This window comes from Ambystoma mexicanum, chromosome 2q, assembly GCF_040938575.1.
Source record: "Ambystoma mexicanum isolate Mex_15411 chromosome 2q, UKY_AmexF1_1, whole genome shotgun sequence".
NCBI lineage: Eukaryota > Metazoa > Chordata > Amphibia > Caudata > Ambystomatidae > Ambystoma > Ambystoma mexicanum.
In genome coordinates, this window is record NC_090924.1 from 528,788,033 (window position 1) to 528,860,121 (window position 72,089).

Below are 72,089 nucleotides of genomic sequence, written 5' to 3' on the forward strand. Positions count from 1 at the left end.
GCTTGTCTATCCTGCTGCAGGACAATATAAGGTGGTCATTGAAGAAATGAAGAGGATTAACTTTTCTGATATGACAGAAAAAGCTTGGATGCCTGGATGCTGGGAACGTTCACAGTTGCCAGTTTATGGAGGTGTGAGCACAAGTAAAGGATGGGAAGATGGAATGATGTCCTGTGAAGCCCGTCTGCTAAGGAAGGAAGCAATACAGGCAGCACAAAAAGTGAATGATGAGTGCCTGAAGTCTCGGGCCAAGTACTCCAAACTACTGACATCAGTGGAAGACGAATCAGGCCCAGTGCCGTAGTCCCATCAGTATATGTGACAATGTGTTTCTGGAGTCATCACATTGGACATAATAAAGGGTGCAAAACCATAATTGACGTCACAGGAATGAGAAAAGGGATCAATATTGGGCCTGTGGATCTAGAGCATATATGAAATTGTCCAGGAATTGGGGTGGAGTGTGTTCCTTGGTGTTCTCCCATGGTCTAGCATTGGTGATTTCTCAGTATGATTTAAACATTGATGAATTCCCAAAGGTGGATGACCATTTCAGCAAAAGAAGATCACTTGAACTCCAGCGGATGGAAAGAGATATGTATTTCTCATCAAAATCAATAAAGGCTTATGAAGCCATTCCTGATTAACACAAGTTGTTCAGCAAGACTTCTATTATAATGGCATCTGTATTTATGCCTGGACTTCAAATAGCAGTGAATGCCAAATGGCTGCAGATCACCAGGTGAGAGCTTCTGCAGACAAGCAATGCTTCTAAAAATGGATTCAACACCATAAAGGATGAGCTGAGGGGCATACGACTGATGTCCCTCCAGAATAGGTATACCCTCGACATGATCACAGCAATGAAAAGAGTTTTGCTCCAAAATTGGGCCATCATGTTGCACATTCATATCTCCTCACGACAGTGAGAATGGGACCTTTACGGAGGCCATATCAATGTTGACAGACCTGCATACTAAGATGGAGGAAGAGACAGATGGTATTGAAGATGACAGTTGGTTTGCATGCTTGTTTTCATGGATTCCTCATTAGATGGTGAATTGATTCAAGTTTTTTGGAGCAACATTGGTCCTGATCATGTATAATCAGGATCATAATTGCACAATGTAAGAAAATGGCAAGGAAAGCAGTAGGAATGAAGATCATGATTGATGCCAAGGATGAGCCAGACGCCAAAGAGTTAACCGTTGATACCGTCAGAGATTACATAAAGGAAAGCATTGTGGCACCTGAAGGAACAAAGTTCTGGTAGCCAAAGGATCATAAAAGGTATGTGGGATGTTAGGTCTACTGTACCCCAAATGGACAATGTAGTTACATGACTTGGAGTGTGGATGAACACATTATGACAGCAGGCACCATAAGGCGGGTGATAAAGAAATGGACACCCAAGATAAACTTCTTTAGGAGAAGATTCAAGGATGCAGAGAAACTTAAGGAGGTGGTCGAGGACTCGACCAGAGGGGGGAATGTGGAGGAGCAGCTGTATACATCTGCACCAATGACGAAGTAAGGATTGAGTGAACTCTCAAGTGTAAAAGAAGATTACACATGCACAAAGTGCTGCATAAAACAAATGTTCAATAAATGTACAGACGCTGAAATGCAAGGTAGATTAAGTCATCATAGAAGTTAGCTATGAGTAGTGAATAGATTCCGGTGAAGCCACCATTGTACAGAAACTGGACATTGGTATCATGAATTACGTACGCCAGAAACCATGAAGCGGGAATGGAAAAGTTGTGTCGTCATAGGATAGCAGGCTCACGGAGCGGCGAAGATGCCTGGCCTAAGGCCAAAAATCTAGAAATTGAGATCAGCTATCTCCTCACGCTAAGGTGCAAGAAGGAACACAAAGGATGCCAAGCTTTAATTCATTTCGAGCATTTGAAAGCTGCAAAATGGACCAGATTGTGGTCTCCTGTCACATGAGCCAAAGATGGAAATAGAGTTTGAACTTGAAGTTCCAGACACAATAGCAAGTGCCCTCACTCCAATGCATTCTGAAAGACAAGGATATTCTGCAAGGCCAAGTACAAATATAATGTCATGGCAGATGGCATGGGTGATGAGAGATGCTGGGCTAATTGGGTGGTGAGGTAGCTTTATGTCCTATCTCCCTTGTCCTGGGTCTGGGCTTACGTGCTGCTAAATTAACCAAGTGTTCCAGACATGGCACAAGTGTGCCAACCAATTGTATTAGTCCATATAATGAAGGTCCTTATAGTTTGAAGTCCAATGAGAACCTGTGCGTCTAATATTTCTGAAATGACATGCTTTTAGAGGTAGGCATAAGTTGTCCACCTGATAACGGCCAGCCAATAACAATCCTAGCTCCTATAGAAATGTATACTTAGATGTTTCCCTTAACCAATCCTGACCCTTGGTAGGTTTTTCACTGTTGCCACGTAGTATGATGCGACTCTGATGCATTATTTAGTATAAGGAACATATTTTGTGTGGAGATCATTGAGAGACTGAGCATATGTCAGTTGAGGTTTGTTGTAACCTCCCTGTTTTAGATACTTGCTAATAAAACAGAACTTGCCATATTCTTAAGTTTGTCCAGTTATTTTGGACTCAAAATTATTCTGGTGTATTCCCATCCATTACCATATGCACGTTCCAAAGGGCCATAAGCTCATATGCTTCCAAAAGTGAATTTAATGTAGGAGGACTGCATTGCTGACCGTGTCTTTGGCGTGCCATAGAATCATGAACAAACTACATAAAAGCACCAGAATCGATAAAGATGAACACACTCAGCCACTCTGTAACCCAAGGTGCGGTACACACACAATGAACGATCTCTATATATCTCTTAAAATGCAGCGCTGAAGGGAACACGAGAAGTGGCATGCCACTCTGGATGCTTCCATACTTCTTTATGTATTTTTAATAGTCCCTATTCTGTTTATAAAAAACCATCAGGGCTATAAATTACAAAATCTAAAGTTAAACATTTACACAAATATTATTAAAATTAAATAAAAAAATATAGTGAAACAAGCTTTCCGCTACTAGAGGCAAAATTGGATATTTCCTGTTCTCTACAATTCCAATAGGTTTTGCCTTTGAGCAATTTACCCAAACACAACATTTAAAAGCTTTTTAAAAATGCTAGTTCTATTAATATCCAGGTTCTCTTCAATAATTTCTCACTGTCTAACAATATTCAATACTAGGACAGATGAGCATGCTTGCATTACTATTATCAGGGCTTCATCAATGCAGACAATATCATATTTCTTCAACTGAACCATTATTTAAAAAAACAGTTTATTGATTTCTTACATTGCAGCATTAAGGGTCTCATCCTAGAAATGGGTGGCATTGGAGCTCCCGGCAACAGAGCTGCCACAGCTTGGTGGTCCTCTATGAGTCGGTACAAAAGCCATGGTGGCATTGGGCAAAGGTTCTTGCCAGCAATAAGAAAAAAACACAAGCGGTAACCTCCACGCGAAACTGCCTGCAGGAGCTGTGTGGGCTCCATGGCCTAGTTTGTTATTTTGGAATAGGCAGCAAGGAGAGCAAATGTGTCCAATTATATATATGGAGAGTTGAGACCAGGACCAAATTGGACTTATTGATCTCACTGAGCCCATTAGTGTGGGGGGCTCATGGGACCCACTGCCCCCCTCCCCCCTGGGAAAAGAGCCACAACGGATGGTTCTCAGATAGGGGGATCCACGGTACAACATCCTTTCATCAACAGTCTTTTTTTCGATGAGTTTTATTACAAAAAATGCTCAACTAAAAAACTCATCGAAAAATATAGGGTGGGTGGGAAAGTGCATATAAAGGGTGGTAGGGTTGGGAATAGAGAAAAAACAATAGGGGATTGGGAGGTTGTGGCAGTAACCCCCCCCCAAAACAATTCGATGAGTTTTTTCATTGAACAACTTTCCATAAAAAATATTTGCTCAAAAAAGACTGTAGATGAAATGCCATAACTGACATAGAACCAGATCCACAAGGCTCGCCAGGTGAAAAAGGCCAGGCAATTGGTAAAAGAAGCCACTCTGCCCTTTTTCCCATACTCTTGGGCAGAGTGGCACTACTTTACATAATTCAACTTCTCTCAAGCTTTACCACCCAGCAGAAAAAATAACTGTCTGTATTAGTGCTGTAACTGTTTTAATGTACGAGTTTTCACAGCGCATTTTATTTTGTATTTTATTGGTTATTTGTAAGGTGCCTATACAACAAATGGTGTTTCAAAGTGCCACTAAACAAAAAAGGGAGGGGAAGAGCGGAGAAATATCAATAACGGTCCGACAAGGGCATGTGACATTCAGAATGTGCAGGTGCAGAACAAGATGTCCTCAGGAAAAGGGGGCGGGGGGGCGGTTGAAGTGCCAGTTTGCAAAGAAGTGCTGAGGTGGGAGGGAAAGGGGTGATGAAGGGGGAGTGCAACATGGAGGCCATAGGGCAAGTGCCAGGGAGTACAGATAAGTGCAGCCACTGGAAGTTGGTCTTGGAGCCCTGTAGTACCCAGAGGGAACCAGGCAGCTAATCGCAGAGGCAGAATGAGGGTATTAGCAGGTGAGGGGGAGAGTAAAGGAGGAGGAGAAAGGGAAGGTCTTGAGGAGCTTCTGGAACTTAAGGTGATCTGGCTCAAGCCTGAGAGTGGCAAAGAGACTATCCCAGAGGGAGGCTCCTGCAGAGGAGAGAGATCTACCACCCACTCCTTGCTTAGAGAAGCATCTGGATTGCAGAGCGTTGGAGGTAGCAGAGAGAAGGGCTCTAGAAGGGAGATATTTAGGGAGAGTTGGATGTAGCGAGGTCCCAGGCCCCATGAAGCCTTATGGATGATGCTGGGGATCTTGAATTTTATCCTAGCAGCTACCAGGAGCCAGTGAAGAGAACTTAGGGCTGGAGAGATGCGGTCCCTGGGCTTGATGCCAAGGATGAGTCTTGCAGTCCTATTATGTATTAGTTAAAGAGGGTGAAGCGAAGATGCAGGAAGAGCTAGGAAGAGGCTGTTGCAGTAGTCAATTCTAAAGAGAACCTGAGCTCTATGGACATTGGGCCTCATTACGAGTTTGGAGGTAGCCATGCCGTCATTACCGTCATTACCGCCTCCAAACTCGTGTCCGGGTCCTGAAAAAAGAGAATTACTGGGCTATTCTGACTTTTGCGGGCCCGGTAATCCCCATTTTCGGGACCCTGACCCGGTACTTCCCCATTCCCATTTGAGCCCCAATAGGACTCAATGGGACTGGGGAGGATGCTAACAACGGACCCGTTAATGACAGGTCCGTTGTTGGCATCCTGGACTGCTCGCGGGTGCCGGTCTACACGTTTGGCCAGACCATACGTGCATACCGCCACTCGCAAGCAAGCTCGTAATGTGGCGGCTCGGTATGAACTGTACCGGTACGTTACTGGCGCCGTACATACCCAGCCGCCAGGGTCGTAATGAGGCCCATTGAGTTTCTGGGGGAAATATACGGTTTTTCTATCTATCTGGTCCTTTGCCAGTCTGCATATCATCCTTCATATCAATTGAATAATTAAATCAAAAGAAAAGAAAAGACCCATGAACTTCATTGTCTATTATGTTTGGACCCCGTTTCCTATTTACAGTTAGGTCCTGGAAGTGAGATGGCACAAGTTACCTTTTCCATCCCCTTCCAAGACCCGCTTCATTAAGTATTTCTTGAAGCAGGGCATTGCCAGCATGTCGGAGCAGCATGTCAATTAGTGATCGTAGCCTTATATACAAGAGAAGCTATTGTACGAAATCACCTAACCCAAAATTACCGACCTCACCAAAAGATCTAAAACACACCACGAAAAGTTCTAACTACCAAAATTTTGAACTTTTTGTGGTATGTGTTTAGGTCTTTTGGTGAGGTCGGTCGGAAAAAGAAAGTATAGTGTGCATCAGTTGCGGGGGACAACCCTGCAGCTGCCTGACAAAAAAAAAGTTTTTTAAAAAAATAAACAAAAAAGAAAAAAAGTAAACAAAAAAAAAAGCTGGAGACCCTCCCCCGCTCACTACACCATAAAGACACCCTCGAAGTTGACCGACAAAAAAAAGAAAAGAAAAGGACCCTGCAGAACCGGTTCCCGATCACGAAAGTGAAAGGGAACCGCCGCCGCAGGGACACAGAGCGTCGGAACGAAAGGTAAGTAGGGTGGTGGGGAAATGTTAGGGGTGTGGGTGGCGGGGTGGGTGTGAGTGGGGGGGTATTGTGGGTGCATGTTTGTATGGTTTTGTAATGGATGTTCGCATGGGAAATGTACGAACATTTTGATTTGCATACATTTCCCATGCAAAGGTTTCCGTCACGGGTAATTTACCCGCGGACAAATCACACAGATCCTAAGAGAATACCACTCAAAATCCAGACTTGGGTGGATAAATAGAAGCTCCTTCAAAACTTGCTCAAAAGTCATTTGATTGGATGCGTCCTGTTTCCAACAAAAGTTGAAATAGAAGTGTGGTGACCCTTGTATTATTTCAAGTTCTACTCTACCTGCCTTTCTCAGGTACCTTTCCTCAAAGGCAGTGTTTCTAGGGTTTACCATCTTTTGATGCCTAGTCCATCAGTAGCAGAGGCAGCTTTTAGTGCGGTGGTGCAGATAATAGGGCACCAGCATGAGGCTGGGGGGTGCACTGGGCACCAGGGGGGTCCAGGAGGGGCAGCCACCCCCTTGCCCACCAGGCTCTGCTACTGTAGTCCATCCTTCCAGTAGGAAACCAAAATTCTGTAACATTTTAAAGGGGGGCTTTTTACTTTTTGTACTGAGGGGGGCTGTGTCCTTTTGCAGCAACCTGCAAAGGTACCCCTTCTGTGCAATTGTTGTCATTTCCAAAACAGAATGGAAATACGAGGAGTAAGATAGCCCTTACGCTTCACTATTCTGAATGTTCTGGAAGAATGTAAATGCGGGCTGCAAATAACCCTTTGGATACAGAATTTACAATGGATTCTTATGGAATCTGCCTTTTAGCAAGTGGAGGAAGCCGGGTGGATTCCATAGGGATCCTTAGGCTTTCTGCCAGCATGAAAATACAGACTGGAGGAAAGCCAGAGAGCAAATTGAAGGCTGAGTGAGGGAACAGCATGGCAGCAAATATACCGTTGCATTGCCCCACTCCACTTCAAAATGCTTGAAAATTCCCCAGATCATTAAAACATGAAGAGTAAAGCACCTCCACATTGTTTTAATGTTTCATTTGAATGATACTGGGATTTAGAAAATGACTGCTTTGGAGTTCACCATATCCTGCAGTAATTCCAAATAGGGCAGAGGTCAGCTTAGATCCTCTGATTTTATTTTCCTTCAACAGTTTCAAAGTGGAAAATGTCTTCGGTTGACAGTATAACCAAAAATACATATATTACTTTGCAACATTTAAAGCTTTAGAGTTGAGCCCCCAAAGATATGTGCGCTGATTATGACAATACACAATCTTGGTATTTCTGTAATTTATATTCAAATCGATTGTAATACAGTTTTCTGTAGAGCATCCAAGGAACATTGTAAACCTATTGGTATATGAACTTGTCATCAAAGCCCACCACTTCCCGAATGCAGCTAGCAGGCCTGGCACGTTAAGATTAAAGGACAGAAGTACCAAAATGCACCCATGTTTCAATTCAGAATTTGCACTCTTTGGGCTTTTTTATAAGTTGGGTGGTGCAGATAAAATGTGGTGGTAATACCGTCTACTGCCGCATTACTGCACCACCCAACTATGGGCTTCATCACGAGTTTGGCGGTAACCCTTAAATCCGGCGGTAGCGCTGTTACCGCCGGATTTAAGGGTCCGCCAAATCAGGGCTCCGGCGGATTTCTCCCCAGCTCTGAGCTGGGGGGAAATCCGCCGAAAATTCGCTCTCATACCACCGGCAGGAAATCCATCGGCGGTATGAGCGCGAAATTTCCCCATTGAGCCCAATGGGGAATGGGGCATTCCCGAATGGGCTCCATGGGGAATGGGGATTTCCAAATCCGCCAAACCCGTGATCCGGCGCTAATAGCGCCAGTGGGTTTGGCGGAGGGGCAGATAGCGCCAGTGTTACCGCCCAACTCGTGATGAGGCCCTATGAGTTTGGCGGTTAGTTGGAGGATTCACCTCCAGCTATGAGCTCAAAGATAATTTGCCACCTTTCCGCCAAATTTTAGTGTAATTACAGCTGCAGTAATTCTGCTGATATCACTCATGGAGTCCTATTGACTCCAAAAAAATGGGGACTAACACCGCCACTTATAATCTGGTGGTAATACCGTTGGACCAAGTGACAGTAACGGTATTACAGTGCAGTGGCTTGTCGGCGGATTTAACACAAACCCTAGCTCAAGTATAAAATAGTGTATCATATATAGATTAAACCCTGGGTTTGACCTGCAAATCAGTTTACACCAGAGTTTAGATCTAGTGACAGGGTTGAAGACTCTGGCGAAGTCAACCAATAGCAGATAAGGGTCATCATTAACAGCCCGATTCATGGAATTAATGTGTGCTGAAAATTCCTGTGCAAGCGTGCGAAATCGTGCGAATCGCAGTGCAAGTGCGAAAATCGCAGTGCAAGTGCGAAAATCGCAGCAAAACCCGCGCACATCGATTCATGGAAGTCCGTGCGCGAGTAAAATCTGGGATGTGCGCTGAAAATCTGCGTGGCGCACGCCAGCGCACAGGTCATCTAACGGCGTGCGCTACGGCCACAGCGAAAGCGCACATAGCGCGGCGCACATAACAAAAGTAGGCGTAACACAGGGCGTGACACGCGGAATGGAGAACAACGCGTGAAAATGTGGGCGTCACGGGGGAAGTACAGGAGGCAAGTGCGCGGAACGCCCACACACTCGCCTACAACACGTATTCATGGAATCAAATAGGGCAAACCAGCGCACGGGCGAAGACGCGCACAGGCCTAAACACATCCGCCACACGAAGGCAGGCGGTAGCGTCCCTGCGCATGAAAAAAATGTGCGCCAAAATGTGCGCTAACAAAAAGCACGTATATACAGCTCTGATGATTGTCCCATACTGTGGCCCTCTAGGACAAATGACGTGCAAAGGGGTACGCGACAAACACGGACACCCGCTGTGTCAAAAATAGCGCGTACGTGTATTTCGGGGGTGCACGGGAAGTTTCACACGTGATTGGCCTTGGGTGAGCGGGGTGCGTGTAAATCTGGGGTTCGCGGGAAGTTTCACACGCGATAGGCCCTGTGTGAGTGGGGTGCGTGTATTCCTGGGGTTCGCGTGAAGTTGCACACGCGATTGGCCTGGGTACGTGTAAATCTGGGGTTCGCGGGAAGTCTCACACGCGATAGGCCCTGTGCGAGTGGGGTGCATGTATTCCTGGGGTTCGCGTGAAGTTTCACACGCGATTGGCCTGGGTATGTGTAAATCTGGGGTTTGCGGGAAGTTTCACACGTGATTAGCATTGGGCGAGCGGGGTACGTGTATTTCTGGGGTGCGCGGGAAGTTTCACACGCAATTTCAGCAGGGTACGTGTATTTCTGGGGTTCGCTGGAAGTTTCACACACAATTCCAGCAGGGTACGTGTATTTCTGGGGTTCGCGGGAAGTTTCACACGCGATAGGCCCTGTGCGAGTGGGGTACATGTATTTCGGGGGTGCGTGGGAAGTTTCACACGCGACAGGCCCTGTGCGAGTGGGGTACGTGTATATCTGGGGTGCAGGGGAGTCCTACACGTGAATTGGCAGTGTGGGTCCTCCCAGGTGTTCCCTCTACACCCTCCACGGCCCCTGCAGGCAGCCCACACCACAGGGGACTACCCTGCACCCCTGGTCATGTCCGCAGGCAGCCCATCCACCATGGGCATGCCCCCCAGGCAAGCCACATGTCAGCTTGCACTACCGATCACCAACGCATGACCCCCTCCACGCCCACCCCCCAGCACTGAGGGGCACCTGCCAGCAGGCCCCTACTCATGTCCCCTTGCACCCACACCCCCCAGCAGTGCAAGGCACCTGCCAGCAGGCCCCCACTCATATCCCACTCATGTCCCCTTGCACCCCCACCCCCCAACAGTACATGGCACCTGCCAGCAGGCCCCCACTCATGTCCCCTTGCACCCCCACCCCCCAGCACTGAGGGGCACCTGCCAGCAGGCCCCCACTCATGTCCTCTTGCACCCCCACCCCCCAGCACTGAGGGGCACCTGCCAGCAGGCCCCCACTCATGTCCCACTCATGTCCCCTTGCACCCCCACCCCCAGCAGTGCAGGGCACCTGCCAGCAGGCCCCCACTCATGTCCCACTCTTGCACCCCCACCCCCCAGCAGTGTGGGGCACCTGCCAGCAGGCCCCCACTCATGTCCCACACATGTCCCCCAGCACCCCAACCCCCAGCAGTGCAGGGCACCTGCCAGCAGGCCCCCACTCATGTCCCACTCATGTCCCCTTGCACCCCCACCTCCCAGCAGTGCGGGGCACCTGCCAGCAGGCCCCCACACATGTCCCCCAGCACTCCCACCCCCCCCAGCAGTCAGGGGCACCTGCCAGCAGGCCCCCACTCATGTCCCCTTGCACCCCCACCTCCCAGCAGTCAGGGGAAACTGCCAGCAGGCCCCTCACTCATGTCCCCCTGCCCCCAGGTCATGACGATCCTCAATCATGGCCCTTATGGCCAGCCTCCCCAGCCCAAAGACCCAACCAAGTATTGCATCCACCCACATAGAAAAGGCAATTACATGATACAACCCCAATGTCAAGTATGTAAATGAACACATGTCTGTCACACACACACAATGGTTGCAAGTGAATTTGAAAACCCATATCATGACATGCATGAAACCAATGAGATAATACCACACATCAAAGTATGAAGAAAAAAATGTATTAAACGCAACATGAATGGAATTAAAATCAAACAAAGAACAATGGGAATAAAAAAAGAAAAGCTGCATGTCCGTAAAATAATGAAAAACAAGAAATCATAATCCAAAGGAAAGGTGTCCAAAGTCACAGTCCAACAAAGCAAATCCAAGGGAAAAACATCGCTTCATGGGGAAATCCAAAAAAAAGAGATGAACAATCCAGGGTCTGCACGTGTAATTGGAGGAAAGGGTGCGTACACGCGTAAGTGACGTCTACGTGTGGGCCGGTTTAAAAGGTACGTATAGGACGCCATTTCCTTGTTCGTGCTTTTTGTGGAGAGCGAGTGGGTGGATTCTGTACTTCTTGTCGGTTCACACGCGATTACTTCACAGCGTTTCAAGTTCGTACTCCCTGTTACCTCTGACAGCTTTCATTTTTCTACTTTTTTTGGGCCTGTTTCCTCAAACAGTGTTCACTTCTCCTTTTGTCCTGTCTCCTCAGACAGCGTACAATTCTTCTTTTGGCGGGGGTGTTGCCAATGCGCACATGCGCGTATTTTTCACCTTCTTTTTCCAGGCAGACGGTGAGTTCCGCACGTACTTAGCAAGTGTGCTTGCCCCGTGTGTCGCGTACCCCTTCAGAGGTCATTGTAGGCTGCGTTTATCATGCGTACGGTTATTTTTGTGTTTCTGGGTGCCACAGCGTAGTGCGGGTTCATTTTTCCACGCACGTGGTCTACAAGGGGTAGCGTGCACGTTTATTTTTGTTTTTGGGCTGCCTGTGCATTGCTGACCCGTCATCTTCCCCCAGGGGTCACAGACAGCCTTGTTAGAGCACTAGGGTACGAATTCCATCTAGTACCCTACCCCTTTGACCCCCAATTGCCCAGGACAATAGTTTACTGCTCCTCCCATACGGACAACAACATCAGTGCCATGGTCAGAAGGCAATCAAGCGGTAAGGGAGGCAAAGGTGGCCGACCTTCAAAAGGTGGACGTGGTGGGCGCGGTAGGGGACGTGGCTGGGATTTTCAGGGTGCCCCTATACCCCATGTGTGGAGGACCAATCAGGGACACACATGATTTCCCCCCAAACCCCATGGTTGAGGGAAACGTGGATGAGACCATCCCAGCTCAGCCCTTGTTGGACCAGCCCATTGTGGCACCTGACCTGGCACAGGATGTCTCCCTGGCTGACTTCCAGGTCAGCAAGTCTAAGCCACGTGTGGCGGTGCAAGTTGTCACCAAGCCACGTGGATCTGGGGCAGCTATGTTATCTGCTACCCCAAGTATGCAGGGTGGTGAGGCTGCAGGGGCAGCTGCAGCTCCATCCGCCCCAGCTCTGACTCTCCCAGCCAGGACAGTGTCGGTCCTGGTCCATCACACTGATGTTCCCCCTGCCAACATCACACTTCAGACAATGCCTGAAGTCCTATGGTCAATGTGCATTCGCACACTCCAACAACCCAGTCCACCTGTGATTCTGCCCCTACTGACCAGAGTGGCGTTCCACCTTCCACCTTCTAAAAAGAGGAAGAAGGGTGCTCTGGCACGACAGGCTGAGACCCTAGGCACGGCTACACACTCCGGTACCTCAAGGAAGCCTTGCTTCAATGATTCGGAACTTGATGCACTTGAGCTATGTGTTGGCACATAGCCACGAAATGGTGGTGACTGCAGGGTCCAAGACCACACCTGGTCAACGTAAGGGGCACTGGCAGACCATCGCCAACCACATAAGTGCCCTTGGATTTGTGAGGCGCTCAGCTGATGATTGCTACAAGCGGTGGAACGACCTGAAACACAGAGAAAAGAACAAGCTGGCCTCAAGTCATGCCGCTACTCTGGTGACTGGCGGTGGGTCTCCACAAGAGGACAACGAACTCACTGAACATGAGTCTGTTGCTGGGACCTTCGTCACAGAGGAACAGATCCGAGGTGTGCGAGAACTACCCGATTATGACACATTGTCCGGTGTGTGCCCATTCGTGTGTGTGTAATGCATGTGTATGTTGTTTGGGTGATGGGTTCTGATTGAGTGGCAGGTGAGGGTGTGTGTGACTGAGCAGTATGTGTCACCCATGTGCTTCATCCAAAACATTCTGCGGCCTTGAATTTGGGTGTGACACTATCCCTTCTGCCCACAGTAGTAATTTAGCGCAACATTACGGCAGTTGCCCTTGAGGTGGCATCATGCAACAACATTGTTTGCATTTTTCAGTGTTCTTTCAGGCTGATTGTTTCAATTCTCCCACTTTTGCAACACATTCCTCAGCCCTATTGTGACATATGTGACATGCTTCTGTCATTGAAGAACCCCACATTGGCCCACATGTGTCACCTTGGTAGTTGAATGATTTAACCATTCAGGCTGAATGAGTATTGTCCTGATCACATGATGTTTTTGGGCCTGTTTGAATGTGGAACATGCTAGTTGTTTCCTGTCATGTTGAAGTGCACAACCATTGATGTGTACATGGCCCTGCAATCACTGTATTTTTGTACACTGGATGTGTTGCAGTGTGTGGCACATGGCGTATCCTTTCACATGGATGGGTGACAGTACTCATTCACTGACATATGGATGTACTTGTGGAATGTACCATGGCTATGGTACATGCCATCTGTGTGATGGCATGTGTCATTTATGTGTATAGGACATGCCACTCACAGGCCAATGTGTGATGGCAGTGCTACCCAGCATGCAGCAAATGTGTTGCTCTTCCATCTTGGTGTCATCAGTGTCTGACTTTTGCCTCCCCTTCCAACTCTGTGACAGTGCATGCATGGGAGGGTTATAGTCATGTGGGACATGTGTAAATCATGTATTGGTTCTGTAGTTTGTCAGGCCTATTTGTGTGCTATGGTGCTAATGCCTGTTTCCATTTTTTGTCTTTCATGTTTTTGCAGGGGATGATGCACTTGATGCTGTTGAGGTTGAGGAGATGGTGCAGACCCAGGAGGAACCTGAGGCACAACCGGCCACCAGTGGGGGACGTGGTGTGGTGGTGGGTGAGAACCCACTCTTGCTGCAGACGATTCTGTCAAGGGGTGTCTCTGGGTGCACCTCCCCAGACCTCTATTCAGGTGTTGATTCGGATGATGAGACCTATGTGGCGTCGCAGGTAAGTGTTTCTGGAAGGGGTTCTGTTCTGTCCAACCCACTGCACCAGGGGTAGAACCCTCTATGGGGATGTCAGTGTTGGTTAGTCAGCCTTTGGCGGTTACGGGTGCAGGGTCACACTCCACAACATCAGATCCTGTTCCTGGGCCAGCAGATCAGAGGGGGAATGCAGTTCTGCAGCCTCAGGAAGTGCCGGCACAGCAAGGCGCAGATCGCCTTGCCCCAAACCGGTGTGGTGCCCGCCGATGTGGTGGCCGTACGCCACCAGGCAATACCGCATGGGAACAATCCATGTACGGTATGGCAACCCAACAGGCAGCATGAATTGAGATGATGGCTCAAGCAATGGAGAGGGTCGCCACTTCCATTGTCCCCCCTGAAAGGCAGATGGAGCAACTACAGCAGGCAACAGACTCCATTTGCCAATCACACAGGGAGGACATGTTGGTGTCCAACAGGGAGAGACGGGCGGCACTGGAGACTCTACGCCAATCGATATCAATAGAGTCCCAGGGCCACAGGGAAGCCCTGAGGGTAGAACTCCATCACCTCAGGGAGACTCTTGTTGACCTTGAGACTTCCACTAACTTGAGGACAGAACAGCAGCTGGAGCGGCTCACACATTCGCTCTCAGCGGAGATGCAGGCAACTTTTTTTTATTTGATTATTTTTTGACAGTGTGTTGCCTTGTGTGGCTCCCGTGGGCATCCACTGTATTCCGACTGGGCACATGCAGCTTGTCCTGAGTTTGAGTTCGATGCTTGGGTTCGTGAGACACACACCCCTCCTGCTTCCCGTTTCCATGGGCTTGCAAAGGGTGTGACTAAGTGACAGTGATGTACACAGTGATGTTGGGCTCCCATGAGCTGTGTGGGCAGTCTGTAGTCAATACTGTGCAGACATTCCTTGTGTATATTGTTGTTGTATTGTACACTGCATGTTGTAATTATGTATGCTTCTGCTTCCATGTCTCCCTCTAAATCTGCAGGTTCATTTCTCATGTCTTCACAAGGCCGTCTACTTTGGAGATGGAGTTCATGTTGTATGCAGTACACAGACAGGTTTTGAAGCCTGCAAGACTACAGTTGGAAGGGGGCGATGTGGTGGCATATTCAGGTTGTAAGACTACGACTACTTTAACTTAGTACTGTCATGTTTTAGTTATGTTTGAGCTTGTGTAGCTGCATTGTATTGTTGGTAAGTATTTGGTCATGTGTGTTTTTAGTTCAACATTACTGGGAGCATATTGTGTGTGGCCAGTTTCCATTAGGGACACTGTACTTTGTGACACTTGTGTCAGGTTTTGGGGATTGCTTTGTTTGCTCTCACATAGCATGACATGCCATGGTGTGTTGGGTGGCGGTGCTGGGGATGGGTTGGGTGACATGGCACTGTTCTCATGTTGTATTTTGCAAGGGGGTAATGCATTTAGCTGCAGATGTGTCTTTTGATGACATAGCATTGGTGGTCTTTCTGTAGGTAGGGATGCACACTTTGTGACACTTCCAGGTGACCAATCTCAGGCTGGCATGGTTGTGACAGTTGACTGTCCCTTATGTCATCATCGATTGTCAGCTGGTATGTGGCAGGGCTGTGTGCACTCCACAGGGGTGTGATTCAAAGTGAAGTAATTAGCCACCAGCTGCGTTCGGGCTGCTTCACCCCGTGCCCTTTCCCCTCCCATGCGCAGCGGGCGTGCATGTGGTAGGGGATGTGGGGCACCACCATGTCCACCGGCAGGCCCCGGCGTGTTGCAACGTTGTGCAGGACACATGCTGCCACTATGATCCTGCACACTACTGGGGGAGCGTATAACAGCTGCCCGCCAGAACGGTCAAGGGAGCGAAAGCGTGACTTGAGCACTCCGAATGTGTGCTCCACTATGCCCCATGTTGCAATATGGGCTGTGTTGTATCTTACCTCGGGTGGCGTGGTGGGGTTCCGAATTGGCGTCATCATGTGGGTGCTCAGAGGGTAGGCACTGTCCCCTGGGGAGGTGGGGATGGGTATCATTAGTAGGGTTGTGACATTACATGCCGCCTAGCTTCTAGGTCCCGGTTTAGGGTTGACATTCTGTAAATGAAACTGTCATGGGTGGACCCTGGATAGTTGGCATATACTGAGGTGATGATTCCCTTGGCATCACATACTACCTGCACGTTGATGGAATGCCAGTGCTTGCGGTTTCTATAGATGTGCTCTGATGCCCTGGGGGGACGTAGAGCCACATGGGAGCAATCAATGGCACCTAGGACTTTGGGGAATTGTGCCACCCCATAGAAATCCTGGACGTCAGCCTGCCTTTCTGCAGGTGTTCTGGGCAGGTGTATGTGCCTGCGGACTGATGGGCGTGCAGTCTTGATGGCCAAGACCTGGTGTAGGCAGCGTGACTGCGTGGCCTGTGACAACCCCCCCACTATGGCACTTGTCCGCTGAAATGATCCAGTGGCCAAAAAGTGCAGTACATTGAGGACCTTCTCCAGGGGGCTGAGTGTTTGGGAGCAGAGGGTGGGTGATGTGAGGTCATCCTCCCACTCACTGACCAGGTCGAGTATTATGTGAGGTGGAAACCTGTACCTCCCATTCACCTGGTCATCAGGCATCCTAAAAAGGCTGGTTCTGGGTGTGAAAATTCTGGGCCTGACTATCCTCCTCCTCCTCCTGCGGTATCCCACGACCACTGCTGCTAGGAACGCTATGTTCATCCTGGCGTCTGAGCTTGTTTGTTGTTTGCGCGCACTTTTATGCTGCGCTGGTCCACGTACGCCTGCTTCCTGCTGGCGTACGTGTTTCTGGATTAGCGCGTCTTTTTTTGGCGCATGCGTGTGGCAGGACATGAGTGGGACATGAGTGGGGGCCTGCTGGCAGGTGCCCCTGACTGCTGGGGGTGGGGGTGCAGGCGGACATGTGTGGGACATGAGTGGGGGCCTGCTGGCAGGTGCCCCTCAGTTCTGGGGGGTGGGGGTGCAAGTGTGGGTGTTCCGTGCATTTGCCTCCTGTACTTCCCCGCTATTTTTGACACAGCGGGTGTCCGTATTTGTTGCGTACCCCTTTGCACGTCATTTGTCCTAGAGGGCCACAGTATGGGACATTCATCAGAGCTGTATATACTTAGTTTTTGTTAGCGCACATTTTATTAATGCGCAGGGACGCTACCGCCTGCCTTCGTGTGGCGGACATGTGTTGATGTACATAGTTGACTTTTGGTTTGTGTCATGAGATCGCCATTTCACTGCTGGGGGGTGGGGGAGCAAGGGGACATGAGTGGGACATGAGTGGGGGCCTGCTGGCAGGTGCCCCTGACTGCTGGGGGGTGGGGGTGCTGGGGGACATGAGTGGGGGCCTGCTGGCAGGTGCCCTGCACTGCTGGGGGGTGGGGGTGCTGGGGACATGTGTGGGACATGAGTGGGGGCCTGCTGGCAGGTGCCCCTGACTGCTGGGGGGTGGGGGTGCTGGGGGACATGTGTGAGCCATGAGTGGGGGCCTACTGACAGGTGCCCCTGACTGCTGGGGGGGTGGGGGTGCTGGGGGACATGAGTGGGGGCCTGCTGGCAGGTGCCCCACACTGCTGGGGGGTGGGGGTGCAAGGGGACATGAGTGGGACATGAGTGGGGGCCTGCTGGCAGGTGCCCCTGACTGCTGGCATGTGGGAGTGCTGGGGGACATGTGTGGGACATGAGTGGGGGCCTGCTGGCAGGTGACCCACACTGCTGGGGGGTGGGGGTGTAAGGGGACATGAGTGGGGGCCTGCTGGCAGGTGCCCCTGACTTCTGGGGGATGGGGGTGCTGGGGGACATGTGTGGGCACTTGCTGGCCGGTGCCCCGCACTGCTGGGGGGTGGGTGTGCAAGGGGACATGAGTGGGGGCCTGCTGGCCGGTGCCCCTGACTGCTGGGGGGTGGGGGTGCAAGGGGACATGAGTGGGGGCCTGCTGGCAGGTGCCCCTGACTTCTGGGGGATGGGGGTGCTGGGGGACATGTGTGGGCACTTGCTGGCAGGTGCCCCGCACTGCTGGGGGGTGGGTGTGCAAGGGGACATGAGTGGGGGCCTGCTGGCCAGTGCCCCTGACTGCTGGGGGGTGGGGGTGCTGGAGGTCATGTGTGGGACATGAGTGGGGGCCTGCTGGCAGGTGCCCCACACTGCTGGGGGTGGGGGTGCAAGGGGACATGAGTGGGACATGAGTGGGGGCCTGCTGGCAGGTGCCCCTGACTGCTGGGGGTGGGGGTGCAAGGGGACATGTGTGGGACATGAGTGGGGGCCTGCTGGCAGGTGCCCCTCAGTTCTGGAGGGTGGGGGTGCAAGGGGACATGAGTGGGGGCCTGCTGGCAGGTGCCCCTGACTGCTGGGGGGTGGGGGTGCTGGGGGACATGTGTGGGGGCCTGCTAGCAGGTGCCCCTGACTGCTGGGGGGTGGGGGTGCTGGGGGACATGTGTGGGGGCCTGCTGGCAGATGCCCCTGACTGCTGGGGGGTGGAGGTGCAGTGGGACATGAGTGGGGGCCTGCTGGCAGGTGCCCTGCACTGCTGGGCGTGGGGGTGCTGGGAGACATGAGTTTGTGATCATATTGCAACGTGACATGTGGCTTGGCTGGGGGGCATGCCCATGGTGGATGGGCTGCCTGCGTGACATGACCAGGGTTGCAGGGTAGTCCCCTGTGGTGTGGACTGCTTGCAGGGGCCGTGGAGGGGGTAGAGGGGACACCTGGGAGGACCCACACTGCCATTTCACATGTAGGACTCCCCGCGCACCCCTGAAATACACATACCCAGGCCAATCACGTGTGAAACTTCCCGCGCACCCCTGAAATACACGTACCCAGGCCAATCGCGTGTGAAACATCCCGTGCACCCCTGAAATACACGTAACCAGGCCAGTCGCGTGTGAAACTTCCCGCGCACCCCTGAAATACACGTACCCAGGCCAATCGCGTGTGAAACTTCCCGCGCACCCCTGAAATACACGTAACCAGCCCAATCGCGTGTGAAACTTCCCGCGTACCCCTGAAATACACGTACCCAGGCCAATCACGTGTGAAACTTCCCGCATACCCCTGAAATACACATACCCAGGCCAATCGCGTGTGAAACTTCCCGCGCACCCCTGAAATACACGTAACCAGCCCAATCGCGTGTGAAACTTCCTGCGCACCCCTGAAATACACATACCCAGGCCAATCGCGTGTGAAACTTCCCGCGCACCCCTGAAATACACGTACCCAGGCCAATCGCGTGTGAAACTTCCCGCGCACCCCTGAAATACAGGTATCCAAGCCAATCGCGTGTGAAACTTCCCGCGCACCCCTGAAATTCACGTACCCAGGCCAATCGCATGTGAAACTTACTGCGTACCCCCGTAATACATGTACCCCACTCGCACAGGCCCTTTCGCGTGTGAAACTTTCCGCGAACCCCGTAATACACGTACCCTGCTGAAATCGCATGTGAAACTTCCCGCGAACCTCAGTAATACACATACCACACTCGCACAGGCCCTTTTGCGTGTGCAACTTCACGCGCACCCCAGTAATACACGTTCCCCGCTTGGCGTTTGCTGTTTGGCAGCCCTGTAAACTGGTCCAGGTTTAGCGCAGCCCTTTGCACTGAATTGGGAATTTTTATGGCTTTTCCTTGCGCGAGGGCGTTCTTGGGTGCGTAACTGGCGCTGCTGCAGGGTCGCTGCGCCACTCTGCGCCACGGCTGGTTTTGGAGGCTAAAATCCATGAATACGCTGTGTGCGGAAATCGATTTTAGTGCACGCGGCTGGCGCAGACATTCGCACGCGCACACTGTGCGCCAGCCGCATGCGCCACTTTTGTGTGAAATTCTATGAATGACCCTGTATATGTTTGCTGGTCCGGAAACAAGGGTGCTGGTAAGCTCACCGGCTCCCTTGTTTCCAGACCGGCAAACTACAAGTCTGCCTGCCAGAGCCGCTGTGCCCGACAGGTCTGACCCTGCCGGACCCAGTGGCCACGGTAGGCAGACTTGTCACGGGAGCACCGGCACTGTTCTTAATGGTCCTGGTGCTCCCGTGTCCCCACTCCCATAGAGTCCAATAGGACTCTACGGGAATGGGGATTAACAAATGTAACAGTGCCTGACTTCCTGGCCGCCGGACTTGTAATAGCCTGATAGCACCGGGAAGTCAGGCGCCAGTAAATTATTACGGGTCCAGTGGCAACCCGCCGGTAAGACCAGCAGGGTTACCGCTGGACCCGTAATCAGGCACAATATCTATTTTTTGACCCAGCCACAGCCCTCCCCACCTATAGCTCCAATGCAAATCAATTAGAGAGTACAGGGAGACCCCTAGGAAATCCAAGCACTGAAGAAACCTTATTATTGCTCATATCTAGATTTTGAATATAAGCAATTGTATCAGTGTTCTCAACAGTGACATTCTTGGACTGTGCAATCTTGTCTTCCAGCCCTTGGACGAAGGCCTATAATTGTTTCAATTTCTTTCTATCAAATATTTTTTTCCCACTATGACCCAAAATTTCAGACACAATATTCTCTTAAAGTATGTCATATTTTTTTGGTCATTTTGCTTTAGCTTTCTCATACAGGAGCACATTTCCAAGACCTTCAGGCGAGAGTAGATTTCAACATTGTCTGCTAAGAAACTGAAACTCATTGTTTACTCTCACCATACATGGAACATTAAAAAAAAGTACCGTTATTGGCTATAACGGCGGGCACTTTTAGTTATTTGAGTGCCTCCTCTAAAAAGACAGAGCTCAGCATATGCTCCAACCGTAGCGTTAGCACCCTGCTGGGTGCTCAAGTTTAGTGGGCCACCAAGAATGGGGACCGAATCTTTAAATGTTTACCAGATTTCATTATGTTTTTTTCTGGCCATACTACTTTGGATATTATGCCCTTACATACGCCATTAAAAGATGAGGGTGAATTATCAGTTTTACCCCCCTGGCAATGTGAATACAGGCATATAAGGTGACAATCAATTTAAGGCCTTGCATTACCAGCAAACAATGTGATGGCAAAGGCTGATAACACCAGTGTTAGAATTAGATAACAAAACACCTTTTACAACTTCAACTAGATGAAGGTAAAGCTACATATACAAGAGACCAGTTGATAGAAAAAAACATCCAAATGCACCATGGTGCATCCCAAGAAAGATGTTGTAATGATGGCAGTAACTTAAGTTCACTATACTACATTAACCAACTGATAAAAGAGGTGATTTCTACAGTTATTATTTTTAAATAAAAGAAATGCATTCTTTCAGAAACAGCTGACAGTTAATCTTTTGTATGGGCTCACTTGTCCCAAATCTGTAACTCCTACATAAACCTGTGATTATACTTTATTAGGTTCCCAAGATCCGGCCAACCTGAGTTTTAGTTGTACTGGCTTTATTGCTCAAAAAGCAACTTAGCGCTGTCGCTACACTTACAATTTATTGCGCACCCAAATCAACATCAGGTGTAAAAATAAACGCTGCATCATTCACGTAGAGGGGTTTGGTCTTTCATACAAAACAGACTGGAATAATGCAGGGAATGTACATGATCATTACTACGAATGTATCTATATAGATGGGGATTATTAATGTGGAGTCATGGGCGTAAATTTAGGGGGGACAAGGGTGTTTGTCCCTCCAACTTTTGTGGCACACCATTGTTTCCCACTCATTGGGCAGTGGACCCTTTCATTTAGAAGTTATGTCCCATCCCCAACATTTTCAGCAAAGTTAATCCACTAAGCAGAATCCCTGCTACTGTTACTCTCCCAATTTGAAGTGATTACCCCATTAGCATTCTAGCAACTGTTTCTGTAAGTAATGCCTTAATCCACCCAATAAATGTTAGACCAATCCCAGAGTGTGGCAACAACCCCCCACGAGGATCACCAAATCTAATAAGCATATTTTTGTATCGTAATAGCTGATGGTGTCCCAGTCAGTGACAAAACCATGTTCATATCGGAATTCAGTCTAGGTGTCAATAGTGATCAGAGCAAGTGGGTGGTATGACATACAGTGCGGGTCAGGGTCTGTTGCTAGCATGATAGTTTATATTGGTACATCCAGCATAGTTCTGGCAGATATCGACAAACGATCCCACTGCACATCACGTGTGAGTGTCAGTAGGATAGTTCAGTGCACATTTTACTGCAGTTATGCACAATCCCTGCACATGCCTGGATTTGTAGGTTGGGTATCCTAAGATATTTTCAAGACATTATTCAGGCATTTACTAGCTCACATTGTAATACGCCTAACTGCTAATATCCTTTCCAGACCGTCTGACAATATGGCTTCCAAGCCTGCGGCGGTGGGCGGACATAGCCGGTAACAGCCTGCCAGCCCTAGCCTAGGTAGGCTCGACCGAAGCATGGGCCTCTGCGAGGGCTGGGGGCTGTTACCAGCCATGTTCACCCCCCACCGTGAGGGTGAAACCCATTCGCACACTGGGGTTTATCTGGGGTGCAAATGGTTTATTTATGTTTTCTCTTCAGACTGGCTGAGCAAGGGACGACAATGTTCAGAGAGAAAAAACAAAAAAAGATATGGGGCAAAGGGACTAAGTCCCTTTTCGATTTCTATGGTAGTGCCTGGCAGTGGGAGGAGTGTCGGGACTGGAGCAAAAAGCTCCAGTCCAGCAGGTAAGTGGGGAGGGAGGGGGTGGTGAAGAGGTTCGATGTGTTTTGGAGGGTGAGGAGGTAAGGTGGCAACTGGGAGAGGCTCCCCACATTAAAAACATATAAAAGATGGCACTACCAGGGGAGACGCCTCTTGTGGCTGGAAACAGCAGGCAAAGAATGTGTATTATCGCCCCCTGTTCCAGCCACCTGATTGGCATCGTACTTCCCCAGCTGTGAATCAGAATTCTGCACTGGACGCAGCATTCATGCACCCTATGTCACAATCTGAGATTACACTCTTCCACCTGTTTACACCAGCCACGTGACCATAGTATCATCCTATAACTCCCTGGGAAATGTTACTCTGCCGCCTCACAGAAGTCTGACACTGTATTGCAAGAGAATACTAGTTGCTAAGGACCAATAGTTGAACTGCTCATAAGATTCCAAAGTTTTCAGGACTGGTGAATCCGACTGGATCAATCCTTCTATGAATCTGAAGCCATTATCTGCACAGTGCCTTAGATTTCAACCCCTGCACTAGCCACTTCAACATTTGCACACTCTTCACTCATCATGCATGCTAGGTACCATCTCCTTTCCTACTGATATTGCTATCCAGTACACGTCCATATCTACTAGGAGTTCTATTGTCTGCAACACACGTTAATGTGTGTCTCCAAAAAGCTTACGAGTGTTGAGGAGTGGGTGGAAAGAAATGGTCCCAAGGACAAAAACACTCCAAATATCTTATTCTCTTTTGAGTAAGGGACACATGCTCTCCTCCCAGGCTTTCCGCACTCCACCATCTTCAGCCATCAAATCACTTGCAAACTGAGAAAAACCTTGGAGTCAACAGGGACAGCAGGCTAAATATGTTCTCCCATGTGAGCAAGGTAAATGAGGCCTTTTACAACTCATTAAACTTAGAGGGAGCCTACCCCGTTTCTCATTTCTCCTGAGTACTACACCATGGTAGTGGGTACCCAAGTCAATTCCAAACTTAACTCCACCAGCACTCATATCACCAGCCGTCTATGGGCGCTTCCCAGACTAGCAGCTGAGAAGATAACAAATGGTTCAAAATACCACTGCAAGACTTTTAAAAATAATGATAATCTCACCACACGCTGCAACTGAAACACATCTACCATGCCTTGGAATTGGGTAACCACCATAAACCTTCTAAAGCGATCAGGAAGATAGGCATATTGATTGACATACGTCTGCTGGATGCCCAAGTCAATGAAACAGTCAAAAAGGGATTCTACAATGTCTGCTTTGTGTGAAAGATTGTGCTCTACAACTTCTTCGCACATTGCCAGAGTGCTGACCATCATCTTCCTGATTCATTCAAGAATCGACTCCTCAAACAGCATTTACCTAGGTATGCCGAACTACCTACCCAAAAATTGGCAACTGATCCAAAACACAGCAACCAGACTCCTATTCTGACTCAACTGCTGGGAACACATAACACCAGCTCTCAGAACACTCCACTGGCTATCAAGAAGAAATTGATTAGGTGTAAGGCTATCTTAAGACATCAAACATTACAAACCTACACCATTAACTCCTGAAACTACAACGGACATAGTTAGACCTGGGCGGTATAATCCCATGCTATAGGCCTGAGGCCAGCCCTCTGAACATAAAGCCTTCAATGCTTCCTTTACTTCACACCTATTTACAAGCAAACAGAGCTCAGGGCACTTCTGATCTGCACCCGCAACACAAAGCACTGCACCTCTCCTCCAACCTAACCAACCTCACCCACTCTCTTCCAGATCCATCAGAGCCCCTGGATACCATGCAAATAGCCATGCTGTGCGGTACAAAACCTGATAACATAACACAGCATTCAGCGTAGCCAGAGAAAAGAGAATTTATCACTGGTGCTACATAAAGTGACCGTTTGCGCACAAACAGAATTCAAAATTCCAAACTCTAATCCTAACGTATAACTCCATTCCTCTGCAACCAACTCTCGCTCTTTGTTTCAAGCCGATTCCTGTGGTCTGCCACCTTATGGTGCCTAACTCTCATCAACTTTCCACTCCAATCACATCCAAAACACGCAATGAAAGGAGACAAAGCATAGTTGCTCAAGAAACAACAAAAACATTCTTCTGGGTACCAGGCTTGGAACTGTTCAGAAGCTAACTCCTACTTCATTAATATCAAACCCTCTGTAAAATCCGGATGCTGCTACTGCGTGCTGTTGGATTCAGCACAAGAAGAAGACTGTATGCATCAAATAGTGCCCTCTGTCCTTCCAATGGCGCCTATAGGGGTAACTTCACCACACAGGTGTCCTGCATGAAAGTGGGGGTTGATGTCTTTATAGTTTGGTCTCTATACTGCAGGATGCTCCTTCTGTGCCCTATTCTGGGGTGGGCTGTGCATGAAAGCATGGCCACCTTCGAGAGATGCAAGACGTAAGTGGTGGAATCAGTGTGCACCCCGATTTCAATGGCTGACAGCGGACCGAGAAATGTCATCCAATATGCACTGTTCGTGATACGCAAATAGCCTCATTTTGGTTAAGGTGGATGTGACGACATTATGTGAAAAACGTGTCTCCTATGATTTACCTGCATGTGTTAATTGTGCTCCTCGGTCACCAAATGATTATCCACACTGCTGCGGGAGCCGCACGCAACAGCTCTACACCAGTTTTCGCATGTGTATGGTTCCCACTGTGGTGCCCGGCAAACCTACGCCTACTGAAAACCACCATTTTGATCCCTGCACAAAGGGCGGGATGTCCAGGGGTTGTGCCTAGTAATTGTTTGCACCTGCAGGCATCAGGTCCAATCTGTGGAAAGCAACGGTTCAAGGGGGGCATATTTTTTGCAGAGACGCCCACCACTTATATCTCAGCATGCACGATTCGAAGGGTGTGGGAACCAGGGCGGAATGTTGCATCACACAGCATGGCAAAATGGATGAAATCGGAAGTACACGGCTCCCCGTGGCCCTGCCCCTCCAAGGATGAGAGGGTTCCCCGAGTACATTTTTTTTACCATTTCCAGCACTGATGATAACGAGGCTCTGATCCTGCTATTACAGTGTACTGTGACTCCAAGGAAATGGTGCTACCAGGAAGTTCACCTTCCTCTGAAGAAAGGTGGCCAGGAGCAGGAGGCCTGGAATGTGCCAACAGGAGTCATATTGCCAGTGTTTTTTTATTGTTTAGGCAACTTGTCTGCCTGCGTATTTTGGATGGCTTTCAGTAAAATGGCCGCTGGCAGTAGGAATCTGTTTAATAGCCCAGTGTCCTCAGCACTTAATACTTGTGAACACAATTCTTTATGCGTGTTCTGTTCCTTTACGCGTTATTATACTTTTCAACCAACAGCGTCTCCGGATTGCTATGCTGATTTTATCACATCTTTGTACATTTAATTGCAACTTTTCAATTGGTCGTTGTAACGCAAATCCCCAGCACGTCTCCAAAAAGTGTCAAGCTGCTGCAGGACCTGTTTTCACTCGCCTAAAACGTGCAGGCTTCACTTATTATGTCGATGGGCTGCTAATAACCTAGGTGTTTGGGCTTGTATCATGCCACTCAATTATCGCAAACAACTGCGCTAACATTCGCATTAACTGTACCGCGGAAGCAGCCATCATTTCCCGCTGATGACTGGGCTGGAATGATACGATTCTTTGCAAAATATTCAAAGGTGTGTCTTGGGTTCAACGTGTAACTAGAGGAGTATTTCAGATGCCAGTGGGTAGTGGCGGTCATTCAAAGTGGCCCATGGAATGTCATGTTCTGTACTTGCTCTGTCACCTTTTCATCTACTGCTAATAAAATGATTAAAGAAACAAAATATTTCTATCTTTGTCAATGACATATCTGCTTTTAGTCATCGTTAGCAAAAACAAGGAGGACGCATTCTTGATGTGAGGTCATCTTGAGAGCCTTGTTTCGTTGTCAGAACAATATCGTGCACTCCCATTCCCAGTGCAGCTCTAATTCTATAATAATGGACTTGTTGCAGGCGCACGCAGTCGCTGTGAGTAGCAGCGCAAGGCTGCTATATGATCAAAGTTGACAGTGAATTGCTCAGAAACTAGCGCAAGTGCAAAATTAATAAATATCGAGAAATGCGCAAGTCATTCTGTTCTCTCACCCCTGATTTTACACTTCAAAGAAAAAACATGAAACTTTCTAAAAATGAACCACTCACACTTTGTGCCTTACCCTGGGCCGTTACCAAAGAGGTGACATTGAATGTTTTTGATTTTTGTGCATTCTGTTGGTGAATTACATAACGCGCATGGAAAATGTGCAATGTTCAGATACACCCCCTTATTTGCACCTGAATTAGGGATCCTGGATGGTGGCGTCTTTGGGATTCCAATTTTTGGGCGCAAGTGATGAGATGCAATAGCGCATCTCATCATTTACACTCAAAAAAGTTTTTAGAATCTCACTCTTCATTAGGGAACACTGGTTTGACGAAGCAGCATGCAGATGCGGTTCCATGACATTTCACCTACCCCCTTTTTTCCGACGGGTGTTTTGCCGTGGAAGTTTTGCCCCATTGACATTTTTTTAAAATTATTTTTGGGGGGTCCCGCCCCCCCCAAGTCTTACATGATTTAATTTTTTTTATTTACCTTTCCACCAACCCTTTATTTACCCTTTCCTACCCCTCGCCACCAAATATTTCAATGGGAATTTTCGGCAAACCTCCTGAGGCAAAACACCCATCAGAAAACGGGTTTTCGGCAACGAAACGTGATACCACAGATGTGTACTATGGTATCATTAGCCCCTCCCCCTGCCACAGATTGATTGTTTGCTCATTGTTCTCTTTGCTTGATCTACAGATGTTGTCTGCACCAATAGGAACCTCGACCATTAGTAATATGTTGTCATCCACCATATGATAGGACACACAACTGAGATGCACCTATTCAACATGCTTTATTTTTGTTTCTGTTGCTTTTCCAGTAAAATGCCAGCTCCATATCTGACCTACACCATGGTGTGCTGCCTGATGCTAACCTATCATCTATAGCAAGATTGAGGTACACCCCTGTAGAGGAGGGGCCAAGTACCCCTACTCCACCTACCCCGCCTACATTACCTGAGAAGTATGAACCAAAGTATGTGACGTATAGTACACCAATAAGAAAGCAGGAAGAAGAGCAATGACTGCAGTACCCATAAGAATACCTATACCTAAGAGAATATGGGAAGTGAAGTACCCATTAATGAAACCATACTTACATTTAAGACAATATGATGGCCATTTGAACGCCTTTCCTGATGAAACAAAGAAACTGAATGACCAGGATGAATGGTGACATCATACGAAACTGAATCGACCCCATATAGAAGATAACCAGACCAGAAAGGCAGATGATTGATGAAGAACAAAGAAGTACCAAGGATAAGTGACGCCTTGGGATCAAGATGAAGAGACTTATGCCATAAGCATGATGAAGATGCTTAGTTAATTTAAACGTGTACAGATGCAATGAAACGCAAGCAGCAAAGCAATCATTAAGCTAGCCAAATGCTTATAGTGAATAGGTCGCGGCAAGCTCCAACATATACATATATACCTCATAGATACATATGGATTAAATAAAGAATGCATGTTTCCACTACGTATATAACAGTCTTGAGCAACGAGGAAGGCCTCAATTCATTGTCACAGTTACAAAAGCAATTGAATTAAACAGAATATATTTATGCTTATGTTTATTGAGTTCATGTAGCGCTTTAAGCCAAAGCGCTTTACAGTATAACAACAAGGTACAATAATGAAAGAAGCATATTTACAAACATGAAACCAACCAGTGATACAGTATGTAGAACAATTTACTTAAATGGGGGGGGGTGGAGGAGAGGAGGTAGGTGATGGGGGTTTCAATGTCTGATTTGAGGTCAGGGGAGTGGGAGGAAGGGGGAAGTAGGGAGGGGACGGGGAGGGGGGAGTCCGGTGACCTCCTACGCCCCTAAGTGGTTTCAGTGTCCAATTTGAGGTCATCGGGAGGAGGGAGAAGGAGGGAGGGGAAGGGAGGGGGCAGGGGGTCTGAGGGGGGAAAGGTAGGGAAGGAGAGTCAGGGGTCTGAAGAATAAGGGCTTTCAGAGAGGAGCGGAAGGATGAGTAGGTAAGGGTGGAGCGGATAGAAAGAGGTAGGGCGTTCCAGTGGAGGAGAGCTAAGAGTTGGAAGGAGCGGAAGCGTGAGGAGGCACATGGGGCTGGGGGAACAGTGAGAAGGTAGAGATCGGCTGAGCGGAGAGAGCGGGAGGGAGAGTAAAATGAGAGGAGGGAAGAAAGTTAGGGGGGCCAGGTCACAGAGAGATTTGTAGACAAGACAGAGGAATTGAAATGTCAGTTGTGAGAGGAAAGGAAGCCAGCCGAGTTAAGAGAGTGAGATGGAAATAGAGTCTCGAGGGCCAAGAAGACATAGAGTATGGATAGAGGAGTGGTAGATATATTTTAGGGCAGTCAGGTGAGAGACAGGGAGTCCAAAGAGGAGAGAGGAGCAGTAGAAGAGGAGGGAGAAAATAAGGGAGGAGATTAGGAGTTGGATGAGCCAAAGAGCCAAGGTCTTATCAGAACTACATTTGGCTGACATTAGATACAATTAATAAGAAAGAACAGAAGCTCCTGTTCAAGAAGGCTAAGTGAAAACAAAAGACGTCAGAGGACTAGTGGAAAATAAAATCAAATACACAAAAAGGCTCATATCATGGTGTCCAGTCACGTGATGAAATGAAGTTGGATGCATTAGGAGATCACACCTACGCAAGGAAGCCAGACAGTATCCAAACTCCTTAAAAAATCTCAGACAACAGCACAGACTCAAGGCCAACTTCAAACACTAATTGACACTGAACCATCAAGGTGATGATGGAGTGTACTTTTAATTGGTGGGAAGCTGGTATCAAGACAAGCTCACCCGCACCTGGTTGTTCAGTCTACATGCTGCTCATGGAGGTGGAAAGTTACTGATGGGGGTTAGTAGCCAACCAATTGTAGAGGACCACGTAGTTCGGGGTCCTACAGTTTGTGTAGCCAATGGGACATTGTACATTTAGTGACGTTCATAGTGGATATTTTGAAGGAAGGGCTTAGTTGCCCCACCTGATGTTAAGTATCCAATTATTTCTCTTTGTTACTCTATACAGATATAACACCTACGCTTAATTATTCACTTAGAACCAATCCCACTTTCCTAGAAGTTTGCAACGCAGGATGACGTTGGTAATTGTTACGCTCACCTGCACTCTGCGGGGGTGTTGGGGCACGGTTTGAGCCCCTGTGTCGGCTATCTTCCCCAGCTGCTGCAGTTTAGGGTATTCTGGATGCTGGTCTTGCCCCTGTTGTTTTGTAATGCTGAGCTCCCCGTCCTGCTTCCTTCAGCAGGGGCGCGTAGAGTGTACCTAGTTGCTTTACTGGCCCGAGGAAGTGGTGATCCTGACCGGCTGCGACCAATCCACTTGGAAGGTAAGTCTTTTGTTGTGATTACTGTTAGTTTATTATAACGTCTTTGGCAGTGAGTCTTTTGCCTTGATTGTAAAATAATAAAATAATTCTTGCAATGTCTGTTCTCTTCCCAATAGATGTGAAGATGGTAGATCGGAATCGTGGAGTGGTTCCCTAGGATGATGGAGCTCTCAAATTAGCAGGTAAATTGGCCGTTATAATGGAGTTCTAAACTCATTTATGGAGCAGCCAATTGTTCGTTATTTCTAAGATCGCTAACCTGTTGTGTTCTTTTTCCCTTGCAGGAGCAGTCTGGTGGCGTGGAGCAGAGTCTGGAGGCTCCAAGGCCAATCTACAGCCCCGGATGAAGATACCGCACAGATGAAGAAAAGAAGAGGAGTTCCCGCGTCGCTGGACATCCTTATTGGTTAAGGAAAGGCCCTGACTCTGATGGAAAGCAGGTAGGGTGCGCGCTCAGCGATGCAGCGGCTGGAATCAGGCAAGGTGCGCCTTCAGCAATGGAGAAGCTGGAATAAGGTAAGATACTCCTTCAGTGATGGAGCGGCTGATCTCAGGTAAGTTGCGCCTTCCACGATGGAGTTGCTGGCTTCAAGTAAGATGATCTTCAGAGGTGGAGTAACAGGAACCGAGCTGAGGAACGGCGGTAAGCGTCCCGCTGCAAAGCAGATTAACGCGAGCGGGGGCATGAGGTTGGGCTGGCCTTAAATAGGCTCACTCCGGCCCCTCCCTTTGGCCCCACCTTGTGGCTCCACCATGCCCCTCCCTGGGATTCTTGTACGTGCCTCCCAATGATGTTCTATGGCCACGCCCGGCCCTGATGCACGTGCCTTAGGCACAGAGTGTGCAAAGCACACTTTTCTATGAGCCTGGCGCCAGAGGCACCGGGACTGGGTGCATTTGGACCCTGAGGGTGAGGAAGGCCTGGGCCCTCGCCCAATGGCCATGACAGCACTCCCCCGCAAGGCCCCTCTCACTAGAGTCTCTCTCCCGGGTCCAGGCTTGGTGGAATTGTTACGGTGAAACCACCTGATTAGTCGAAGTACATGTACAAATTCCACAGGTTCCCAAGTACGATCTTGAGGTCCATAAGCCTCCCAATCGATTAAGTAGTACAGCACAGCTTTGATCGTACCATCTTCGAATCCAGAATGTCTTTCACCTCGTACTGAGGTTCTCCTTCGATAAGTTCTGGTTCCGGCAGCCTTTTGATCCTAGTCTCGGGCTTCACAGGCTTCAGAAGAGAAACGTGAAACACTGGATGAATTTTCATGTTGGTGGGTAGATCTAGTTTTACCGCGGCCGGGTTGATGATGGCCTTGATAGGATAAGGTCTGAGATATCTGGGACGAAAGAGTCGAGGTCCTTTTAATGGTATATTTCTGGCCGCCAATCAGACTCTATACCCAATTTGGTAATGTGGGGCTTCCCTTCTATGCCTGTCAGCAAACTTCTTTTGTTGTTCCTTGGCTTTAGTTAAATTCTTGGTTGCTTCTTTAAGAGTTTGCATAATAGTGTTATGTAGAGAGGTGATTCCCGGCATTTCTAGTTCATCAAGCGGGTCAAAGGAGGATGTCCGGGGATGCCGACCATTCATGATATAGAATGGGGTTTGTCCAGTACTAGTGTGGACTGAGTTATTGTATGCATATTCAGTTAACCAGAGAATGTCTTTCCAGGATGCTTCGGTCTGCTGCAGCATGCATCTCAGGTATGGCTCTAGCGTCTGATTAGTCCTCTTAATTTGACCATCGGTTTGGGGATGGTGACTGGTGGAGAGGCGAAGATCGTTCTGCGCTATCTTGCAACAACTCCTCCAGAATGCTGAGGCAAATTGCGATCCTCGGTCAGAAATCAATACCGAAGGGAAACCATGTAGTTTGATTATTTGTTCTAGGAGTACAGTAGCCAGAGTTCCAGCAGTAGGAAGTCCCCTGAGGGGAACGAAGTGTGCCATATTGGAGAATAAATCTACCACCACTAAGATTATGTTAAAGCTGTCGCAGGGAGGTAAATCTGTAATAAAGTCCATGGATAATTTATGCCAAGGGACTGGTGGTACAGCCAGTGGACGTAATAATCCTGTGGGACTTGACTTTTGGGATTTTTGTTGTACCCAAACTCTGCAGGTTGTAATAAACTGGACCACGTCCTTTCTCCAGGTTGGCCACCAATAATTCTTCCTGATTTTGGCTTGTGTTTTAGTAATCCTGGGATGTCCTTCCACTAATGACTCGTGGTAATTTGCAATAATCTTGTTTTGAGTTTCTTTGTCTTTGATGTATAGTCTCCCCTGTAAATAGGATAAGTTGTACTTGATGGAGTACTGGCTCCCCTTGTTTAACCATTCTTGTTGGGCGGTTTGGTCCATTTGAGACTGGGGGTCAAATCTTCAAATCTTCCCAGCAGGCGGCTACTACGATCTGATTTTGAATTCGCTCTTCTGGAATGATGGGTACTGGTTCTGATGATATAAATGTGTCTTTATTCTCTCCCATTCGCGACAGAGCGTCTGCCTTTCCGTTACGCACTCGAGGTCGGTATGTGATCACAAAATCATACTCCGCGAAGAAAAGAGCCCAGCGAAGCTGACGACAAGATTAGGCCTTTGCATTTTTGAAATATTGCAGATTACGGTGATCCGTGATAACGGTGACAGTATGTCTAGCTCCTAAAAGGTAGTGTCTCCAAGTTTTAAAAGCTCCTTTGATCGGCAGTAATTCTTTGTTGGTTATGGCATAGTTCTTTTCTGGTGCTGTAAACTTATGGGACCAAAATGCTATGGAATGTAACTGTCCTGTGCCTGGATCCTTTTGCAATAACACCGCCCCATGGCCACACTGAAGGCATCGGTCTCTACTAAATAGGGTAGATCGGGTCAGGATGCCGAAGGATGGGTGCGGAGGTGAAAGCCGATTTCAATTCCAGGAAGGCTTTTTCGGCATCGGGAGACCAATAAAATATCTTAATCTTTTTTAATAAAGAAGTGATAGGATGAACGATTTGGGAAAATCCTGGGATGAATCGCCGATAGAAATTGGCAAATCCGAGTACGCTCTGCACTCCCTTCATCGATGTCGGGGATGGCCACTGAAGAATAGCTTCCAGCTTACGCGTGTCCATGTGCACCCCTCGTGGGGTAAGCATAAAGCCTAAGAACTCGATTTCCGTAACATAGAAGGAGCATTTTTCCAATTTAGCAAACAAGCGATGTTTGTGGAGTTTCTCCAGCATGGCTCTTACATGGCCCATGTGATCTTCCTTGGAAGCTGAATAGATGAGGATGTCGTCAATGTAAACTAGGACACAGACGTCCAACAATTTGTGGAGTACATCATTCATGAATAACTGGAACGCTGCTGGTGCATTGCATAACTCAAAGGGCACTCGAAAAGTCTGTATTTGGTTCAGAATGCCATATTCCATTCGTCACCTTTTTTCACTCTTACCTAATGGTAAGCTCCACTTAGGTCCAATTTTGTATAGATTCGAGCATCCTTTTCTTGGTCAAGTAGTTCGGGAATGAGCGGCAGAGGGTACCTATTCTTCACGGTAATCTGGTTTAATGCCCTATAATCTATACAAGTTCTGAGGTCTCCTTCCTTCTTTGGCATGAAGAAGAGCGCTGAAGAGGCTGGAGACTTGGACGGGCAGATGAACCCATTACCTAAGTACTGATCTAGGTATGTTCTTAGGTGCAGATATTCTTGGTCAGTCAGAGCGTAGATTCTGCTGCAGGGAATTTGTGCTCCTGGGACCAGATCGATTTGGCAGTCATAAATTCTGTGGGGGAGGCAGGGTATTAGCTTGTTCCTTTTGGAACACATCCAGAAAATCTTGATATTCAGAAGGCAATGAACCAACAATTCCTAGGATGGGTTTCCCCTCGAGTTGTAGTTTCCTCCAGTCCCTGTGGTAGCAGCGTTTTGCACATTCTTGAGGCAAGGTCAGCTTCCTTGTGCGCCAGTCAATCATTGGGTTATGGGTTTCGAGCCACGGCATTCCGAGGATCATTTGGAACTGGGGAGCCCCTATAAGAGCAAATGAAATGCTTTCCCGATAACCATCCTGGCAGTCAGCATTACCTTATCGATGTGTTGAGTTACTGGCCCAGAAGACAGCTGCGAGCCATCTACGGAAGTGACGTTTTCCGAGCGTGGTTTTTGCTGAAGTGCAAGGCCTATCCGTGCGGCCAAATCATGATCGATGTAGTTTCCCACCGCACCACTATCTATGTAGGCTTCTAGAGCATGGACTCTTGACCATTGTTGGTGGTGGGTTATTAGTACCGGGATGACCAGGTGGGAGGTCTGTACAACTTTATTAATTCCGCTCGACAAGTGGACCCCTACACTTGCCGGGCGTCCGAGTTTTCCGACTTCTGTTCTTTTTCTTCGTTACCATTCTCCGTGGCACCTACCATTTTCTTGGGGGGTTTAATAGGGCAATCACGCAAAAAATGTCCAGCTTTTCCGCAATATAAAGAAAGTTGTTGTTGTCTCCTTTTTTCCCTCTCAGCCTTGGAAATGGGAGCTCATAAGCCCCCAATTTGCATAGGTTCGATAGTTACTTGAGCCTTGGTTTGATTGTCCCGAGGTCCCATGTAAACCGACCTCCCTTCCGCCCTTGTGCTGTCCATTTTTCAGTCTTGTAAGCAATGGTCCAATTGCACCATCAGGTTGACATATTCCGCACAACCCTCGGGCGGATGGACCACTTGAGCTTTTAACTCACCCCGTAGCCCCCGATAAAAAAGTGTGGTCCTTTTCTCCTCTGGCCAATTAGTCTGTGCTATGAGGCGGTTGAAGGTGGCAATGTAAGTCAATAAATCATGGCTCCCTTGTCTAAGAGATAGTCATTTGTTGTCTAATGCTTGTCCTTGGGTGTGCCTGGCAAACAGTTTTTCCAGTTCCCGTTGGAATTCCCCAAAGTTCCGAAGTATTGGATCATCCTATGTTACTAATGGGATGGACCAGTCAGCTGCACAGCCTCCCAAATAGGAAAGTACAAAAGCCACCCTTGCGCTGTCGTTGGGGAAGGCTTCTGGTCAGCACAAGAAGTGGAGACGGCACTGGTTCATGAACACAGCGTATTTGTTCGGGTCACCAAAAAAGCGCTCTGGAGGAGCCAGTGGGACTGCCCCCGGAAAACCACTTGCTCTGGAGGTGAAGGTGGTGCCAAAGCAGTTGGTGTAACCCCGGGTAATGGAACCTGTCCTGTGTGTGCCTGGAGCATCTGTCCGATCTCGAGCTACTATTAGGTCTCTTCTCAAGGAATTAGTATCTTGTCTTGAGGCATGTACTTCAGCCCGCAGCTCCCCCAGTAATCGGGCTAACTGGTCGGTTTCAGAGGTTTCCATTACACCCAGGCAGAGATTCGGAGAGGCTTTGTGTTCTGTTATGCTCACCTGATCTCTGGGGGCAGGGGGGCGCTGGGGCATGGTTGGAGCCCTCCCTCGACTTGGCTCCCCTGTTTCGGCTATCTTCCCCCGCTGCTGCGGTGTAGGCTGTTCTGGATGCTGGTCTTGCCCCTGTTGTTTTGTAATGCTGAGCTCTCCATCCTGCTTCTTTCAGCAGGGGTGCGTAGAGTGGACCTAGTTGCTTCACTGGCCAGAGGAAGTGGCGATCCAGACCGGCTGCGACCAATCCACTTGGAAGGTAAGTCTTTTGTTGTGATTATTGTTTGTTTATTATAATGTCTTTGGCAGTGAGTCTTTTGACTTGATTGTAAAATAATAAAATAATTCTTGCAATGTCTCTTCTCTTCCCAATAGGTGTGAAGATGGTAGATCGGAATCGTGGAGTGGTTCCGGGGATTCCCTAGGATGATGGAGCTCTCAAATCAGCAGGTAAATTGGCCGTTATAATGGAGTTCTAAACACAGTTATGGAGCAGCCAAGTGTTCGGTATTTATAAGATTGCTAACCTGTTGTGTTCTTTTTCCCTTGCAGGAGCGGTCTGGCAGTGTGGAGCAGAGTCTGGAGGCTTGAAGGCCGATCTGCTACCACGGATGAAGATACCGCAAAGATGAAGAAAAGAAGAGGAGCTCCCGTGTTGCTGGACGTCCGGATCGGTTGAGGAAAGGCCCCGACTCTGATGGCGATGGAAAGCAGGTAGGGTGTGCGCACAGTGATGGGGCGGCTGGAATCAGGTAAGGTGCACCTTCAGCGATGGAGAGGTGGAGACAAGGTCAGATGCACCTTCAGCGATGGAGCAGCTGAACTCAGGTAAGGTGTGCCTTCATCTGATGGAGCGGCTGGAATCAGGCAAGGTTCGCCTTCAGCGATGGAGAGGCTGCGACTAGTTAAGATGCACCTTCAGCGATGGAGCGGCTGATCTCAGGTAAGTTGCGCTTTCCGCGATGGAGTTGCAGGCTTCGGGTAAGATGATCTTCAGAGGTGGAGCAACAGGAACCGAGCTGAGGAACAGCAGTAAGCGTCACGCTGCAAAGCAGAATAACGCAAAGCAGGGGCATGTGGTTGGGATGGCCTTAAATAGGCTGGCCCCTCCCTTTGGCCCCGCCTTGTGGCTCCACCTTGCCCCTCCCAGGGATTCTTGCACGTGCCTCCCAATGATGTTCTATGGCCACGCACGGCCCTAATGCACGTGCCTTAGGCACAGAGTGTGCAAAGCACACTTTTCAATGAGTCTGGCGCCAGAGGCGCCAGGACTGGGTCCATTTGGACCCTGAGGTTGAGGAAGGCCTGGGCCCTCACCCAATGGCCATGACAGCACTCCCCCGCAAGGCCCCTCTCACGGGAGCCTCTCTCCCTGGTCCAGGTTTGGTGGGTTTGTTACGGTGAAAGCGCCTGATTAGTCGAAGTGCATGGACAAATTCCACAGGTTCCCAAGTGCGATCTTGAGGTCCATAACCCTCCCAATCTATTAAGTAGTACAGCTTTGATCATACCATCTTCGAATCCAGGATGTCTTTGACCTCGTACTCAGGTTCTCCTTCGATAAGTTCTGGTTCTGGCGGCCTTTTGATCCTAGTCTCGGGCTTCACAGGCTTCAGAAGGGAAACGTGAAACACTGGATGAATTTGCATGTTGGCGAATAGATCTAGTTTTACCGCGGCCAGGTTGATGATGGCCTTGATAGGATAAGGTCCGAGATATCTGGGACAAAAGACTCAAGGTCCTTTTAATGGTATATTTCTGGCAGCAAACCAGACTCTATCGCCAATTTGGTAATGTAGGGCTTCCCTTCTATGCCTGTCAGCAAACTTCTTTTGTTGTTCCTTGGCTTTAGTTAAATTCTTGGTTGCTTCTTTAAGAGTTTGCGTAATAGGCTCTGGCCCCTCCCTTTGGCCCCGCCTTGAGGCTCCACCTTGCCCCTCCCAGGGATTCTTGCATGTGCCTCCCAATGATGTTCTATGGCCACGCCCGGCCCAGATGCACGTGCCTTAGGCACAGAGTGTGCAAAGCACACTTTTCTTTGAGCCTGGCACCACAGGCGCCAGGACTGGGTCCATTTGGACCCTGAGGGTGAGGAAGGCATGAGCCCACGCCCAATGGCCATGACAGTAATGATGCAGGTCAACACGTCAGCTATGACCAATTTTGGGTTTAAGACCCCAGCTTTTTTATGAAATAATTGAGAGTTGAGTATCGAGCGATTGCTGATGTTCGTTGCACTCCCTGTTTTAGTTACTTGCATTAAAACAGACAAACGTTTGCCAAGCTATTTGTGTCATCTGAATTATTGATGTTTGATTAAAATCTGCATCCCCATCCATCTCAAGGTTATTGCTACTCATCTTAAAGGGCGGGAAGTCTCTAGTTCACTCCTATGGTCATGTGACCGCATTAAGCTACAGCATCTCAGCTGCCCTTACTCCTCTGATTGCACATGCCAGTCTATGCAAACTGCCTTTAATACACAGGTAGTTCACAGCATCTGGCTGGGTCTACCATAGTCCATTCCAGACTGTACAATAATGACCTTCTTTAACTGACTGTGATAGTCGGTGCCATTTATCATCTTAAATACAATGCACATGCAAGAAAGTATAGCTTGAGACTTATACCAAGTCAAAGCAATGGTAAAAGCTAGCATAGTCTATCATAATCTGTACAGGACTGTAAACTGTGCCTGTAATATGTTTGACCATGTCAAGTGCTCAGTAATGGCCTGTGCCATCTGGCAGTAAAACGTAGACAGAATGTTAATGGCAGTTAGCACAGTCTGTGCCACCCTGCATAAACTGGCCTTACCACATTAACTATACAACACAGTTTCAATCATTGCCATGTGCCATTAGAAGACTGACTACCTGTGCCAGATTGTGAACACCTATCCTGAATAAACTGTAAGCCCCCACTTATAAATGTTTTGTATATTTCATGGAAAGGACTTTGTTTGCTTACACATGCGTACACACATTCCTCTCTGTGGAATATTGATTGCTTCCTGATTGGGGTCTATCAAATGAATGGGAATCTGGAAGGTCTCAGGTCCCTGTGCCTTTTTATAACTCCAACAGGAAACAAGCGTTACTGCCAGCCACCATGCATGGTCATGATGGGTGGCATTACAATGAATCAATATGGATTCCATCTTTTTTTGACTACTGTAAAAGGTAAGTGTAGTCCAAAAGGATTGATGGCCTATCTGCCTGCATCACATTAAGATGCTGGGGTAATGCAGGGATGAATCCAGGATAAGAAGCAGAGCAGACCTTATGCCACGTGCCACAGCTTTGTGCAAGAAATATAATCATAATCTCCCCAAACATGTTTTAGAGGTTTCGTGCTTGTCCCCACCTTTTAATCACATTTTGTGTCATTTTGTGCTGGCAGCAGCATGCGCTCCTAAGTGTTAAAATACCAGCTACGCCAGTTAGTTTGATGTGCAGCTGTTGCCTATTGGCTGCATCCAAGCAGATAGAGCCCAACTGTACCCAAGAACATTCCCTGGAACCATTTGTCTGCAGTGGAAATTTAGGAGATGGGAATTTGACACAAGACCCTAAATATTTGATTGCAAATTTGACTAGCAGTAAACAAATAGGGAGGTCCCATATCTGGCAAATCTGAGTGTGTTATTAGAAAGTGAGACCACTCCATGTGCCCTATAGGAATGTGACTCCAAAAACCCAATGCAAAAAAACAGCACCAACGGAGAGTAAATGCACTTTATCAGAAAAGCAAGTTTATTGCATGCTGATGGCCGGAAGGGGTTAGCCAGCCTCATGAAGCTGAAAATAAACAATTCCATCCAGTGCTCAACAAAGTTGCAGCTTTTATACACATTTGAACAATTTACATAATCACACATATTTTGTTACAACGTCATCCCCCAAAATCCCATTGACTAACCCTGTTCAGGGAAATCTAACCCCTCCATGATCTCTTACCCTATTGGACACATTGACAAAATACAGTCCCCTTCTCCATGGGCTTTCTTTCCATAGTCAGTCAAAACATTTTGTACATAATCTCCTTATTATCTAAAAACAGTTCAATGTATATCTTGTCCCATTTGGTAGGAAACATTTAACCCAGTACATGATGTGGTGCAGGGCTTTTACAAGAACACTTCCAACAAGAGGAGGGAGAGGAAAAAATAACCATGTCTTTGATCAAGCAATAAACATCTTATCATCCCAGACGTGCTGGCGTCCAGTGTTAGTCATTCTGCATTCCTTCATGTCATCTTATTTGTGACTGCCATCGCAGATCATACGGCCCCCAGCTCGTGTCCTGCTTATTTTCCTGAGAGCCCAAAAGAAACCCATAAAACACTGGTAAACTCTGCCCTTCAGCACCCCTACCCTGTGTTTTATTGACTAACCCCAATTTGACTCACCACTTGGCTGGACTCAACAATAAGGCTCCATGCTCCCAGGAAGAATTGTTCCCTATACCCACAAAGCAATTTAGTTGTAAACCCACGACCCAATGGCACTTCATTTAATTTTCACCTCAAGCAACCATTTGATGCTATAGCCAGCTTCCCAAATGTGGTTTGCTTAATTTCCCCTTCCTTGACCTGGTCATTCAACCCTTCAGGCCATCCAAAGTTCACCTCCACAAACCAAACTCTCTGCAGCCTACACAAAACCCAGCTATGGGGGAACGGTGATGTGTCATATTTCCATGCACTCGCAACAAACCCCATTGTCCCCTAATATCTCAGAACATGTCTCCCACCTAAAACATTGTTGAATCCCACATTACATTGTTCAAGACTACCACGTCCCTCACAGTGGCGTTCCCATCAATGACTTCTCTTTCTCGCATGCATAAAGCTCTGGCTTCCTATTTGAAGCACTACACATTGTACATTGCACAATTACATTTTGTCCCCATGACTTCTATTATGTTGCTACTTGATGAAAATCAAAAATGTATCCAAAATAAATGCAAAGTAACACTTATAGTAACATTTATCCCAATCCATTCAAATAATTACCTGTCCTATGGCCACATTGAACGCATCTCAAATTGCAACATCGCGTCAACACCACGTCTAACCTAGCCACACCATTGATGTAATACGACGTGCACAATGTGAACCTCTTCCCATTATGTCATCAGCATAAGGTAATGATGCAATAAAAAACTCATATAATGACATCTGTGCAATTTGCAGCAATATGCACTTTAGGTACAAATGATAGTTAAATGTTAGCTTCAGTCATCGTGATGATGCTGACAAAGACGAACGGCTCCAATGTATGATGTTCTTATTACATTCTTGTGGCATATTTTCAGGTACACTTCAATGTTCCTCTACCGAAGAACATCCGGTTGGATTTTTAGCTACTGGTCATCCTTAATTCAACCCTTACTAATCAGTGATTTTTTGTGTGCTCTTCTAGGATAGAAAAACACTGCTCCATATCCAAATAGTACATTTTACAAATCCAGTCTAAAAAATATAAAGGGCCTGATTCATGGAAAGTTTTCCTATGGGATTGCGCCATTATAAAACACGTTCATGAATCAGACCCAAAGATGGGAAAGGTGCATTATTGTTTTCCGAGCAAGACTTGATATTACGCTGTTATGGTATGTAGTTTGGTGAGACCAAATTTTGCACTATGTTTTTTGTAAATTCTTCAGTGAAAAATGCTGTCAAAAGTACTAATCAACAGAACTCACTTCACAATACAAAGAAATGTGATCTATAACAACAAGTAACTATTTATCTAACTGTTCATTAACAAGTTGAATGAGAAATGTTATACATAACTATTAATTATAGTTTTTCTTCACAGTGATTACAAACATAAATGGTTTCAAGATAATGTGATAACCCTCAACAACCAGATTTGTAGGGTGCTTCGGGACCAATGGTAACCTCCAACACGAGGAATATGAACACCTATTTCTAAATAAGGGATGTTACAACAGCATCCCCCTAAGGTATGCACTGTAATTAGACTGTAGGAATATATGATAAACTCTAAAATATGGAATATTAATCACTCATATCTAATTCAAGGGTTGCCATAACAGTATGCCCCAGAGGAAGATCCTGAAATGAGATTGTATGCAGAAACCTTTTGAGGAGTATATTCTTTTGAATACAATATGTTTGTTGCTAATTGTACATTACTGTTCTGTCTAAACAAGGGAATGTATTAATGTTTTGTTTATATATTTACATTGTGTATCATCATACTGTATGTTTTTGATCCTAGATGTTGGTTGGTATGTAAGTATCTTATGAACTTTCAAAGTATGATCAGAGTAGTATGATATGAATTGTCAATAAATGTAAAGTTATCTTCAATAAAGTATTGTTTGTATGTATTTACTCTTGTTCAACTTGTTAATATTAAATTGTTGTCCGAACATTTGCTACACCTCCTTTTTTGTGTATATGATTTATTTGAATTGTATTTATTTATTGGTTATTTATAATGCGCCTATACATGAGGCGCAACAAGACAAGAGGGCGGGGGAACAGGGAGGACAAAACAAAAACTATCCTACTAGGCATTGTGACAATCGGATAATGAAAATTTAGTAAATAGAAGTGCAGGGGAAAAGGGGGTGGGCGGTGCCAGTCAGGGCAGAAGGGCCTGTGAGAAAAAGCAAGTGCCAGGGTTGGCCAGGTGGACAGAGCCAGGGGGAAGAAGAGAGTACAGGGGAAAGAAGGGCCACAAGCTAAGTAAGAGGTATCGGGCTGGTAGGGCTACATTGGTGCAGGCCCAGCCAGGGTGGTGCAGGGGGAGGGGTCCAGAAGGGCATGTGCAAGTAGAGGGGGGCTCAGGGGAGAACAAGTTCAGGGGTAGACTGGACTAGGAGGGCCTGGTGCCCTGTATGACTCTGAAGGAACCAGGCAGCCAGTCTAGAGGCAGAGGGACATTAGCAGGGGAGGGGGCGAGGGAAGGAAGAAGAGAAAAGGAAGGTCTTGAGAAGCTCCCAGAACTTAAAGAGGTCTGGCTCAAGTCTAAGAAGGGCAGGGAGGCCATTTCAGAGAGAGGCACCTGCAGAGGAGAGAGATATACTCCCATGCTCTGCTTGATAAAGCGTCTAATCTGCAGAGAGTTAGAGCTAGACAGAAGGGCTCCAGCAGGGAAGTATTTAGGGAGAGAGAGTTGGATGTAGTGGAGTACCAGACTCTAGAATGCCTTGTGGATGATGTAGATGGTCTTGACCTTGATCTGCGTGGCAACCGGAAGCCAGTGGAGAGATTTAAGTGCTGGAGAGATGCGGTCCCTGGGCTTGAGGACCAGGATAAGGCTTGCAGTCCTGTTCTCGATTACTTGAAGGGGGTAAAGGGAGGAGTTAGGCAGATTGAGGAAGAGGCTGTTGCAGTAGTCCAGCCTGGAGAGGACCAGAGCTCTGGAGACATTGAGTTTCTGAGTGAAGGTGTGGAAAGGTATAATGCCTCTGAGAAGGTGTAGCTGAAAGTGTGCCTTCCTGGCAAGGTCCTTCATGTGAGGAGAGAGAGGAGTCAAAGATGACTACAAGGTTTTTGCCTCACAGCAGGGTGAGGGGAGTGGGCCCAAGAGGAGGAGTATCTCTGTCTTAATGGCATTAAGGCAGCGATCATTAGCAGTGGAGCATGCCTGAATATCAGATAGGTAGTCAGGAATGAGAGAGGAAGAGGAGGAAGTAGAGGAGGGACGCTTGAAGGAGAGCTGCATGTCATCCGCATAACACTCCAAGTTAGGACTGAAGGTGGAGATCAAATAGGCTAGATGACCAGGTACATGTTGAAAAGCCAAGGCGAGAGGATAGAGGATAGAGCCGTCTAGGACACTGCAGGTGGAGAGAGAGAAAGAGAGAGATGGTGTAGGAAAAAGGCCCCAGTTGAACCTGGGAAGGTCGGTCCGAGAGGAAGGAGGTCAACCAGTCCAGAGCCAGGTCTGTGATGCCAAGGGTATCACGTAGCCGATTTATCAGGGTGGCATGGTAACCATATCAAACACAGGGGAAAGGTCAAGAAGGATGAGAATGGAAGGAGGGCAGGAATCAATATTAGCGAGCAATTCTTCACAGGTGTTCATGGAATGTATCTATCCAAATACCATCAAAATCACCCAGTCCCTCGATTGCTCATATCAATCCTTCTAATATATTTCAATGAAGTGCTGTATCTCTCCCACATTACGTGTTGTATAATGAACACCTGGGTGGATAAAGGATTCCTTGATTAATGCATGGAGTTGATGGCTTAGATCTTACCCTTCAAATCATATATAAGTGTGGATAGATGTAACTACCAAACGGACCCGAAAGATAATTCCTCTTGAGCATGCCCGTTTGGGTTTTTCGCTCACTGGGTTACAGGACTGCTTCATTACCAGGGGCATACACTTGACCCTTTATTCTCCCACAATCATAACCTCTCCAAGGTAACCAACACCCCGCTATCCTAGTCTGACCGCCACATAATATCAGACACCTTCCTTAAACCATTTCAATATCATTAACCTATTATGTTCAGTACCCAAGCACTTTGCCTCCTCCAGGCCATGTCAGAGAATCCTTCCCTTGCATCTTCCTAACCACTCTTGTGATGAAAAGGATCTCCACATTTTCCGACATCATGCCAAAAGCAAGATACAAATAACTCATTTGGATACTGGATATTGTATCAGTGATTTCCAAAAGGAAAACTCAACTTGCCTACTAAAGATAGAAACAAATGGTTCAGCAGATAATTGCTGAATATGAAAAGATTAAACTGGAAACACAAGAGGAAAAGGCAGCTTGTACATCCTTGAAAAAATATAAACCAATCCACAGCAGGAAATGGGTCACGGTCCAAGTGGGCATTATGAATGCCTCTTATCATACATGAGAACTGTTCAAGAAATTTGAGAAAATGTTAATCAACCTAGGTGGCACTTCAACCATCCACAAGGTAACACCCCTACAATCCCTCCCATTCTGAAACATTTCCAGGCATGTTCTAAGCATTCTAACTCCTGAACTAAGGCACCCATCCTGGAAATCATTCATGTCTGGCAAACTTCATGAAAGACTCTATCTGGCCCCTAACCTAGTCATTCCCATCCTTTTGCAATGCCTCCTTCAGCACAGGTTCATTTCCAGACCTACAGACGCATGCAAATGTCATACACCTCCTAAAATAAATCCAACACTGATGAATCTCTTCTATATAAGTAATGCTCAATAGACAATCTCCTTTGGAAGAACAAATCCTTAGAAAACGGTCCTCCTCAATTCCAGAAACACAGTGAAAATAATTACCTGTCCTATGGCCACCAATCAGTCTGACGGGGGAATTAAAGTCCTGGTTGCAATCCTATGGGACAAAATCCTCCAGGCCTCCATTTTGAATCAACCTTCCACACTAATCCCATTTGATCTCTTAGCTGTATATGATAGAGTCAACCATGTCACTCTACTCCTAAGGTCCTATGGTGTCTCCAATCCTTCCTCCAATACAGACCACACCAAGTAAAACTGGGTCTGTCCCATTCCAAGGCATATTCCACAACTACTGGAGTACCCAAATGATCATATATCTCCCTTATTAATGATAACATAATGTATTTGTTATTTAGTTAAAGGCAGCTATGGTTGTGTTTTATTTTCTTATTTCTCGTGACTGCTAAAATGAAAGTGTCATTTATCTTGGGAGAATAGCTCAGGGGCAACATGCTCGCCTTGGAAGCAAAATGACACAGAGCAACACAGGTTCGATCCCCGGGTCTGCGCTTAGAAATCTCTGGGTATTAAGCGCATTATAAATAACCTATCATATAATATCATATCATATCAAAGAAGAATATGTTCAGGACTGGTGGCTTTGTAGGGAGTGTATTGCTAAGCACAGTACATCTACTGCATCTCTCATGAGTTCCCAGAGATCCCAAGCCCAACTCACTCACAACCTGGGAACTCTCTTAGAGCTCCTTTGAGAACTATAGACCTGGGAGCAGACCTCCCAGTGGGGGTCATTTTCATCAGAAAAAATTCCAGTAAATATTGTGAGGGGACAGCAGTGCAAGGTGAACATCTTTTATGTTTGTTCAACATTTGGCATTTTATTAAATGATAAATAAACATTAAACACCTCACTAACCCTACTCTACCAAAGATTTCCCTGCCTAACAAAACTAAGGGGAAACGCTCTAACATAGGATGTCTGGCCCTCACACTTAAACATAAAACACAAAGAAAATATATGGCATTTCAATTAACATTCAACATTTGGTTGTACAGTTCTTTGATAACCTTTTTGTAACCTGGGTTAACTCCCTTCCCCAGTCTTCAAAGAAAATTCAGCTCCAATGTTCAGCTCAAAGAAACAAGGAACCTCCTGTAGTTACAACAGTGTCAGTTTGGTACTTGATGTTTCAATGTCAAAATAGAGTTTTGTTAACCAAAGTTACAACAACAACATAGCTTCTCCACTTGGTGATACGACTTTCGACTTCACTACAACAGCATCAATGTTATTTCTGCCCACAATGCTTTTCCACAAATCTCAGTTGTTCAAGAAGTATTATCACAAATCAAAGGAAACACAGCTTCTGAAAATGTTAGTGAAACACAGTTCTTGGTCATCAGTTATAATGTCTCTCTTTACAAGATTAGGATGCACAATAGATATGTTTGTCAGAATGACTTCAGAGTGTTGCTACTTCTGCTTCAACAACTTCATTCTACCACAGTTTACCATGAAGACATTTTCCTCTGTCTCATAGTACTCCACTCTGTTTATGCTACTGATATATAACTACAACTTCAGTATTTTGTGATCCAACCACAACTTCAGTATTTTGTGACTCAGAATGAGTTTTGTTTCTGACAGATTTACTTCAAGGCACTTCAACAGTTAAAATATGCAAGGCACTCTTCCTCTAAATATCTCTCTTCAAAAGTAGCAGCCTACGATTCCAATATGGCCGCCACTTAGAGAAGACCTGTGAGCGTGCGCTCAGTCTATTTTGTTATATTTTTAGCTTGTCCAGAAACCAGTAGCAGCAAGCTTCCTCAGCTTCAGGCTACAACCGAGAATCTGCAGTCCCCCGCCAGCGCGGTATCTTGAGATGACAAGGAACTGCCCGGATATGTGAAGGAGCAAGTGGCAGATCATACACGAGGATGGGGGACTGCTCAGCAACGACCTAAGCAACACACTGGGGCTGAAATTAAGTGTGGGCATCCTAGAAGATTCTGGCAGACCCGACAAGCGTGTCATTGGTTCAGAGAAAGTGGACCCCCGGTGGAAACGGGTTGAAGTTAAAGGGAATCCGGAGAGCACAAGGACAAACAGACAAAAATGCACAATAAGGAGGAGTGCACAATTAAAACTCTCCAGGCTGAACCAACTACAAAAAGGGATGCATTGGAGGGCCACTGAGTGACATTTTAATACTATCCTCAGCAACCGATAATCTGCTGGGATACACCCTACATCGCATCAGGTAAGGATACTTTACAACATTTGCATATAGTCTCTATGGCAATCGGCAGCTGTTCTCAGTCTCCATTGCTCAGAGACTGTAAAGACTGCAAGTTGGACACCCCTTACCAAACTGCACTTTTCACGCAAGGCATCAAACACTGACACGCTGGACGCTGCGCAACCCTATACAAGGAACAAGAAGCAGTGTTGATCATACACACAAGGGCACGCACTACCTATTGAAATTGGAAAGCAAAGGCATTTTTAGGCACTAAAGGAAGATACCTGCCAGTGCGAATCCACTGGCACAAACATTCGCAACACAAGGTCTCTGGTAGGGATTGGCTTTAGGAAGGAGATCTTGGCATAATAAAGGAGACCCTTAAGAAGCTGTCATTGCTGGGCGTATGTCAAAGTTGTACGGAGAAGCAAAGTCAAGCTGGGCAATACCAGTCTCAGCAGAAACAGCATAAGTCTCTGGAAAGGATGTGGGCAAGACACAAAGCCCCTCAGAGTCCACGATTATGCCAAAACAGAAACCATCGCCAGTACCGCACCACAAGGTGCCTGACATGATGACATCCAGGGAAGACTTCACCAAAAGCTTCCAAGAGTTTCAGCAGTGGTTCACCTCCAATTTGCAGCTGCAGTTTACAGCGTTTACAGCTAACATCAGAGGATCACTTGCTGAGGTCAGCAAAGTAATCGCTTCTTTAGCAGAAAGGGTGGACTCGAATGAACAAGCAATTCAAGCTCTGGCAGAAGAAAGTAAGCAATCAGATGTTGCCCTGGAAGAACTGTCCAGGATAACACACAACCTAGAACTGCAATATGAGGATCTGGAAAACCGATCTCGACAGTCCAATGTCCAGATAAGGAACCTTCCGGAAACTATCGTAGACTCAGAGCTTCAGGAAGTGATAAGATATTTACAGATCTTATTGCTGGTGAGGAACCCATAGATATTCCGCTGGATAGAGTTCATAGTGTTGGGCCAAAGAGACTGGAGCCTGACACCCGCCCCTGAGACGTTTTAGCTGCACGTGCACTGTACCCTTAAAAAGAACTAATACCCAAGGAGGCGAGAATTATACCGGCAATCACATACAATTCGGCGTAAAATTCAGATATACCAAGATCTCTCCAAGATAACTCTTCAAAAACATCACGCCATGCATGAAGTCATGGGAACCCTCCAGATACGGGGCATAAAATATAGATGGACATTTACGTTTGGGCTATTCTTCACCCTGGACGGCAGACAACAAAGAGTAACATCTAGGGAGTCAGGAATGGCCATGTTACATATTGAAGAAGATACCTTGGGGCTAGGGGGTGCCACTGAAGAAATCCAATCCAACGCTGCAAAACAATATATGAACCCATGCATGGGCAATGGCTAACTGGAGACCTGCACAGTAGGGATCACAGGAGGCCGCATAGAGAAGATTGGCGATCCAGGCTCATAGGACAGCCTCCTAAACCATCATCATAAAGGGGACAAATGCAATCAGACTGCCAAGAGTTTTTCTTTTCAGGACGGAGCAAGCATTGACAGGAGAACCTCTGACAGATGGCAAGATCGAGCGCGATATCCTGGGATCTATCTGTTTTAAGTAACAGATGGGAGTCTTTCCACACTTTACTCTATATAAAAGATGAACTGCAGCCGGGTGAGTTTTCTCCGGAAATCGTTAGGAACTGAGATTCACAGCAGGGAACTCTTTAGGGAGAGGGTTGTTTAGGGTGAAGGGGGAGGGTTGAATTGGTTAGTGGGTCTGTTAAGAGGTTAGTGAGGGAAGCGGGGAGCAGTATAGTTGGAGGGGGGTATGCCTGTTGTGCAGCAGAATATTTGTGTATGATGCTAAAATTGTGCCAGCATTTATCAGTCCCACAGCGTCTAGGTAACATTAAGCAAATTCACGTGCTTGTCATGGAATGTAAGAGGGCTTAATATGCCGCAGAAGCAAAGGAAGGTGGAGTCCCTCTTGAGGCGGCACCAACCAAATTTGCTGGCGCTTCAAGAAACTTGTATCCGCAAAGCATGCAGAGGCAAACTCTGCGTGTGTTAATATCTGAAAAAAATACAGGCATGTGCAGAGCGTAAACTCACGGGAGTATTGATAGTGATTAGGGTGGGGAGTGGTGTCCAAGTCATCCACACTAAAATCCAAAAGGAAGGTAGGTATGTGTCTGCAGGTTTGAAAATGTTTTCCATAAATCTGACGGTGGCTTCAATATACGCCCCGGACACTGGCCAGGAAGGTTTCCTGAGACATGTAATGGGTTTGCTGGAATCTTTTAGGGATGGGGAACTATTGATATTGGGGGACTTCAATGTAGCATGGGATCCCGCAAGCGACCGGAGCAGGGTGACACAATGGGTGCACCACCTTCCCACTCGAAAGGGTTACAACAGACATATCCAGATCTGTCCCTGGTAGAGGTTTGGCTTAACCTCAAGGGAGATGAAAAGGGATATACTTTCTACTCACATGTGCACCGGTCATTTTCTCGAATAGATTATTCTTGGACTTCTACTTCAATCCTGGGACCAATTACGCAAATCAGGACACACACAATCACTTTATCTGACCACGCCCCAATAACAATAGAGCTAGAGACTGCAAAAGATATACCCAGGCTCTGGTCATGGAGATTCCCATTAGCACTATTACAAGACCAACTTGTAAGGGAGGAGATTACTGAACACATTAGAGAATATGTTGATCTAAACCTAGGGGGGAGACCTAGCTGAATATAACTTGGAACGCCTTTAAAGCTACTATGATGGGTTTTCCCTCATAGTAGCTTTAAAGCCACAGAAGCCAATAGGTGAAAACAGCATATAGCATTGGAGGTAGAACTAGAGGTGTAATTATCCCCAATACTGAAAGAGATGGAAACAAACACGGGTGCAAAGTTGCAGAAGGTGTATAGAGCAGCAACCATCAGATTAAATCTTCATATTGCCAAGAAAGTGTAGAAATCCCTTCCATTTCTAAACAGAGGTACTACATAAAGGCCAACCAAATGGAATGCCCCCTGCATCTAAACTCAAATGGCAGCATCCAGGATCATACAAGAGATTAGGTTGTCCACAGGGGAGGTGACATCAGAAACTACAGTACAGGTATCCTTAAGCAATTTCAATCATTCTACTCTAATTTATACAAATCTGACACCTCGGATTCACACCTTCAAACAGAATACTTAGAGTCGGTCTCTCTCCACTGGGCTTGCATTAGCAGATAGCCAGGCCCTTGAAGAACCTATCACTTCAGACGAGGTGCTCAGGGTTATTCGTGAGCTCCTGTTAAACAGGTCGCCTAGTCCAGATGGATATCCGGCCAGGTTTTATAAAACATACTGTACTATTTTGGCCCTTATGTTAGCTAAAGTGTATAACTCTTTTACGCACACAGGTGAAATTTCCCCCACTATGGTAGAGGCGAAAATAATCTTATCCCCCAAACCAGGCAAGGACCCAACTATCTGTGGGTCCTATCGCCGAATTGCGTTAATCAACATAGACGCTAAAATGTCTCTTTCTGACATTAGATGAGATGGGATTTGGACCTAATTACATTGGGTGAATCAGGGCAAACTATAAGGACCCTATTGCAAGACTTTTAATAAATGGCCATCTATCTTCTCTTATCCATCTTCAGTGCGGTACCAAGCAAGGGTGCCCCCTCTCACCTATGAAATATGCATTACATCTGGAACCCCTATTAGCAAAGATTAGGCACACAGAGGATATAAAGGGCATTATGTTCAGAGGTGCCTATCACAATATTATGGCGTACGCAGACGATATATTGCTTATGGCAGCAGAACCGTCAACCACGCTTGCAGCGGTCATGCCAACGTTGAGAAATTTAGAGAGGTGGCAGGTTTGAAAATAAACGTGAATAAATCAGAGATTCTAAACGTACTGCTCTTGGAAATCCAAGACTTGTGGGCACATACCCCACTTGGGTGAGTGAAAGAGGGGTTTAAATTATTGGGGGTAATAATTACCCCAACACTTAAAGGCTTATACGCAGCTATCCTCCCCTACTGAGTGAAATCGAATGGCGATTACATAAATGGGATCCAGTCATGATTTCATGGCTAGGTAGAATGAATTCCACTCTTCCCAAGGCCCTTTACTTATTACAAGCATTACCTATTAGTGTCCCTCTGTCATTTGTTTTGCAAGATACACAGGGCAATCTCTGCTTTCGTGTAGCGCAATAAAACTCTGTGGATAGCCTTATCCACATGAATGCTTCCGGCACCAAAAGGAAATTTGGGTCTAACCAATTGTTTGACCTACTACTGTGCAGTGCAACTGAGGGTGATATGGAAATGGTCCCTGGGGGCAACTGGGAAAAGATGGGTACAGATGGAACAAGCGGTAGGAGGACCTAGACTAAGAGAAGCACTGTGGTTGCCAAAACAAGATCGCCCAGCCAACATACATGTGAGACAAATCATGAAAGTAGTGGAGGAATCCGAGGAAGCAGCAGTCAAAAAGTATGGTCTAATGACCTTCCCCTCAACCTTTACGCATTTGTTTTTTAAAGCCCAGTTCACGAACCAAATGCATTCAGGGAATGGAAAGATGCTGGGTGCGAAAAACGGAGAGATATGTCCCAGGGGACAGAGCTTAAATCATTTACACAATGCAAGCAAGAGCTGGGTCTACACGAAAACTGTAGTTTTCAATATTTTCAGGTGAGACACTGGATTCTGGCTGCCCCCCAGTTAAAGCTAGGGCAGTAAGAGAGCTCACCCCATTTGAACATTTTGTGTCGTCTAACCCACTGCATGAGGCTTATTTCCAACCTAAAGTAGATTATGGGGGATGGGACATCAAAAGAGGCAATTGGATCTAAAAAACGCTGGCATGTAACATGCGGGGTGGAAGTTCTGGACCAGGAATGGGAAACATTGTGGAAAACAATTCCTAAAGTCACTAGGTCGATCCAAATCAGAGAAGTTTGGTATAAACTCACGGTGCAATGGCATTATACTCCAACCCGTCCTGGTCAAGTAGAGCCTTCCATCTCTGATAAATGCTGGAGGGAATGTGGATCAGTGGGAAATTGGGAACACATATGGTTAAACTGTCCGTGCCTGATATGGTATTGGGGAAAGGAGAACAAGGATATGTATCAAATGTACTCTATTCAAACACCTTGCTCGTTGCAATCTTGTCTGCTGGTTATGATCGAAGAAGACCTTGGACGACGTCCTAAAGCAATTCAGAAAGCGTATTTAATATTGCAACTAGCAGCATTGCTTGCGATTGCTCAGAACTGGAAGAAAAGGGACCCACCTCATGTCTCAGACTGGTTCTCCAAAATATGGAACTTTTTAGCTTTAGAATGGATGACTGGAATGTGGTTTTGAATTTTATACATGAAGACTCTAATGTAATGTACTGCCCTCAGAAACTGTGCATACTGGGTATTGCCTGATATATTCTAGTATGACAACCAGTGGTTTGTGGTACATCTAACATAATAGTGTTAATCCAGTTGCACAGGAGGTAGGGGTGGTTAGGGTGGGTGGGAATGGGGTATAGTAGGTGGAGTGGGTGCGGGATGAATCATTTGTTATTATAACCTTTGAAATGCCAACAAAAACAATGTATTGAAAAAAAGGGGCAGCCTCTTTTATTTATTTATTTATTTGTTTGTTTATTTGTAATGCATCGGTAGCCCGCACGCATCAGGGCGCAGAGAGACAGAATCATGTTGAGCCGTGGGTAGAAGAACAGCTGAGGGTGGAATATTATTTAAAAAGATGAGTCTTCAGTTTTTTTCTGAACATTAGCAGATTTGGCTCTGCTCTCAGGTAAACTGGGAGGTTGTTCCACTGCTGAGCAGCACAAATCGGAAGGGATTTCCCAGCACCAGTCGTTCGGAATGCCTGGGGTATCTGTAACTTGCCTTGTGTTTGGGATCTTAGAGCCCTGTTAGGGGTATATTGGTTGCCTCCCTTGTCTGTCTACCACAACAACAACCAAGGTTTGCCTTTAGGACCCACTTCTTCCCTTCTCTGACAGTCTTTGGCAATGTAGGTTGTGTCAACTTCAAATAATATTTATGAGCAGCAGGTTTCCTTTCCCCAACGTTGCCTTCATCTCTCTGCCAACTGTTAGCAAAAATAATTACCCAGAAGCCTTGGTGCCACTCTCTTGGCTTCAGGCAATGCTTAACTTCCTTTGGTCTCACAGTATTGGTTAGATGGCTTTAAGAAAGGCTACTTTGTTATGTTATGTTATGTTATGTTATGTTAAACATGTAAAGTTCACTCTTCCTTTGAAAAGCTAAATTAGGCACACGCAACCATTTCTTTATAAGGTTTATAATGTTTAAAGTGTTTAACAATGGCTTTCTGCAGCGTTTGCTCTTCACACAAATGAAATAGGAATTACAAAACACACGCGAGTGCTACTTTTCCATTGTCCCATTATTAAAAAAGTTTAAACAAATGACTTCAAGTCACTTCTGCTTATACGCGAGAGAATACTGTATGATACTGTTGATGGCAGTGCTTGAGCAAGAACTCAGAACACCAGGTTTGACACACCGGCTTCTGTGTTCCTTGTTCCGTGGGTTGCACAACTTTCACAGCTTCTGGCACGACTTCTACTGCTTCTGGCTTCACTGGAACCCACTCCCTTCCTCGCCGAAGGTGTCTCTGGTCTGACCCCTCAATAAAGGAGCCCCTCTCGCTCCTGAGAGCCACGGCTTTCCAACAGTTCCTTGCTTCATTCTCTGATACACTTCTGGTACAGCAATCTCCACAATTAGGTTCACATGTGGAAAGGCACCCTTCATACACGCCTTCCACTGCGCAGCCTCAGCAACTCAGCATTTGGGTGAACAGGAGCTCAAAGAACAAGCAAGTTCAAATCTGCTGTATCAGTTTGGGTGTCCACTTCTGCCTGGATTGCCATCACTTTGTATTCTGCCTTCTGCTTCTGCATCTGCCTCTGCACAAACTCCAGCTCCTTCTCTCTCTCATTGCCTGCACCTGAGGTGGCCTTTTATGCCTCTAAGGTTCCTTCAGGTTTGGGCTGTTAGTCTTAATTGCCTGACTACTACTACAGCTTGCCTATTCATCCCTCTTCCTCGTCCCAGTACTCATGGGATTATGGGACTTGTCCGCAACAACAAAGTTACTTCTTTTAAATAACTTCTGGGTTTTAAGGATAGATTTATTTCCCTTATATTAATTTAAAGATGAACCATTAGAATTCATTGTTACAGAGGAAGACCGTCTGTTTGGGCCAGTATTTATGATTTCCTTTTCATTATACCTTTGGGATCAGGGAGGATTTTTATGCTGACATACCTTGCATGGTCTTTCTGTTATTAAGGTCTGTTCGGGTTTAAAGGCATTTGCATTCAAAGCCACTGATCTTATATGTAGTTCAGATACATCATAATGACAATAGGCCATCACCTATTCTGGTAACTTTAAAAGGTTCTCCTTTTTGAAGGACAAATACGGTATCTCACTATACAGGACATCCACACCACCCTGGGCTTTGTCTCCTCCCAGATGATCCTCTGCAGTACATCACCGCAAGGTCAGGATCAGGAAGCATCTGCCTTTCCCTGGCCACCGGGTAGGAGACTTTAGGCAGGATTTCGGTGAGGCATCCATAAGATTCTTCACAATATGCTTTGTAAATTTGAAAGGTGGAGTTGGTGAGCAGGGCGGACTTGCTGTGTCCGCCTCCATTTCCCGCTCTGCCTTAAAAATGTGGTTGCCTTACCATCTGCATGTATTTTTATGCTGCTGATAATACAATGAATTCCTCACCTAGTAAAAATAGGTGGACTCTTTAAGAATCCATTGTAAATGCCTCCTGAAATGTGTCAATTTCAGGGAGCAGTTACACTTTTCCACCAGCGTGGTAACAAAGTGGAGTGCAAAGCCAACTTCACCTATATTTTACTGTTCACTTTTCGACAATGTCGTGGAAATGAGGAACATTGCAAAGAGGTGGGCCTTTTTCACAAACGTGCAAAGAGATCATGCCTTCCATGCAATGTACATTGGGATTAAAGTGATCCACAGTGAAGTGCAGCCATATATGGAATGGCAAGCAAGCAGAACACAATATTATGTTATGCTACATTTACCATAACCCTATCTAGATAACTGCATTTACATGTGCCTGTATTTACTACAAGCCTAATGTCCAAATATAAGCTTACATTTACTATACTTTTGTTATCCTTTAATGTGACACTTCATGTGTACTTTTGAAATGTTTATGTTTACAGAACTGTAATTGTTTTATTCATTATGGGTTGAATTACAAAGAAACATGCTTTTGGTATACGTTGCATAAGTCCTAACTAACTTCAGTATCTGGTTGGAAATTCTGACCACAAATGGGGCTCACAAACTCACCATATCTTGTGACATGTATATTTGGTTCTATATGTAATACAAGCCTGTTGAAGGCCGCATCCCAAAAAGACTGCTTTTTTAGGCTGATTTGGTGCAGCCATCAACAGGCAGGACAATTATTCTTTGGGGGTTTAAACCCAACTGAACCTATCTCCTCCACCTGCTCCCTATCCCCACCATCTACTGCGCTGGTGGGATTGTCTTTTAATTGGGGGTTTCACCCCCTCCATTCTTTTGCATCCCCTCTCCTTCCATCACTATCACAAACATGGTGCGCCATACCGTACTGCCCCATGCTTCACACCTCACACCTCACATACCAACGTAGCTTCTCTCCACATATCTCCGCCTATTCTCTCTTGCGCTTCTGCTCTGAGGAGTGGCCTGTAAGCCCCTGAACCCACTTGTGTGCTGCATGGGGTGGAGCTGGGACCTGGCGGTCTGCTGTCTCCTTCAGCCTTTGGTATCCAGTTTATCTTTATCTGTGATTAATAGATTACGGGCAGAAGACTACACACTGCACATTGAAGTTGATATGCAGTATTCTCACAAAACCCTGTGAATGCCATTGGCAGCCAAAACTCACACCAGAACATCTGTGAGAGATTCAACAAAGAGCCAATCAAAACCCCCTGACATCCCATATTGGATCAATCGGCCAATTAGAGCCCATGATTCTCTGGGGAATGTAGGTGGGTTGACAAATGGCCTGTGCCCTCGTTTTCCGTGGGTTGTGCAAAGGAAGGATTAGGCTATTCCACATGGGGAGACAAGGACATTTGGTTATGTGGTCGCTGAGAACATTTTGTGTAAGTATTTGTGGCATTCCATTCTCTATTAGTATTATTTTGCATTTTGCTTGTTTTAGGAAGTTCTTTAAAACCTACCTACCACCTGAGAAACGTTATGTGAATCCCATTTTTTTTGCACTTTCCTTTTTCGTTAGGGTGTCGACTATAATGGTGCAAGCAAAGATAACAGTTATACTTGTGAACTTCGACAAATTCTACTAATATAACAAATAGTATCACACCAATGCATATAAGCACACTACTATGACTTTGGGAAATTAAATAACAATTATCCAAACTGTGTCATCTAAATGTGCTTCACCTGCACACTACTAAAATATTCTGATGTTTTGTTTTTGACTCCCATTGACTCTCCTTTTTTCTTTCCACTCCAAAAAAAGAAACCTTGGCTAAAGAAACTCTTTGTGAAATCCATTGTAACGCCCTTTGCAATTCTTTCTTTTTTTAAATATATGTCCGTTGGCTTTCCTCTTTCCCTTCCAAAAAAGAGAAAAATAAACCCTTGGTGAACCTCTTTGCAACTCCTTTGTTATTTCTGTTTTTTATTCCCTGTCCCTTACACTACCCCAAAAACAGAAAAAGAGAAAACCTAAGTAGGTCTCTTTGTGCTAGCAGAAACCAATTTGCAATCTTTACCCTTAGTGCTCCCATGCTCACAATTGTTATGGGACAAATGCATCTCTGTGGGTGCATCACTTCTTCAGGTGGGGAGAAGGGACAGCACCAAAAGGCATACAAGGTGCAGGCAGACATGGGAACCTACAAGAGGGGTAGCACCAGGAGGAGGGTCAGCATTGGGTGGATCGCCAGGAGGTGGAAACAGAGGAGCTGCCATAACAGGAACATGACGAAGTGGATGAGAGGGCAAAAAGTGGTCCATTAGGTGGTAGAACAGGAGGAGGAAGATACAAGGCAAGGTGATGTGGATGAGGAGCGGGAGTGGAATAGGAAGAGGAGTAGGAGTAGGAGTAGGAGAAGGACTTAGCCGAAGCTGGTGGCTGCCATCCATTGGAGATTACATTTTGGTGTAAAAGCAAAGAGAAAATATCGAGGCTGAGTACCCCAAAAGGAAATACACCAAACACGGGCTTATAAAGATTCACATATCTTTATTCTATAACTGTACAGTTTACAAAGAAACAAAGTCTCAGATAGCTATCTGGCCCTCAGTACATCACAGTGAATACCAGCCCTTTCGGTGTGAGAAGTGAGAGGTACTGGACGTCTAAACATTTACACATTTTATACATTTCTGATCGTAATGTCCAGCCCCCCTACAGGTTAATGATACTCAGTCTAGGGTTTGTGCCGAGTTCACTACTAGTTTGTCCAACTATATGCATGTGGATCATCTTCAGTTTACATTTCAACAAGTCACAATGGCAACAGTGTATTCTCGGATTTAACAGTAAGTCTTAACAAACGTCCTATACAATGTAGTTCAGCAAGTGTCCACGTTCAGTATTTAGACAGCATTGTAGTTGATTTATGTCCGTGGATCAGACTTGTTGGTGCAGGTAATCCTCTGTCTACAAGTCAGGCATGGGACAAGGTCTCTTTACTCAACCCAAACATTCGGTCAACTGACAGTTTAGACATTAACTTATGTACAAAGGTCAGGACGACTCAGTTACAAGCGGGAAACACTGTCCACCATTTTAGAACACAGAATTACTTTGGAATGGAAATCAAAATGGCGGACAGACCTAAAATGGCGGCTAAGTCATTCTAAGATCAGAACTTTGCTACGCGGTTTTCCTCGCAGAGCGACTGGGCTTAGGCCAATATATACAATAAAGGAGGCACAATATAATATCCCGTTTAACATGGGGCAGTGGTGGGAATAATCAAAATGGTAATTGTTAAGCAGTTTTTGTATCAACCTCTGTTAAGGGTGGTACACTCACTAAGTCGCTAACAAACCTGACAATAAAGGGAAGCAAGACCTCTTCTAGTGGAGGTAATGTGGTCAGAGCAATAAGGCGTAACTTACAAGTAAGGGTAGTAGGTTTACACAAAGGTACAATAAGTCCACACACATATCTCTAGAAAATACATCACACTGATATACTGAACAAAATGTAATTTAATAAGGTCACACACATATAACGATCAATTGAAATAAGCAGTAAGGTAATATGCACAGTATGAAAAAGAAACAAAGCATATTGTAACAAAAACAGCTATGCCTATACAAGGACTCTTCTTCCCCTAATGTCTATATGTAGGCCCTTTACTATTGTCAAATTGGTAACTCTCAGGTTATAGAAAGATAACAATAAACTCTCTGTTTGGCAGCTCCAAGGAAACAAAGAGAACTCAAAGAATTCTCATGTTGGCAGCACTCAGTCAGGTTCTAGGCAGAACCCCATTTCTATATTATCAGTTTGCAGGTAGCTGGGAGAGTATTACACATTCTCATATTGGTATGTCTCATCCCTGTTGAAAGCTCTCACTGCCCTAAACTAGTTTAGTTTTCAAATAGAAGCAGAAGAACCTAGGAGCAGGACTTGAAATCAGAAGAGTAGTAGCACAAATGCTAACAGCATCTCAACAGGATATGAGAGTCACATTTCACCCACACCAGCAGTTTCCCACTAGAGCTATCCATTTCATAACCACATGCCCCACTAAATAACCCTGATCCACTTTTCGGTGTATGACTTGAAGCAGACAAGTCTTCATCCTCTGAGTTGTTATATTGGCAAGAGCTGGGTCTACACGAAAACTGTAGTTTTCAATATTTTCAGGTGAGACACTGGATTCTGGCTGCCCCCCAGTTAAAGCTAGGGCAGTAAGAGAGCTCACCCCATTTGAACATTTTGTGTCGTCTAACCCACTGCATGAGGCTTATTTCCAACCTAAAGAAGATTATGAGGGATGGGACATCAAAAGAGGCAATTGGATCTAAAAAACGCTGGCATGTAACATGCGGGGTCGAAGTTCTGGACCAGGAATGGGAAACATTGTGGAAAACAATTCCTAAAGTCACTAGGTCGATCCAAATCAGAGAAGTTTGGTATAAACTCACGGTGCAATGGCATTATACTCCAACCCGTCCTGGTCAAGTAGAGCCTTCCATCTCTGATAAATGCTGGAGGGAATGTGGATCAGTGGGAAATTGGGAACACATATGGTTAAACTGTCCGTGCCTGATATGGTATTGGGGAAAGGAGAACAAGGATATGTATCAAATGTACTCTATTCAAACACCTTGCTCGTTGCAATCTTGTCTGCTGGTTATGATCGAAGAAGACCTTGGACGACGTCCTAAAGCAATTCAGAAAGCGTATTTAATATTGCAACTAGCAGCATTGCTTGCGATTGCTCAGAACTGGAAGAAAAGGGACCCACCTCATGTCTCAGACTGGTTCTCCAAAATATGGAACTTTTTAGCTTTAGAATGGATGACTGGAATGTGGTTTTGAATTGTATACATGAAGACTCTAATGTAATGTACTGCCCTCAGAAACTGTGCATACTGGGTATTGCCTGATATATTCTAGTATGACAACCAGTGGTTTGTGGTACATCTAACATAATAGTGTTAATCCAGTTGCACAGGAGGTAGGGGTGGTTAGGGTGGGTGGGAATGGGGTATAGTAGGTGGAGTGGGTGCGGGATGAATCATTTGTTATTATAACCTTTGAAATGCCAACAAAAACAATGTATTGAAAAAAAGGGGCAGCCTCTTTTATTTATTTATTTATTTGTTTGTTTATTTGTAATGCATCGGTAGCCCGCACGCATCAGGGCGCAGAGAGACAGAATCATGTTGAGCCGTGGGTAGAAGAACAGCTGAGGGTGGAATATTATTTAAAAAGATGAGTCTTCAGTTTTTTTCTGAACATTAGCAGATTTGGCTCTGCTCTCAGGTAAACTGGGAGGTTGTTCCACTGCTGAGCAGCACAAATCGGAAGGGATTTCCCAGCACCAGTCGTTCGGAATGCCTGGGGTATCTGTAACTTGCCTTGTGTTTGGGATCTTAGAGCCCTGTTAGGGGTATATTGGTTGCCTCCCTTGTCTGTCTGCCACAACAACAACCAAGGTTTGCCTTTAGGACCCACTTCTTCCCTTCTCTGACTGTCTTTGGCAATGTAGGTTGTGTCAACTTCAAATAATATTTATGAGCAGCAGGTTTCCTTTCCCCAACGTTGCCTTCATCTCTCTGCCAACTGTTAGCAAAAATAATTACCCAGAAGCCTTGGTGCCACTCTCTTGGCTTCAGGCAATGCTTAACTTCCATTGGTCTCACAGTATTGGTTAGATGGCTTTAAGAAAGGCTACTTTGTTATGTTATGTTATGTTATGTTATGTTATGTTATGTTATGTTATGTTATGTTATGTTATGTTATACATGTAAAGTTCACTCTTCTTTTGAAAAGCTAAATTAGGCACACACAACCATTTCTTTATAAGGTTTATAATGTTTAAAGTGTTTAACAATGGCTTTCTGCAGCGTTTGCTCTTCACACAAATGAAATAGGAATTACAAAACACACGCGAGTGCTACTTTTCCATTGTCCCATTATTAAAAAAGTTTAAACAAATGACTTCAAGTCACTTCTGCTTATACGCGAGAGAATACTGTATGATACTGTTGATGGCAGTGCTTGAGCAAGAACTCAGAACACCAGGTTTGACACACCGGCTTCTGTGTTCCTTGTTCCGTGGGTTGCACAACTTCCACAGCTTCTGGCACGACTTCTACTGCTTCTGGCTTCACTGGAACCCACTCCCTTCCTCGCCGAAGGTGTCTCTGGTCTGACCCCTCAATAAAGGAGCCCCTCTCGCTCCTGAGAGCCACGGCTTTCCAACAGTTCCTTGCTTCATTCTCTGATACACTTCTGGTACGGCAATCTCCACAATTAGGTTCACATGGGGAAAGGCACCCTTCATACACGCCTTCCACTGCGCAGCCTCAGCAACTCAGCATTTGGGTGAACAGGAGCTCAAAGAACAAGCAAGTTCAAATCTGCTGTATCAGTTTGGGTGTCCACTTCTGCCTGGATTGCCATCACTTTGTATTCTGCCTTCTGCTTCTGCATCTGCCTCTGCACAAACTCCAGCTCCTTCTCTCTCTCATTGCCTGCACCTGAGGTGGCCTTTTATGCCTCTCAGGTTCCTTCAGGTTTGGGCTGTTAGTCTTAATTGCCTGACTACTACTACAGCTTGCCTATTCATCCCTCTTCCTCGTCCCAGTACTCATGGGATTATGGGACTTGTCCGCAACAACAAAGTTACTTCTTTTAAATAACTTCTGGGTTTTAAGGATAGATTTATTTCCCTTATATTAATTTAAAGATGAACCATTAGAATTCATTGTTACAGAGGAAGACCGTCTGTTTGGGCCAGTATTTATGATTTCCTTTTCATTATACCTTTGGGATCAGGGAGGATTTTTATGCTGACATACCTTGCATGGTCTTTCTGTTATTAAGGTCTGTTCGGGTTTAAAGGCATTTGCATTCAAAGCCACTGATCTTATATGTAGTTCAGATACATCATAATGACAATAGGCCATCACCTATTCTGGTAACTTTAAAAGGTTCTCCTTTTTGAAGGACAAATACGGTATCTCACTATACAGGACATCCACACCACCCTGGGCTTTGTCTCCTCCCAGATGATCCTCTGCAGTACATCACCGCAAGGTCAGGATCAGGAAGCATCTGCCTTTCCCTGGCCACCGGGTAGGAGACTTTAGGCAGGATTTCGGTGAGGCATCCATAAGATTCTTCACAATATGCTTTGTAAATTTGAAAGGTGGAGTTGGTGAGCAGGGCGGACTTGCTGTGTCCGCCTCCATTTCCCGCTCTGCCTTAAAAATGTGGTTGCCTTACCATCTGCATGTATTTTTATGCTGCTGATAATACAATGAATTCCTCACCTAGTAAAAATAGGTGGACTCTTTAAGAATCCATTGTAAATGCCTCCTGAAATGTGTCAATTTCAGGAAGCAGTTACACTTTTCCACCAGCGTGGTAACAAAGTGGAGTGCAAAGCCAACTTCACCTATATTTTACTGTTCACTTTTCGACAATGTCGTGGAAATGAGGAACATTGCAAAGAGGTGGGCCTTTTTCACAAACGTGCAAAGAGATCATGCCTTCCATGCAATGTACATTGGGATTAAAGTGATCCACAGTGAAGTGCAGCCATATATGGAATGGCAAGCAAGCAGAACACAATATTATGTTATGCTACATTTACCATAACCCTATCTAGATAACTGCATTTACATGTGCCTGTATTTACTACAAGCCTAATGTCCAAATATAAGCTTACATTTACTATACTTTTGTTATCCTTTAATGTGACACTTCATGTGTACTTTTGAAATGTTTATGTTTACAGAACTGTAATTGTTTTATTCATTATGGGTTGAATTACAAAGAAACATGCTTTTGGTATACGTTGCATAAGTCCTAACTAACTTCAGTATCTGGTTGGAAATTCTGACCACAAATGGGGCTCACAAACTCACCATATCTTGTGACATGTATATTTGGTTCTATATGTAATACAAGCCTGTTGAAGGCCGCATCCCAAAAAGACTGCTTTTTTAGGCTGATTTGGTGCAGCCATCAACAGGCAGGACAATTATTCTTTGGGGGTTTAAACCCAACTGAACCTATCTCCTCCACCTGCTCCCTATCCCCACCATCTACTGCGCTGGTGGGATTGTCTTTTAATTGGGGGTTTCACCCCCTCCATTCTTTTGCATCCCCTCTCCTTCCATCACTATCACAAACATGGTGCGCCATACCGTACTGCCCCATGCTTCACACCTCACACCTCACATACCAACGTAGCTTCTCTCCACATATCTCCGCCTATTCTCTCTTGCGCTTCTGCTCTGAGGAGTGGCCTGTAAGCCCCTGAACCCACTCGTGTGCTGCATGGGGTGGAGCTGGGACCTGGCGATCTGCTGTCTCCTTCAGCCTTTGGTATCCAGTTTATCTTTATCTGTGATTAATAGATTACGGGCAGAAGACTACACACTGCACATTGAAGTTGATATGCAGTATTCTCACAAAACCCTGTTAATGCCATTGGCAGCCAAAACTCACACCAGAACATCTGTGAGAGATTCAACAAAGAGCCAATCAAAACCCCCTGACATCCCATATTGGATCAGTCGGCCAATTAGAGCCCATGATTCTCTGGGGAATGTAGGTGGGTTGACAAATGGCCTGTGCCCTCGTTTTCTGTGGGTTGTGCAAAGGAAGGATTAGGCTATTCCACATGGGGAGACAAGGACATTTGGTTATGTGGTCGCTGAGAACATTTTGTGTAAGTATTTGTGGCATTCCATTCTCTATTAGTATTATTTTGCATTTTGCTTGTTTTAGGAAGTTCTTTAAAACCTACCTACCACCTGAGAAACGTTATGTGAATCCCTTTTTTTTTGCACTTTCCTTTTTCGTTAGGGTGTCGACTATAATGGTGCAAGCAAAGATAACAGTTATACTTGTGAACTTCGACAAATTCTACTAATATAACAAATAGTATCACACCAATGCATATAAGCACACTACTATGACTTTGGGAAATTAAATAACAATTATCCAAACTGTGTCATCTAAATGTGCTTCACCTGCACACTACTAAAATATTCTGATGTTTTGTTTTTGACTCCCATTGACTCTCCTTTTTTCTTTCCACTCCAAAAAAAGAAACCTTGGCTAAAGAAACTCTTTGTGAAATCCATTGTAACGCCCTTTGCAATTCTTTCTTTTTTTAAATATATGTCCGTTGGCTTTCCTCTTTCCCTTCCAAAAAAGAGAAAAATAAACCCTTGGTGAACCTCTTTGCAACTCCTTTGTTATTTCTGTTTTTTATTCCCTGTCCCTTACACTACCCCAAAAACAGAAAAAGAGAAAACCTAAGTAGGTCTCTTTGTGCTAGCAGAAACCAATTTGCAATCTTTACCCTTAGTGCTCCCATGCTCACAATTGTTATGGGACAAATGCATCTCTGTGGGTGCATCACTTCTTCAGGTGGGGAGAAGGGACAGCACCAAAAGGCATACAAGGTGCAGGCAGACATGGGAACCTACAAGAGGGGTAGCACCAGGAGGAGGGTCAGCATTGGGTGGATCGCCAGGAGGTGGAAACAGAGGAGCTGCCATAACAGGAACATGACGAAGTGGATGAGAGGGCAAAAAGTGGTCCATTAGGTGGTAGAACAGGAGGAGGAAGATACAAGGCAAGGTGATGTGGATGAGGAGCGGGAGTGGAATAGGAAGAGGAGTAGGAGTAGGAGTAGGAGAAGGACTTAGCCGAAGCTGGTGGCTGCCATCCATTGGAGATTACATTTTGGTGTAAAAGCAAAGAGAAAATATCGAGGCTGAGTACCCCAAAAGGAAATACACCAAACACGGGCTTATAAAGATTCACATATCTTTATTCTATAACTGTACAGTTTACAAAGAAACAAAGTCTCAGATAGCTATCTGGCCCTCAGTACATCACAGTGAATACCAGCCCTTTCGGTGTGAGAAGTGAGAGGTACTGGACGTCTAAACATTTACACATTTTATACATTTCTGATCGTAATGTCCAGCCCCCCTACAGGTTAATGATACTCAGTCTAGGGTTTGTGCCGAGTTCACTACTAGTTTGTCCAACTATATGCATGTGGATCATCTTCAGTTTACATTTCAACAAGTCACAATGGCAACAGTGTATTCTCGGATTTAACAGTAAGTCTTAACAAACGTCCTATACAATGTAGTTCAGCAAGTGTCCACGTTAAGTATTTAGACAGCATTGTAGTTGATTTATGTCCGCGGATCAGACTTGTTGGTGCAGGTAATCCTCTGTCTACAAGTCAGGCATGGGACAAGGTCTCTTTACTCAACCCAAACATTCGGTCAACTGACAGTTTAGACATTAACTTATGTACAAAGGTCAGGACGACTCAGTTACAAGCGGGAAACACTGTCCACCATTTTAGAACACAGAATTACTTTGGAATGGAAATCAAAATGGCGGACAGACCTAAAATGGCGGCTAAGTCATTCTAAGATCAGAACTTTGCTACGCGGTTTTCCTCGCAGAGCGACTGGGCTTAGGCCAATATATACAATAAAAGAGGCACAATATAATATCCCGTTTAACATGGGGCAGTGGTGGGAATAATCAAAATGGTAATTGTTAAGCAGTTTTTGTATCAACCTCTGTTAAGGGTGGTACACTCACTAAGTCGCTAACAAACCTGACAATAAAGGGAAGCAAGACCTCTTCTAGTGGAGGTAATGTGGTCAGAGCAATAAGGCGTAACTTACAAGTAAGGGTAGTAGGTTTACACAAAGGTACAATAAGTCCACACACATATCTCCAGAAAATACATCACACTGATATACTGAACAAAATGTAATTTAATAAGGTCACACACATATAACGATCAATTGAAATAAGCAGTAAGGTAATATGCACAGTATGAAAAAGAAACAAAGCATATTGTAACAAAAACAGCTATGCCTATACAAGGACTCTTCTTCCCCTAATGTCTATATGTAGGCCCTTTACCATTGTCAAATTGGTAACTCTCAGGTTATAGAAAGATAACAATAAACTCTCTGTTTGGCAGCTCCAAGGAAACAAAGAGAACTCAAAGAATTCTCATGTTGGCAGCACTCAGTCAGGTTCCAGGCAGAACCCCATTTCTATATTATCAGTTTGCAGGTAGCTGGGAGAGTATTACACATTCTCATATTGGTATGTGTTATCCCTGTTGAAAGCTCTCACTGCCCTAAACTAGTGTAGTTTTCAAATAGAAGCAGAAGAACCTAGGAGCAGGACTTGAAATCAGAAGAGTAGTAGCACAAATGCTAACAGCATCTCAACAGGATATGAGAGTCACATTTCACCCACACCAGCAGTTTCCCACTAGAGCTATCCACTTCATAACCACATGCCCCACTAAATATCCCTGATCCGCTTTTCGGTGTATGACTTGAAGCAGACAAGTCTTCATCCTCTGAGTTGTTATATTGGTTATGGCTAGTTGTCTTGGCATGCACTTCAGACTTTTTTAGACTGTATGTGCACTGGGAGGGGAGCACCTTAGGAATTCTAGCCTTACTGAACCAGTACTTAAGTGGATAATCATTGCTACTTGTGTGTCAAGTAGACATTAATTTACTGTTTGAACTGCTGAAAGGCCACTATATATTATTAAGGCCCATCCTCATTGAGGATTCCCTATTGAGGTCTGATTGTATCCCAAAGGCTCTCCATCTCCAGCGATCACTACTCTCTGTAGCATTCACAAAAGATACAGGTGGAGCTGGTGACAAGAGCAATGTACTCCTTGATGACAAGGAAGATAATGTTAGTGGCCTCAAGTGGGGCTTGTGTGTTGATTAGAGAGATAGTTGCACTTTTTTCTGGCTCTGTTTTTCACTGATTTCTCTCCTCTTCTCCCTGCTTTAGTGCATCTTTACCCATGCCAACGGTAAGGCATTTCATTCAATTAAATTCAAGTGTCTCATTCTGCTGGGTTTTCTGAGTTTTCATGCAGCTGAAAGCAGCCACTTTGATCTTCAAAAATTTAGTAAGAAATGAGATCAGGAGGTATTTTGTCTTAACTTTCATTGAGACTATTTGTGGAGCCAAAGGAGCACACCACTCACCAGCAGCAAAGTATCCACCTCGCCAGCCAAATCATCCAGTTGGATATGTCCAGAATACTAATAGCAGTACTTTGGTTAGTGTTCCACTGTACCAGCTAACGTGCTTAGTGGCCTCTTCAAAAGGCCTAGGTACATATCATAGGTCAGACAACAGAACAGCTGCCACTGTGCCTCATCTAAAGTTTGGCTGGGAAAGTTGCAATAATCAGTGAGAGCATTGCATTGTGCTCTTAGCCAGTCCGACGCGTACAAACTAGAATTTCATCATTTGGCAATTGTGGTATTTCAGGGTTACATGTGATTATAACTAACCAAAAAATAGCGAACACCATTTTGGTCTAAACATTTACAACTAAAATAATATCGATTCTTTTGTTTTTTTTATTTGGTGGGTCCCCCGCCAAAACCCCCCAATTTGCGTCATTACTAATCCCATCCCAACCCCCTCCCCACCCGTTTTAAACCTTTACCCCACCCCCACATATATATTTTAAAGAATTAGACATTTTTTTATAAATGTTAAGATCAAATTGCCGTTAGTTATTTTTCATTTGTTATAATCACTGAATACCGTGTTTCAGTGGTGATCTGGCAACTTGTGATGCACCTGCATTTGGTTCACCACATTTCTTGCATTACAAGCCTGATCTGATATTGTGGGTCATGGTAATCATGTCCGATCCGACCATTGCTCATGAAACATATTAAAACAAGGTGATGAACATGCACAAATCCAGGAAAATGCATGCTATTGCCAGTTGTATGGATTCAAAACTGCAGCAAAAGGGCCTATCTGTAGGTATTGTGGTGCCACTGCACCACACATCCTTCACCTTTTCCTATATGTCCACCCCACTGTGCTCTCTGCCTTGAATCATTGCATAAACAAAGCGGCCTGGTGCTGGTCTGCAAGCTCTTGATGCTTGGTAAGGCCCCTCTTGGCTGGCAGGAGAACGGAGGCTCACTCAGCAAGCTGTCATAGCCATGTAGTCAATGTTTTGTCTACTGATTCGCATGTTTATGATGGAGTCGACTTTCCTGTCCTTGGTCTGATCTAGTTCCTATCTCATCATCTAATCTGCTACAACCTTGCACAAAAGTAAAGTTGATTGCAAGCCCCCCAGCAGTGATTGACTTTACCCAGGAACAGTCACAATCCAGGTTTATGGATAAAGGAATATGGCAAGAAGACAGTAGCCAACATTACCTCCAAATTAACAGTAAGAAAGCACACTCTGCCATGCACCATGTGATATTTTTGTTTATGCTCAAACACCCACCTCATATTGCCATGCCACAAAGGGATAGTGTCTCTGCAGGGCCCGGAGCTGAGGCTCGATGTCCAGAGCAATGTCTGCACATAAGCTATAGTTTTAGGGTGACAGTATGTGGCATGGGTAGAATGGTAATTGCTGCTGGTGGCAGGGGGTTGCATTTTAGTTTGTGTGAGCTTATCCCACACTTGTGTATTATGCTGTTCTATGTGGGGCTACAAAGAAGTGGTACCCAAGTTGGTTCCAGTCTTCCACCAGCAAAGAGTTTTCTTCCAACGAGTGCAGGTGGGAAGTCATAGTGATCTTTGTCCTCCTTGACAACATTCCACACATTGGATTTTCATGGTGAGCTAAGAACTGGCCTATTATGCATATTTTACTATGAGGGAGGTGGTGGGTGGTGGTTATATTGTTTGTACTGGTGGTCTGTCTCCCACATCTTGATGTTTTGCCCTTCTGATCGTACAGATGCATTGTGCCTGCAAGACCCTGCGCACAGCTGGGCAATTATGTTTGTCTTTGCCCTTCATCCCTGTAACTGAGGCATTGTCCTCCTCCTCCTTGGTACCAGTGGTTTCCAGAATCATGTGTTGCTGCTGGCTGTACTTGGATAGATCATAATCATGATCTCAGTCATAATCATTGTTATCCTCATACCAACTGGATTTGATTGGTAAACACCAAGAATGTCTCTTCTCCTGGTCCTTTACAATGTATTCTCTTTCTCCAGACACACCATCCTCCTTTCGATTGTGTGCTAATTATCCAGGCTCTCTACATGAGGTGCTGCATCCCCTGGATCCTTTAGATAATGTACACTGTTTGTTGTTTGTCCAGACTTATAGGTAGAGGCAAAATGCCCCTTTCCCCCTTCTGCCAAAAAGGCAGCAGAGTGAATGCCCTCTTCCTCTGATCACAATACCTGGTGCAGACAGCGGCTGAAGTCACAGATGTAAAAAGCCTTCTGGCCGCATGCCTGCTACTACGCATGATCCGTACATGTTAGCATTTGGGATGGTTATAAATACATTTCTTTCTTCCTCCAAATAATTCAAAATCTATCTACGTAAGCAGATAATTTGTTGACTGGCCAAAAAACATGGCATACTCAATCACAGGCAATCACAGGCAATGAATGTAATCTCCTCCTGTAATCTCTTCCTCTTCCTGCCACCCAAGAATTAAAAGAATTTTCAATGCAAGAGACAAGTACGTCATTAGGTCGCAAAAAAGCAAAACACTCAGTTACAGCTACTGAATGCAAACGCCTCTCTATGAAGATATTTGAGGCTGTTTAATTGCAAAAACATGTCTAGATTTCTACAACGTTTCATTGGCAAATAAATGTACAAGGCATTTAATTGGCAAAAGAAATCAAAGTTTTAATTTGCAAAATAATTTGTAAGAATATCCGATTCAAGCAGCAAATATGGTAGCTGCCTAAAAAAGATGACACACTCAGTTACAGTCACTCAATGCAGGCTTCATCCTCCCATGGTTTCTAAGACGTTACTTTGGCAAAAAGATTCTAAGACTTCTCTACATTAGCAAAACATATGGAGACTGCATTCACAAGGATGGCACACTGTGATGAATCCTGAAGATCTCTCACTAGACTTCCTGATACTGACCTCGGGGTTGATGCTCTGCGGGAGGATCACCCGGGAGGAGACAAGGCTCGCGGTGGTGAGGAGATCCTGTGGGATGAGACGCAGTATTTGTCTCCAAAGTGGAAGAACCTTTTACAAGCACCAAGGCATGCAATGGCTTATTGTCGTTATGATTTGTCTAATTCACAGAGAGAACATCTTAATGTGGAAAACGTTCATGTGAAATCCCTAAATATCCTATGAAAGGAAAGCCTGTTTGAACCTTATAAAGTTAGAAATCATCCTACTTCCCAGAGGAAGAGTGAGAGGAAATCTGTGAATACTGGCTTAAATGAACTGCCTTCCCCTTTTCTAGTAAATTCTTGTGATGTTTCCTTAAATACACTTAGAAGAAATAAACCTGAGTTTGAAAGTAGAATGCTGACTAGAAAACCTAATTCTGTTGTTGGGGACTTCAAGTCCCATAATTCCCTATGTACTGGGATGAGGAAAAGGGCTCAATAAGTATACAACAGGAGTGTTCACCTTTAAGGCAAATGACCCACACCTGAGGGAGGCAGAGAGGCTTAAAAGGCCCCCTCAGGTGCATTTGTATTTGTATTTTGTTTATATAGCGCCTCAAACCCATAGATATCTGGGTGCATTTCTTACAGTTACACATGTTACATATGTACATACAGTTCAGACAATACAGGAATTGAATACGATAATTGAAAACAGGATTAAGTAAAGTGCGTCATTGATAGGTACAGAGATGAGCAGGGTCATAAAACGTACAAGTTATACTGTGCAGGCCATTAGTAAGTGTTGGAGTTGGAGATGGAGCAGTAGTAGCAGTAGCAGCGGCAGCACAAGGTGAGTGTATCAGCAGGCTCATTGTTGGCAGTACAAGTGGAAGTTGGAAGAAAGCAAGGGTGCATGGAAAATTGCAGGGCAGATTCCAGCTTCCGGACCTGAGAGGGTCCTTTTTCCCACAAGTCTGAAGTGCAGAGGTTACACAGCGGGGAGAGTGAAGGAAGAAGGCTTTCCCGCATGTGAACCAAATTGCAGAGACTGCGCACCAGGAAATGAGCTGGAGACCGTGGCAGGGGGCTAGTATGCACCAGAGGGTCTCAGGACCAAGCCAAGCTCTGTAACTGAATTGGTGGGAACGAAGGCGAATTCAGTGAGGTAGTGTATCCATTCGGAAGAAGCCAAAGCAGTGGAATTCCTGCAGCACGCAAACGAATCAAAGACAGAAGCTGGTGAGTGTTATTGAGTGTTCTAATCCCTTATGTGTAACAAAGGCAGGCAACAGTAGCAAAGAAGAATCCCTCGGGTGCGAGTGAAATGACTGTAAACCTGGTTGTTGATTGTCGGACAATGACTGGAACAAAGGTAGCACTTGCATGTGAGTTAAACTGCTTGAATAACACTCGTTGAATATTAAACTGAAGAAAAAAGCTGAAACACTAATTGTGTCTACCTAAAAGTGATTCAAAAGTGAAAACTAGCTGCAGAATCATTTGTAAAGCAACAGACAGCACTGTAGAATTTAATTTAAGTGACTATGAGGAGTGTGAGTTCCAGAGAACAAAAAAACTATTCCCACAGCAAAGAGTGGCGCAAGCATTACCCAAAGCGTAGAGTGGTGCAATCATTGTCCAAAGCCGAGAGTGGTGCAAGCATTGCCCAAATTAAAGAGTTTTACAAGCATTGCCAAAAGCCAAAAGAGACTAAGAGCAGGGCATACAACTAAGCTACTGTGGCTAAAAGGAAGAGATGGGCCAAACTCCAATGTTTTCAAAGGTCAAGCTCATTAATTGTTATTGTTCTATAGAATTAAAACTGGTACAAAAACTCACATTGCCGAAGCCAAAAGGAGGAAAGCTAGAATTACATCCTTCAGGGTATTTGGTTACTGGTGTGGCAGAAAGACAATAGTGGCAAAGAGGCTGCCCTTCTGGAAGGTGAATGTTCAGAGTAAGAGTGCTTTGCCTACCTGGAAGTGTTTAGGAGCACTAATGTGAATCTTGTTTTTTCTGAAAAGTTTTGAAAGTCATAAAATTGCAAACTGCTGAAACTGGTATGGCAGAAAGACAAGAGTGACAAACAGGTTGCCCTTCTGGAAGGTGAATGTTCAGAAGAAGAGTGCCTTGCTTACATGAGAGTGTTAAAGAGCATTCATGTAAATCGTGTATTTTCTAAAAAGCCATTGAAAGTCATAAAACTACAAAATGCTGAAGCTGTGGTGAACTTTTGGTTAGACAAGAGTGGCAAAGATGCTGCCCTTCTGGAAGGTGAATATTCAGAAAAAGAGTGCCTTGCCTGCATGGAAGTGTTAAAGAGCACTCATGTGAATCTTGACTACGGACTCCAACAAATGGGGGCTAACACCACCTACCACCAGTTGTAATCCAATGTTAATTCCTCCGCACCACGTGGTGGTATCTGTAAATCTGTTTG